This window comes from Amphiprion ocellaris, chromosome 22, assembly GCF_022539595.1.
Source record: "Amphiprion ocellaris isolate individual 3 ecotype Okinawa chromosome 22, ASM2253959v1, whole genome shotgun sequence".
NCBI lineage: Eukaryota > Metazoa > Chordata > Actinopteri > Pomacentridae > Amphiprion > Amphiprion ocellaris.
Genome location: NC_072787.1, coordinates 5,529,718 through 5,590,665, shown reverse-complemented (window position 1 = coordinate 5,590,665; position 60,948 = coordinate 5,529,718). Strand labels below are relative to the sequence as shown.

General features: G+C 39.4%; 2 protein-coding genes across 6 annotated transcripts; one reads left to right on the top strand and one right to left on the bottom strand.

The window, feature by feature from the left end:
• Window positions 1–472: 472 nt before the first annotated feature.
• Window positions 473–38,794, top strand: abca4a (ATP-binding cassette, sub-family A (ABC1), member 4a). 2 transcript variants are annotated; one of them, XM_023279240.3, is made up of 51 exons: window positions 473–899; window positions 1,334–1,445; window positions 2,712–2,805; window positions 2,957–3,098; window positions 3,334–3,473; window positions 5,564–5,691; window positions 6,623–6,820; window positions 9,065–9,154; window positions 10,641–10,875; window positions 11,995–12,134; window positions 15,874–15,990; window positions 16,713–16,910; window positions 19,050–19,255; window positions 19,342–19,518; window positions 19,718–19,940; window positions 21,430–21,651; window positions 21,874–22,078; window positions 22,169–22,246; window positions 22,488–22,685; window positions 23,299–23,476; window positions 23,590–23,721; window positions 23,851–23,990; window positions 24,792–24,929; window positions 26,198–26,376; window positions 27,149–27,251; window positions 27,792–27,997; window positions 28,297–28,351; window positions 28,516–28,596; window positions 29,312–29,469; window positions 29,718–29,842; window positions 29,984–30,082; window positions 30,168–30,357; window positions 30,531–30,625; window positions 30,907–30,939; window positions 31,160–31,265; window positions 31,395–31,469; window positions 31,605–31,774; window positions 31,928–32,105; window positions 32,218–32,333; window positions 34,136–34,283; window positions 34,372–34,495; window positions 34,869–34,998; window positions 35,160–35,280; window positions 35,388–35,450; window positions 35,549–35,655; window positions 35,978–36,119; window positions 36,225–36,359; window positions 36,496–36,599; window positions 36,700–36,792; window positions 36,885–37,134; window positions 37,680–38,794. In XM_023279240.3, exons 2-51 carry the CDS (start codon window positions 1,380–1,382, stop codon window positions 37,797–37,799), a joined length of 6,951 nt encoding a protein of 2,316 aa, XP_023135008.2. In that variant the 5' UTR covers window positions 473–899; window positions 1,334–1,379; the 3' UTR covers window positions 37,800–38,794. The 2 variants fall into 2 exon arrangements, with proteins under 2 accessions (XP_023135008.2, XP_035808253.2); XM_035952360.2 differs by lacking the exon at window positions 28,516–28,596.
• Window positions 38,788–49,298, bottom strand: tecrl2a (trans-2,3-enoyl-CoA reductase-like 2a). Of its 4 annotated transcripts, XM_055007266.1 has the most exons (15): window positions 49,123–49,298; window positions 48,791–48,890; window positions 48,549–48,612; window positions 46,422–46,472; window positions 46,096–46,147; window positions 45,338–45,382; window positions 42,411–42,514; window positions 42,066–42,181; window positions 41,127–41,232; window positions 40,697–40,769; window positions 40,551–40,594; window positions 40,423–40,480; window positions 40,040–40,128; window positions 39,888–39,933; window positions 38,788–39,672 (listed from the first exon to the last, which is right to left on the bottom strand). In XM_055007266.1, the coding sequence occupies exons 2-15, from the start codon at window positions 48,814–48,816 to the stop codon at window positions 39,545–39,547; spliced, it is 1,002 nt and encodes a 333-aa protein (XP_054863241.1). In that variant the 5' UTR covers window positions 48,817–48,890; window positions 49,123–49,298; the 3' UTR covers window positions 38,788–39,544. The 4 variants fall into 4 exon arrangements, with proteins under 4 accessions (XP_054863241.1, XP_054863240.1, XP_054863242.1 ...); XM_055007265.1 differs by having other exon boundaries at window positions 48,791–49,298; XM_055007267.1 differs by lacking the exon at window positions 48,791–48,890.
• Window positions 49,299–60,948: the final 11,650 nt, after the last annotated feature.

Genomic DNA, 60,948 nt, shown 5'->3' with positions numbered 1-60,948 from the left:
GCACAGTGGCGTAGTGGTTAGCACTTTCGCCTTGCAGCGAGAAGATCCCTGGTTCGCGTCCCGGCTTTCCCGGGATCTTTCTGCATGGAGTTTGCATGTTCTCCCTGTGCATGCGTGGGTTTTCTCCGGGTACTCCGGCTTCCTCCCACAGTCCAAAAATATGCTGAGGTTAATTGATTACTCTAAATTGCCCGTAGGTGTGAATGTGAGAGTGATTGTTTGTCTATATATGTAGCCCTGCGACAGACTGGCGACCTGTCCAGGGTGTCCCCTGCCTTCGCCCGAGTCAGCTGGGATAGGCTCCAGCCCCCCCCCGCGACCCTAGTGAGGAATAAGCGGTGTATAGATAATGGATGGATGGATGGAAACACGTATATGTATTTTCATTGATTCAACTGTCAACCACAATTTTATTTGAATTGAAAAACTTCACTTATTGTGTCAAATATTGCTATTTGACAAAACTGCAATTAATTGCAATTACTTACAAAGCCTGTAATTAATTAGATTAATTTTTTCAGTCGCGTCCCACCACTAATTTAAACATAACATTTTAGAAAACCTGTGATCCAAAAAAGTCTTAATGTAAATAAATGAGGATGTCTATGGTGATACTAATTTAAATTTAGCATGCAGAAGTCTATAAACGCAGGTAGGATTATAACAGTGGTAGGATTATACGGTATAATAAAGGCCATGTGGTTGGGTTATGTACGCCTCCACAGACTGAACTGTTCACAGTCTTACAGCACTGTGAAAGGAGATTAAATCAATCTGCTTAACTATTCACAAGGTCTGCAAACAAGCTGTGTTAGCGAGCCCCAGGAACACTTGGTAGAATATGTGCTGCTATGCTTTATTTATTGAGTATCAACCTACAGTGCAAGTGTTCTTCTGAGGTAAGTGATGAGTTATGTTGTACTGTATGATTTGCAGTTTAGGCCTAGTATATCTATTTAGTGAAGGTGTAGCCATAAAATTGCATAACAGTTTTAACAGGCTTAAGTTAAAATGAATGCTGCTCGTGTGTGTCAGGAATCTGCAATATTTCATGTTTTTTCGTTGTTTCTTCAACCATGAATAGTAATATCAGCACATATATAGACTGTGAAAAGGTTACGCTGACCATGTGAAGTTCCCTGATCTCATTAACCTCATAGCAGAACTATCGCTAGCTTTCACATGAGCTCTCTCTAAATGAATGGACGGACACATTTGTAATGAATATAGAAGCCTCATTTAGCCTCCTAAGGTCAAATTATATTTTAAAGTCATGAATATGTTGGTTAAACATGAGGAGGATTTATTTGGCTTGTACGATCATCGTGGGCAGGTTAGTTGTCCGGAGCCAGCCCCTGTGGGGGTCAACAGGAGCAGCCATGGGGGCAGGACGACAGGTCAGGCTCCTGCTGTGGAAGAACTGGACGGTTCGTAGGAGGCAGAGGGTAAAATTCTCTCATCCATTAATTACACTCTACAGCTGTCCCAGTAAATGTTATAGTCAGCTGAAATGTCTCCAGATCTTATTCTTTGTCAGTGAGACCCTTTACTGTACACCAAGGATTATTTGTTCAAAACATACACTGATTTACAGAGAAAATATCTCTATAGAAGTTTTTCTCCTTTTCAGACCCTTTTTGAGTCCATTCACCGTCTCTACAATGTCAGTCTTCAACATATAACCAAACTAAAGAAATAACTTAAAACTTTTAAACCATCTTTATTGATTCCAACTGAAGCTGAGATCAGCAAGTTTGCAAAATTTGCACATTTAATTGAAGTTATATTCCAGAGACTATACCGATCTTATAATCGTGCCTTTGGATACATTTAGCTGAGTAACGTACTTTGTGAATAACTAAATTACTTTTTTTTATATTGAAAGACATACACTACCATTCGAAAGTTTGGGGTCACTTAGAAATGTCATTATTTTTGACAGAAAAGCAGTTTTTTTTTCAATGAAGCTAACATTAAATGAATCAGAAATACAGTCTGAACATTGTTAATGTGGTAAATGACTATTCTAGCTGGAAATGGCTGATTTTTAATGGAATATCTCCATAGAGGTACAGAGGAACATTTCCAGCAACCATCACTCCTGTGTTCTAATGCTACATTGTGTTAGCTAATGGTATTGAAAGGCTAATTGATGATTAGAAAACCCTTGTGCAATTATGCTAGCACATGAATAAAAGTGTGAGTTTTCATGGAAAGCATGGAATTGTCTGGGTGGCCCCAAACTTTTCAATTATTTCATTATTTCATTATTATATGTTTGCATTATAGCTTTATTTATATATTTTCTTGTATCCTCTTGCATTGTTACATAATATCATCCAACTCAGTGTTAACCAACAGCTCGAATAAGACGATCTGTGTTTGCTGAGTGAGAACATACTGTTTACCAGTCACCTAGAGACCCATATAGTGCTTCCATAGAAGGCAGTTCTTTTTAGTTCTCACATCCAAGTCGCTTCCTCACTTATAAGGAATTTATTGAGATGTGAAACATCCCAAGAACCGAAAAGAAGTCCAGTTTCCTTCTATGGAGGCACTTGGGATTACCATGACCTGGATGTCCACTCTGCATCTCTTCAGAAACACTTTGTTTAACATGTGTTGACATTTTAAGTGAATGACTCACTCATTGAAAACAAACTTCCCAATAAAAAGCAGATTGAGAAAGTTTAATTGTGTATTTTAACCAGGTCCGTTTCTTCATGGAGATCATGTGGCCTGTTATTCTGTTCATGGGACTGGTGTGGCTAAGAAGAGTGAACCCGCTCTACCGTCAGCATGAATGTGAGCAAACAACTCTTTAATAGAGAATATCAACAACATTTCAGGCCACACAGGAAGAAAAACAACATCCTCTGTACTCAGCTGTAGTCATAAATGTTTCTAAAATGCTGGTGTAAAGCACAGAAGGGTAAAAGAATCTCTTCTATCTCAGGTCACTTCCCTAACAAGGCCATGCCCTCAGCTGGTGTCCTGCCATGGATCCAGGGAATCTTCTGTAATGCCAACAACCCTTGTTTTCAATACCCCACCCGTGGTGAATCTCCTGGCCTGGTGTCCAACTACAACAACTCCATGTAAGCATCACCCTGAGCCTGCAGACGGTGATCCTTTTAATCCAGTGGAACTGAATTCCTATGAAATATTTGGTCTAAGATGAAGAGGCAGAATTATATAATGGAGTCAAAGAGGATATATTTAGCTTGACTTGTATCAAAGCCTCAACGTGTACATGGACATAAATGTAAAATGGTGTTAAACTGTTGTTAAATAAGACTAAATGTGTTTTCTGTTGTTGATCTTGCTCCTCAGATTGGCTCAGGTCTATTCAGATGCACAGGAGCTTCTTTTAGGTGACCCGGAGTTTCTCCAGCTTGGTCGCCTCTGGAGAGAAGTGACTGCCATGAGTAACTTCATGGACACTCTGCGCAATCATCCTGAACAGGTCTCAGGTCAGTGCCCCAAGCTTTCATCAACATCCTACAAAAACATCAATGCCTAGAGAAGCAAAGCCAAGGTCAGTGAGTTTACTAGCTGGTTCACTGGCACAGATGTTACTGGTGGAATTAAATCTACTTTTTGGATTTCCTTGTTAGACTTGTAGTTGGAAGTTTGCATAAACTATAATATAGACCATGACTGCATATAGCATCACATGCAATTGTTAGTGCTGTGCTCCTGGTAGAACATGGATGTTTTAAAGTAACTAAAAACATTTGAGGTTTTGACATTTATATCATGAGGGATAATAAATGTCAAATCATGTATTGAACCATGAATCCACCATCTGGTTGAAAACTGCATCGCAGTCACGTATTTTCCCATCAGTCTGCCTGTGTTTGTACAGTATAACACGATTATATCACATGGGTTCAAGACAGGCCCGTAATGTAAGCTGCTTATGTTCACCACTAGCTTGCTGTTTATTTGGTGGGAAAGCAGTTCACGTGCTACCCATCTACTCTCCTCTCTCCATTGGCAAGCACAGAAATAATAATCCCATCTCCGGGGACCCCATGTGGACTATTCTTTGTTCATGCATACATGCATGTACACCATGTTTCCCTACTGGCAAAATAAACCTTTATGATGGGAGTGGAATGAGGCTGAGTGCATTCCAGCCTGTGAATGATTATGTCTGGCCGCTCTCTATGCTGCCACTCTCAGGGAGAAATATGTAGATGGACTAACAGAGCTAACAGAGATACAGATCCACATTCCAATCAAGTTCCCATGAGCCCCTGGAAAGAAAACTGAATCATGTTGAGAACCGAGTTACGCAACCAATGAATTTGACTCATGACTGGTCGTAAACGGAAAATTGTTTGAGCTGATGTACACATTCAGTGTGCAGGGCTCTTGACTGTGTGTAAATGTGTGTGTGCAGCTGGCTGTATGTGCTCCATCACAAAAGCCTGCTGGGTGGCAGCGATGCCACCTTGGTTATTATCATTTTGTGAAGTGCCCTTATTTGTTTCTGGCAGAGAGGATGAGAAGACCTCATCAGCTCTCCTAATTGTCTGTCAAACTTGCAGCCCACACCTGCCGGCACCTCTAATGCTCTCTAATTTACACTTCAGTCTCAGTTGTTTAATCATCAAAGACTGAAGTGCCAAAATGAAAGGTGCTGTTTAATGGAGGTTTTATGGTGGATTATTTCTTGGCCTTGAGCAGGTGCTAGAAAGCCAGTGAATACTCAGAGGTAGGTGGCCTGTTTTCATTCTTTATGCCGAGCTGGTGTGGCTGCTGACAGTGATATCATATTTAATGACTTCTGTATTCTTATAAAACAACTACATTACAAGTTTAAATGCCCCTCTTGAACATAAATGCACATATTGGCTTTTGCTGACCAACTGTTTATTCATTTGCTTCATATCTTTACCTCTGTGTGTATAACCTTACCACAAGAACAAGTGAGAACAAAATATTCTTGTTACATGATATACTCAGCTCTAATAATATATAATGTGCCAGTGATCAACTATCTCTGTCTTACCGTACATGATTTTGGAAACATACATGATTCTCCCTCTTGGCAGGAACATGCTTTCAAAAACTTTTCCATTCCAAATCCATTTGTTCCACTCTTACCTTTGGGCTTCTTAAATGAACATTCCCCTCGTTTCCACTTTCTGTCTTGCCCTAACAGTCTATGCTGCTTTCTACAAGTGCATCACTAGGCAAGTTCAGCGAGGGTAGGACCTGGATAGAGGCCAGAACGGCACTTTGTCTAGCAAGTCAGACGTTATTCATGCACAGACAGGCCACTGGAAATAGCGTAATCTTGCAGCGTGGAGAGTCTTCATCCTAACTTTTTAGTGAAGCAGATTTGTTACAACTTGCCCAAAATATGCGTCACTAGGAATCCAGTATTTTCTAACTTATCCAGTTTATCCACTGTCTGGCACAAAAGGAAGTTTGGTAATAACAGTATTTAGATATTTAAACCAACAGCTCATGAAAATACAACTGAGGACAATTAAAGTTAGCATTAAGGTTACTTTTTCTTCAGATGTATTCTCTCTGTCTCTCTCTGCAGGCCGAGGAGTGAAGGTGGAGACAATCTTAAAGGACGATGAAACGCTGACGTCATTCCTGCTGAGAGACATTCCTCTGACAGAGTCTGTGGTGTATCATCTAGTTAATGCCCAAATCAGGCCTGAACAGGTCCTTGGACACTCATAACCACGCATAAACAGACTGCCACACACACACACACACACACACACACACACACACACACACACACACACACATGCATAGTGTAGAGTGCAAAGCGTAGCATTTTAGCGGTAATGAAGCAATATCAAATTAACTCTGAGACAGTAATTCTTGTTCAGCAACCTGTGCGTTAGACCAGTCTGCATGCCAACAAGGTGGATTCTCCTGGAACAGAAGTAAATGAAACTTCAGTTTACGTTCTGACCCGAAACTACTCATCAAGTAATGACTTGTTCTCTCTAGCGCTTCTTGGAACAGCTACTCTATTTTGGCATTTGAGCAGTTGACATGAAGTATCGATGTGAACAGTACAGATGTCAGACCACAAGTGCAAAATATGCAGATGGGTGACAAATTAAAGGAAAAACAACATCACGTGTCTTACCAAGGTGCTGGGCCACGACATGCATGGAACTTGGCTGGAAGGATGGACGCCAATCTTCCAAAAGATGCTTCCTCATTTGGTGTTTTGATAATGGTGGAGCTGAGTGCTGTCCAACACGTCAGTTCAAAATCTCCCAGGTGTTACGCTGGACTGAGATAGTCATCAAACCTTTCCACCAGGATGGAAATATTTCATCATAGAATAAAGGTGATCACCTTTTGTATGGATTTGCAGTGACTCCTCCCACTAAAGGGACAAGTGGACCCAAACAAAACCAGCAAAAGGCCTCCAACAGCATAATAGAGTCACCAGATCTTCTCTGTAGGGGTCTAGCGTTTAGGTTTTTCCTTTAGTTTGTCACTACTTACGTATTATTTAGAAAATGGAAGAAAAGCTACTGATCTATAAGGCTTGATGAAAGATGTCACAGAAAAATCTTTTTGTCTAGCATCCCACCTACTACACATCTCCTGTTCACTTTTTTTCTTCCAGTTTGCTTTTGGGGTCCCAGACTTGCATTTAAAAGACATTGCCTGCAGCCTGAACCTGCTGGAGCGATTCCTCATCTTCCCCAGCCGTCGAGGACTCTACGCTGTTCGCAACGCCATGTGCATCCTCACTCCACAACGGCTGCAGGTCATCGAAGACAAATTCTACGCCAATGTCAACTTTTTCAAACTCTTCCGCCTGGTCAGTGTTGGTTTTATTCTTGGATTTAGAGGGCTGACACTGATAATAGTATAAATATACTGAAATTACCCCTTGTAAGCTGTATATATGTTCTTAGGCTCACCGCTAAAACTGCCTCATCTATTGGCTTTCCACTTTAACCTCTGAAAAATGTCTGCACAATCAAACCTAATCCTGCCATAATTAAACTGGGAGTGCCTTTCCATATTTACACATTGCTTCTACCCTCCCCAGTAAAACTATTATGCAATCCACTCTGGTGACTGTACACAGCTTGAAGAAATATCGTTATAATGAAAGTTGGCAGAGTTACCTAATTAGTTTATGGAAGTAGGAAAGGGCATTATGGAGCTGTATTTGGATACATCCAATTTGGGATCTTTCCATGTTATTTTAACGGTTGAGTTGCAAGAGACTGCTGAGGCCTTGTACTGTCTTGACATTAAGCTGGCAAAGGACAGTATAGGATTTGGCAGGATATGGTATTTGTAAAATAGTTGTCATAAAGTGTTAACTTTTACCCACAGCGTGTCTAATTAATGCACTCATGTAGTTGGCAAAGTGACACCAGATTTTCTTTACATATGTTGTAACCAATATTTAGAGCAATTAAAAATACATATTAGGTATCTGCATTAGGTTCTTTAAAAAGATAATGCTTATAGTGACATTTTAACCGCAATCCAGCAATCGAAAATAACCCACAAATTTCAGATACACCGATGTGCTGATGTCAAAAATGTGCAAAAGTTTTCATGATTCAGGTATTTTTCTCATTGCATCATCTGCTCAGTATGAAGTCATTCTGTACATACTGTGATTAAATTTTTCATTTCCACTCTCGTCAGACTTCCCATGTGCAGTTTGTGCACATATCACAACCAGATAAAAACTTAACAAGCTCACACAAGCCTGTTGTCTGACATACATCACGTTTTAAAGTCAATAGGCGCATTGCATAAACAGATGTTAGTATTTTTATAAGGGCTGTGACTCATAGGGTGGGACAAATATTTCCCAGGGAAAAGCAGGGCAAAGTAAACAGTACATCGTTCTCTAGTCATGTAAAAAAAACAAAAAATAAAACTCAAATTCCAAAACACCCCTTTGTGCATTAGAGACATTGTATTATTTTAGATTTGCTGTAGCTGGAATTAATTGTGTGAATATTATAATCACAAACAAAAACAATAACTTAAAGAAACAAAATTAGGTCCAAAAAGAATGAATTAATTGTCTGTAAAAGATTAAATTCAGTGAGCTGCAGGTCTGTCTACATGCCTCAGGGTTAATGCAAACAACTTGTAAAAACAGTAAGCATTAGCTGAGCAGACTTGGCTTATTTCTGTAATTAGCTTAGTGTAGACGCTGCTCTCTTTAGCAATCAGTGAGAGTAAACATGATCCACAATAAGACAGACGACAACAATGGCTGACACACATGGGACCGAGCCAAGTGTGCTTACTTTTATGTGCCTGTCTGTCTCTGTTTGTGCAGCAGCAACAAAAAAAATGTTGCTTTTTGCCATTATTCCTTGTGGTGTTATTCCCAATTTATCCAGGCTTTACGTCATTGTTTTTTTCATTGTTGGCCACTGCTGACCAGGACTGCTACAAGCTTAAAATATAACTCAATTCAATTCAGTTAAATTCAGTTTTATTTATGTAGAAACAGTTCACAACATATGTAATCTAAAGTCACTTCATATTGTAAAGTGAAGACCTTACAACATTATAGAGAGAGACCCAACAAATCCAAATGCTTCCCTTTACTAGTGGACTTTAGAGATGCATTTGACTCAGATTCCCCACATCCCCCCAATCTCTCACCCACATGTATGGAGAAAGGAAGAAATGACAAAGAGGAAGGATGTTTCCACTGGCAATTCTATGTCTTGGCCTCGTGCTGCTTCCTGAAACCTTTAGCCTATTGTGTTGTGAGCTTTCTGGAAGCTCTCTGAGCAAACCAGCAGATCCTCAATAGACAGCAATGGTCAGGTAAAGATAAGCGAGAGCAAAAACATGCGAATGACGACGGCAGTTTTCCACATATTTTTCCAAACAGTATGTTTGTGTCACTATGGAGTTAATTACTTAATTTCCCCATGTTTTATAAAATATATTAGTAGCAGCCTCTGTGTCAGGGAGAAAATAGGTTAATGGGAAATAGAATAGTGCATGCTGATATTCTCACGAAAATGTGAAGATGGAAAAAAATTGATTCATGGTTTGTGTTTCTCATTAGCTTCCTCTTGTTTTGGACAATCACTCTGAAGGCATTGACATTCACTTCTGGGTACGTGTCGTCTCCGCTGCTTCGGACAAACTCCAAGAGGTAAGGCCAGGCCCGTGCATCCCCAGTAGCTCCATTCAAAAGTTCACTGCTTGTTATTATTAGCTGTCAGGAAGCAGTTGCTTCCCCTTGCCTGAGCTTTTACGCAAACACAGACAGCAGGGGGATATCATTTAGTGCGTATAAGGAAGGCTATATCCAGAACGGGCCCATTTAGCCTCAAAAACAGATACATCATCACTATGGGACCATCCTAATGGAAAGAAAAAATGACTGAGGCTGCAAGAACAGGTGAAGCTTCAGTCATGGAAAAGGTTGAACAACAGTGGTTATTAATTGATCTGTTTGTGTGTGTCTTCCTTGCACTGACTTTAGGTCTGCACTCATTCCTGTGCTTGGATTACCCTCCTCAGTGTATCCATGTTTTGACAAATGAAGAGTCTTGCCCAAGTCAACCGTAGCTTAGTCACTCTGAGATAAGCTGTATTTGGTGGATAAAAATAATTGTCTTTAGCAAGTGTGACTTGAAGTTAGACTTAAATGTAATACTTGGTCTTTGTGCAACTGCCATTTGTGGTCCACCTGTAGTTTAAGCATTCTGTTTACATCTGTGGTGGAGATATTGCTGTGTTTGTTGTGGATGTTTCCATGGGACATTCAAGGTAGCTGACAGTCTGACATCCTGCTGGCGAGACACTTGTCTCTGTCAGGAGATGAGGCATTCCTCGTCTTTGAAATCAGGGAAGGAAGATTCCAAAAAGCAAAGATTTAATTTTTCAGTTCATGTAAAAAAGTGATTTTCACCAAATAGCAGCATAGCTGATAGTTTGTCTCCTGTTAAAATATCCAAACAGACATTAAGGGCATTAGGTATGTGGTGACATCTTAAAAAAGCATCACATCAGGATGAGAACATCTGTCAGGTTTCAGAATTCCTGTGCATAGTGCTCACCAGGCGTCACTCAAACATACAAGTCGCTGCGTGTTGTTTAGTTGTAAACTGACTACAGGATTATCTTACATATATAGGGTCACATTGAGGCCTTTAGCTAGACATAGTTCACTTTCTGAAACATCACAATTTTGCAGGTTTTCATTAGGATGATTAGAAGATTTAGTTGAAAATTTGGATATACATGAAGGGTTTGGAAGCAGAGTGGTCTAACCCACTTTTTTAGTTTTTGAGAAAAATGAGTTCAAAATTTTGTGTTTTCAAGAATGGTCTAACATTCGAAGCGCCACTTTATTGCTATGTTTGGGTGTTGGATTAGACCACTTTCCACTAAAATCTAGACCATAAAATATTACAGAAATAATTTAAAACTCAGTTTGGATTTTTTTTGTTAGATCACTCTGCTTATAAGCCCCTCACATAATGTTGCACTTTTTAAGAACATGTTCAAATCAACTCCATTTTACATTTCCACTGAATATAGTGTTCACATATGAGAAGTGTACCATTAAATCCAAATCCTTGAATCTTCTGTTTTCTTTGTTAATCTCTGTTGTCTTTCTTATCTCTCTGCAGTTTTTCCAGAGGAGAAGCTCCAGGGAGTTGATCCAGGTCATCACTCCTCTCTTCCAGAACAATCTGTCCTTCAGGCAGGTGATGGCTGCTGCCTCCAGCCTGACATGTGGCTACACTGAGGGGGCTTTCTCCAGAGTCACCTCCTTCAACTGGTACGAGGACAATAACTACAAAGCCTTCCTGGGTATCAGCAGTGGCTGGGCACAGAGCCACTACACATATGACAACAGTACCAGTGAGTACACCATATATTACTGTATTCATATGACACTTAATATAACATGACATGAGAGTAGATCATCCAAAGGCCTTCTTCGTAAGACTAGAGCAATGTTTCTGACCTGGTCTGGAGTCACCATCTTTAATTTCTGCAAAAAAAAAAAAAAAGGTAGATCTTCATTTCCTTTGACCAGAGGGTTGTGATTTTGGTAGATTTTCTTTTTCCAATTTGAAAGCAGTCAAAAACCTACATAGGAGTTCATGATAAAATGTGGTGGACAATAATACAGTGGTTTAAACAAACAATAAAAACAATGTTAGTTTTATAGTAAATTGGAATCCAGAAGAGCCACCACATGGGCACCTCCAAGTGATGTTATAGCTATGGCTGTACAAAAGCTATAGGCACCACAAGTAAAATGAAAATGCTTTCAAAAATAATGCAATGAATAGTTTTTATGTAATATTTTGCTTCAGACAAAGTGTATAAACAAACAGACATAAAAGCCTTAATCTAATCAATATCTGGTGTGGACAGGTTTCAAGCATCTAAGAGGACTGATCACAGGCCTTCTTTGGATTTAGTCTGCCTTAGCATCTTCTGTCTGGTCATGTAATCACTGACTGTATGATGCTGAGATCAGAACTCTGTGGGGGGTAAACCATCTATTACAGTCTTCTTGTTAGATAGAGCGTCTTGGCTTTGGCTGTTTGTTTGGGGTTGATGTCAAGCTGCAGAATTCATTTTGGGCCAAACAGATGCCTCCCTGCTTGCATTGCATGATAGATAGGACTCTTAAAAAAATAATTTTAGTTAATTTATATTTAAATAGAAATGTGCCATGTGGGAGAAAGTGATTTTTTTCTTTTTTTTTCTGAATCTAGCATTCATTTAGCAGAACTGATTTTTGTCCTTTTCACTTAAATACTTAATCCAAAATCCATCCAGTGTGGCAAACAGCATATTTAGATGAGCATTAAAACAAATTACCAGTTTGTGCACTGACAAATTTTCCTAACTGGTTTCCAAATTCTTTGTTGCAAGGCCTATTTGACAGTGTACTACAGGTTTCCAAGTGTATTACTTGACTCATATTGCAACAGTGATTATCTAACACATAATCTTTCTCTAAAGCTCCTTTCTGCAACGATCTGATGAAAGAACTGGAGTCCAACCCTGTCACCAGGATTGTCTGGAACTCTGTCAAACCCATGTTAATGGGACGGATTCTCTACGCTCCTGACTCACCAGCTGTCAGGAAGATCATACGAAATGTAAGAAGCATTCACCACATTGTGAAATTTTTTTTGACTCATGGCATGCTACCATGTGTTAGGCAAACTTTATCCTTTTTGTTTATGGACTTTATTATAATTCTGCCACATAAACTACTGTTGAAAAGTTTGGGGTCACCCAGACTATTCCATGTTTTCCATGAAAACTCCCACTTTTATCCATGTGCTAGCATAACTGCACAAGGGTTTTCTAATGATCAATGAGCCTTTCAACACCATTAGCTAACACAATGTAGCATTAGAACACAGGAGTGATGGTTGCTGGAAATGTTCCTCTGTACCTCTATGGAGATATTCCATTAAAAATCAGCTGTTTCCAGCTACAATAGTCATTTACCACATTAATAATGTCTACACTGTATTTCTGATTCATTTAATGTTGTCTTAACTGAAAAAAACTGCTTTTCCTTCAAAAATAAGGACATTTCTAAGTGACTCTAAACCTTTGAATGGCAGTGTATACTTACACAGACACATATTTTATTTCTGATCAATCACTTACAGCTGAACTTAAAATTATTGACTCCTGCTACATCCTTTGAGAAAAGTACTATAACAGACAAGAAATGATGAATTCATACATTTTATGGCTAATTTGAATAATTAGAAGGATAACTGGGTAGTTAATAAGAGTGGTGCTCCCATAAAAACACAAATAGAAAATACTAAAAAATATCCAAAAATAAAATGAATTGAATATGTTATCACAGATTGCTAGTGTTAGATTCTTTTTGTCACTTAGTGACATCCATGTCTTGGTTTTTCTTTGGAGCAGGCAAGTCCAATGCAGTGAACAATGCATTATCCCTCAAAAGGGGATCAGCTTTCCTCATGTCATGTCCAAGCCTTTGTATCTAGATGTAGATACGAGTTGGTCAAAGCCCTTTAGGGGGGCAGCAGTCATGGATGGCTTGGTCGCAATGAAAGAACAGAGGTTGATCGGCTGTGTTGACTGCCACACAGTCAACTGGCGCCGTGGCTTTTTCAGTGTTATGTAAGCACTGAAGTCTTTCCTTAAAGACGTGGGATCACACACACAACATCTTGTTTCGTGTTTCCTCCTCCCCAGCCTTTAATGACCTCTTTGTTTTCCTCTTCCCCCAGATTGGGACCTTAATTGCACCTAGAAAGTACCGACCAAGGGGTTAATCCATTGGTTTACAAGACTGAGACCATAGCCCTGTAAAGTCAAGTCAACCCAGGCCACTGTTATTTATATAGCACATTTAAAACAGCACACGTTGACACAAAGTGCTTTCCAGTGATGAAATACAATTAACTTGACAAATTTACCCGACTAATTTGAAGTTACTCTCTTGACATCAATTTAACCCCTTAAAACTAATCTCCTTGTAAAAATTTACCAATTTGAAGTCTTTTCCTGTGAAAAAGTGGGGCTTATTGCTTTGATGTAACTGTTGCTTCCTTTAAAATGTTTGCATCTATGAAGTCCTTGTAACTCTCAAACACAAACTAAGATCTTTGTTGTCATCATTTCAACTCATGCATCAGTGCATTTCATAAGAAACAGAAAATGAAGAACCATGTATTTAAATTTATGTTGTCATGCTTTATGGGACTGAAACTGCATATTCAGCAGCAAGCTATGTAGCTCTGTATCCTATCATCACCGTACTGTTGCTTTGCTGGTCAGCCCACACTGCAGGGACAGTTCTGTCTCCGAAACATTATGTCCCTATTCAACTAAACTAAACTAACCTATCTTCAGTTATATTTTGAGGGAAGCCTATTTTCTCCTGGATTATAATTGTTTGTAACATAGATGAAAATATGTTTCAGTTCAACATATCTTTACCACTGGATTGCTTTCCAAAGGTCACTACTTTCCAGCCAATCAATCATATATTACATGGGGATGGGACTCATCACCCTGTCAACTCAGAAATGATGGAGAAGCTTCAAACAAGTTATCAAAAGATTGCATTTTAACCCAGGTCAGGATATTTTCTTAAGCCTAACCAAGTTGTTTTGGTACCTTAACTTACTCAAACTTCTAACAGGTAGTTGACATTGTGAAATGCATCAGTTTTACCCAAAACACAATATATTCCTAAATTCAATCAACATGGAAAAAAAAGAATAATGTTCCCACACCACGGTCTCCTGGTTGAAAGTCCTGTTGCTGGGTTTTTCCTCCACTATGCCTTTAGGGCCCTAACATGGACTTCATGGCTCTTCTTAAGGGTTTCCTATATTGTCATAGCGTTACCCTTTGGGGAGAAAACATGATTCTGACAAAAAAAAAAATTAGTAAAGAATTTATCTTAAGGTTTCTTCAAACTTATGTTTGATACATTAAACAGCACTAGAACTTGTGCCAGAATCTGTAACTTGTTTTTACAGCTGAATATTCATGTGTGTTCATTGCTTTGGCATTTTGCATAGAGCACAACATACTGTATACTAAAAAATTATTTAGGCACTGAATCTTGAAATTCTTTTTTACTGTCCCAACACCACTACAACTGTAGCTGTACAAGTGCAAGTGTGCTTACATGAATGACATAATAGAGAGTTTTACCTGGTAAGTTTGCCATGAAACACACCTCCGTTAACTCTAGTGCTCCAATCAGTAACGTCCTTGATCAAGCTACTTGTTGTAGAATAAACACCTTTAACTGAGAGAAGTTGTTTGTCTTCAGTCTCAAAAAACAAACACTCTCGACAGCAGTACAGGCATATTTATTCGGTCATCTCACAATCACTAACCACCCGATATGTTCACCACCGTCTCAGACACAGGATAAGATGCGTCTAGATTATGCACCAGAGCGTCACAAATGTCCATTTAGTTCAGTAGTTATTGCTTCTGGAACACAGTGCTTACTTGTTGCAGTATTACATTATTCCAGTGTTTGTATGCATATGCAAAGTTACGCCCTAAACACACTATAGCTTAGCTAGCTACAACATCCTTCAGTTGCTTCTTTAGATGAAACACCTTAAAGAATTCCCGTCCTCTTTTGGCTGCTGTTTTAAACTGCCTCATGGAATGAGGAAGCGCTCACTTGTGGGAACCTGACTGGGATTCACTGGGCAGCCTGAATGCATTCAGCCAGTTGTCACCAACGGCCTCCATTGTCACCCCAGCTCCATTGTCCCCATTGTCACCCAAAATCAGACACACACAAGAGAAAGGCGTTTAATTGGGTGTACTCTTGAGTGCTTTCATCCCCCACTGCACATGACTGAATGCTGAAGTAGCCAGCCTTGGGTATGTGCCACACAAAGCACTGTACCCACACACATCCAGGGTTTTAACGATAAGCGTGCAGTAAATATTTGACGATTTGGCATTGAGTGCATTTGTTGCACAGTTGTCGGTTATCTGTGCGGGCCTGCGGGAACTCTTTGTGTGAGAATGTGTGTGTTGTCTTTGCAAAGCCTGTTTGCACAGAGAGTTTAATGTGGGAATGGTATGTAGCAGGAGATTAGGAGATCTGTGACACTGTGTGTATTTGAGTGTCTGAATGTTGTGTACACATGTGTGCATTTGGTGTTTTCCCCAACATTGTATACTGTATGTGTGCAAAAGTTTGGATTTGCATGTGTTCCTATATTTTTGATTGTTTTTCACCAAGATGTGGGCATCAGCAGAAATAATAGTGTGTGTGTTTTTGATTATATTTTCCTGTATTTCCAATCTTGAAACACCAGTCACTCACACACATGTCACACATTTCCATCTCTCCTGTAGGCTAACACTACATTTGAGGAACTGGAGAGGCTGAGAGTGATGGGGAAGGCCTGGGAAGAGGTGGCTCCTCAGATCTGGGCTTTTTTCCAAGATGGAGTCCAAGTCAAGATGATCCGGGTAGGACAACAATATAGCGTGACTGACTTAATAAGTTAGACTCTTTTGTAATGAAAACAAATGACTAAAAAGATGAATGAACAAGATACTAGATTCCATACACAATGTCTTTAATATTACCTTACTCAAACTTTATTTCAGCTATGGTTGACAGTAAAACAGACACATTCCAGTCCTACTGTCTGTGAGACATCAGATCCGTATGATAATCATCTACCTTGTTGTTGCCATTCAGCTCACACCCAATGCCCAACAATTGTGCCTTTGAATGAGGTGATTGATGATGTTGTTGTTATTTTATCCTGATCTTTTCCTCGCTAATTTTGCTGAGGTCTCAGGAATTTCCTGTTTGAATATAGAAGCTTATCTTACCAAAATATGCCATCTCGTTCCCTTTTCCATTTATCCCTCTCACTGTCCATCTTTCACACTTACTTTTTTTTTATCTGCCTCAGTGTCACTGTATGGCTTTCTCCTGACGCTTTTCATCATGTTACATTAACCATCTACTTATCTGAAATAACATTGCGAGTGATTTTTGCTGTTGAATTCTCCGTTACTGTACTGTAGTCTTTTTTTTCTTATCTTACTTTCGATGATGACTTCTTAATTGTGCTCCTACCGTTGTCTCAGCAATGTTTTCTTTGAAAAAAGTCTTTTTGCTGTTAATGGAAAAGAACTAGGAAAATGAACGTCATTACCCTTACTTCCTTTTGTTTCAGGACACCATCTGCAATCCATCCGTGCAGGACTTCATTGACAGGAGTCTCGAGAAGGCGCCGTTCTCCTCCAAACACATCCTCAACTTCCTTTACAACGGCCCACCAGAGGATCGTCCAGATGACGTGCCTGACTTCGACTGGCGAGACATCTTCAACCTCACTGACCGGGTCATTCGGATGCTCAACCAATATGGGGATGTGAGTGGCCATTACCAAAGGACTCGTGCCCTTTTGACATTTCCTTCCTCCGACAGTGGGCAAAATTATCTGCTTCTCAAATACCACTGAGCAGATTTTGAGAAATGTATATCAGCGTGTGGAATTATACTGACTAGTCAAAGGGGGGCTCCACATTTCCAGATGAATATAAAGTGTCAGGATCATTTTTCTGAATTCTTTTCTTACCTTTTCTCCCTTCAGAGTTTCACAAAAGAATGTGGACTGTTTTGCCATTTCATTGCACCTGAAATGTCAAGTTCTAGGAAAAGCCTATTCATGAAATAATCCAATTAAGCACAGGTTCTGTCGCTTGTTGATTTCAATACCCTGATTACCTAACCACTATGTGCTCAATACCATTCTTGATGTGAGGTGTGAGCATTTAGATAAACTGTCTTTGGGCTCTGTAATTTGTCCCTCAGTCTAGAGACACGGAAATCCTTCCAGGTGGGCATGAGCCAGGGCAACACACTAGCTGTCGAGCTGCTTTTGTTTACTGCTGATTGAGTGGAGGGTTAAAAGAAAAAACAGAAAAACATCACATACCATCGTTTGTGAGGGCCCTCCGCATTTGAGTGGGTCAATGCATTTGAAACAAAGTTAAAATTGCCCCTTTCCTTGCAGAGGCTAATCGGGATGAGAGGCCTGTTGCACTGGGGGGTGACGTGGGGGATACCTGGGGGCATGGCCGGGGAGATGGCTGGTGCTCTTTGTTTTTGTCCAAGTTGAAGCTTACAGCACTTGAGGGTGACAGGGAGAGTGGGAACGATTGAGGCCGATTAGCTACAGCTGTCACTCCATCCACCATCCTTTATAAGGAGACAACAATGACCGTGGGCTTGAAGGCTGGCTGGCTCACGTTGGTGGCATGCATGCACATCACTCCGCTCAGTGGGGCTGCAGCACTAATAGGTGAACGCTTGAGTAAATAACAGGATGGTCTTTTAGACCTGAATCAACTGTTTGGCATGTTTAGTGTGCATTGTGCCTGTAAATGCATATAGGCTATGCATACATTTTGGATGCAAATCCGTGTTTGCATGGCAAATTGAGTTTATGTGTGTGTTTTGAGTTTGGGAGGGTCTCTGTACACACTCATGGGTAAATAGCTGTTTTGGAGGGATTCCTTTTGGATCAAGGCACTCTCTATTTGCATTAGCTTACAGTGAATGGCTATATCAGACACGCTTTTTAGAGAAGAGACACTTCTGAAATGCCACTGCAAATGCGTGAGGATCACTGTGACTGAGGCCAGCACTAGGACCTCTGGAATTCTCACCTTTTGAGACATGCAAGTGGTGTAACTCAAGGCATGGCAATGTTTTTGCCCAAGCTGAAATATCTCCACAACTATGACACAGTTTTACATCAAATCTTGGTATTCATGGTCCTTAAAAGATGAACCCAGAATGACTTTATTAACTGCATGACCTTTGCTACTGCCATTAAAATCAACATCTGCTGGCTGGCTGGTTAGATGAATGGGCGGATAGAAGATGGATGACTGGCTGGATGGATGGATAGATACAAAATTCTGCACTGACATTGATGTTTTTAGATGTTTTATGCTGTGAATGTTCCATGACTATTTGTCTAGTACCACATTGGATCCGACTTTTGTTGGCTTGTAGTGGAATGTTTTGGTGTGTTCTGTTACCATGAAATTTGGTACAGACATTTAAGTCCACTACAGGATAAATATGGCGTCATCATCGTCAGGTCAAAATTTAGATATATGTAACCTCTAAGTTTGTGAGAAATACATAAAATATAAAAAATGCCTCTTCCAACAGTCTCAGTTCTAAGTTCATTTTAGTTCCACTTAGCAAAAGGTAGCATGATAACATGCTAAACTAAGATAATGAATATTGGAAACATTATACCTCCTTAACATCAGTATGTTACCCAAACAGTTTCATTATGTTAGCAGGCATCCATTGTGTTTACGTTGTGACTGTACGCTGTTAGTCTTGCTTAAAAAATATATACTAAGCATGTTTATAAATTTGGATAGATGGCGTCAAGGTTTGAAGTTTTTGTATTGAAAGGGGTTTTTGATTATTTTCAGTGCACCTGTCCTATTGCATGACCATCTCTCTCTCGTTCATCCTCTTACAGTGTGTGATCTTGGATAAATTTGTGCCTCTGCCTAATGAGGATGCTGTTACTTATCGGGCCTTGGACCTGTTGGAGGACAGCAAGTTCTGGGCAGGCCTCGTCTTTGCGAATATGCACTCGTGGACTACCAATGTCCCGCCTCATGTTCAATTCAAGATCCGCATGGATATTGATGTAGTGGAACGCACCAATAAGGTCAAAGACAGGTTAGAATCAAACTCATGTGGAAATTATGTATAATAGTAGCATAATTATGAACAAAATTGAGGCTAATTATATTTGCATTTCCCAGGTACTGGGACCCAGGCCCCAGAGCTGATCCTATGGAAGACCTCCGCTATGTCTGGGGTGGCTTTGCTTACCTTCAAGATATAATTGAGCATGGAATCATCAAGACTCAGACAGGAAAGGAATGGCCACTGGGTGTTTACCTACAGCAGATTCCCTACCCTTGTTATGTGGACGATCTGTGAGTGGAAACATGATCACATTCAACAACCATGGCAGAATTCATTTTAACTTTCTTTTAGCTATTGATTTTCAAGGCAGAGTCATTCATTAAAATTACTACTTGTTTTGGTAAATTAACTTGAAAACTTGTCAGTATCACACATTTCTGAGTTACTCCTCCTCCATCATCTTATTCCTCCTCTTTCTCCTCATTTCAGGTTCATGCTAACATTAAACCGCTGTTTCCCCATCTTCATGGTCCTGGCCTGGGTCTACTCTGTGTCCATGATAGTAAAGAGTATCGTTCTGGAGAAGGAACTCCGCCTCAAGGAGACTCTAAAGGCCATGGGGGTCACCAACAGTGTCATTTGGTCCACTTGGTTCATTGACAGCTTCATCATGATGGGCACAAGCACAGCTCTCCTCACAACCATCATCATGGTGAGGAAAATAAAAGCAAAATCTTATTATTTGCCTCATCCATTCTCACTATGTGCAGACTGATGATGCAGTGTCTATGTAGTATAACTTTCTTTCATCACATTCCAGCATTTGTCTGATCATCACCATCATTCACTTTGTTGGCATCTAGTTGTCATTTTTACCATTAAATTTTGCACCACAATCCATCTTTTAACAGAGACAGCTAATCTATCTGTGACTGGCTCTTTATGATTGACTTCGTACGTTTCCAGTCGTGTTGCCTGATCTGGATATAAATATCAAGATATCACCTCATATACTGTGAATCATTACACCACCTTTTTCCTTGAAAGAATTCATTGATAATAGTTGCTTACTGAGTACATTCTAACCCTATAAATCATGGATGAAGAACTGTGAATACAATGACATCATGGGAATTATGTCAGCGGCTTGGCTGGAATGGGCAGGTCAATGATTAACAGTTGTACCCAAGTTACAAGTTCTCTCATGTTGCTGAGCCCACACATTATGCTACTGACGGGATATAGTGACATCTAGTGGAAGCTTTGTGTAAAACAAAATGTAACCAAATCATTTGTGAAAATAATTTGTACTTCATGTCACTGAGGTAGTATTTACTGAGCCTTTTTCATTACCTGCAAGGCAGGCTAAGCATACAAACTACATCAAATAATATCAACAACAAAAAATCCACCAGGGCTCAATTATTAAATTCAAATGATAATGCAAATACACAATATATGCTCCTGGTGGTGTCTCCAAAAAAAAAAAAAAAAAAGTGAACATACATAAATACTTACAGGAATAAGCTTGATTTAATTAATTTTAGTTTAACATATAAAATATAACATGTCTTATGCTGTCATACATTGCTAAATCTTTTAAACTACTTGAAGTTCAATCAAATCAATTTAGAGCAAATCTTTGTTTCTTTTACTCGACCTAGGCAAATAATTAGGATATTTACACAACGGGCCAGAAAATTTGGAAGCAGATCATAGTTTCATTGATGTACTTTGCAACAAAATAAACATGATAATTGTATAAAGAGTCACTCATCAGAATTGATTCTTTTTATGTATTTAGCAGGTATTTGTATCTGTACTCTTATTTCTTTACTCAGTTGTTTCTTTCTAGCCATTTATGTGGTTGTTTGTGAAATGAATAATGCAAACTGTGATTTGCATTATTCTAAACTCCAAAACTAAGCCCTTCTTTTCTTTTGTTAACATTTATTCAGCAATTGCCTGGTAACATCAACATCTAGCTAGAGGTAATCAGTGAAAGCAAAGTCTGATCATGCAGTAAATACATCCCAAAATCTATAGAATTCATACTGGTTTTTATAATTTTTAGCGTTTTAAGGAAGACATTGTGAACAGAAGCTTGAAGTTGCTTCCAAACTTTTGGCCTGTAGTGTATATCAGATGAACATTGTATATACAGTAAAACATCCCTCTGTGTGTTTCTTTCCCGTCTCCAGGGAGGGAGGGTATTGAACTACAGCAACCCCATCATCCTCTTCCTCTTTCTGCTCACCTTCACCACGGCTACCATCATGCAATGCTTCCTCCTCAGCGTCTTCTTCAACCAGGCAAACCTGGCAGCAGCCTGCTGTGGTATCATTTACTTCACGCTTTACCTTCCACACATCTTCTGCTTCGCCTGGCAAGACCGCCTCACCAAAGACATGAAGCTCCTAGTGGTGGGTGTCTCCAGCTGAAAGAATGTCAATCTTTAAATACAGGATTTTATTTTTTACAATCATTCATACTTGACTCCTTCTTTGTATGCTATCAGTTAGATATGAAACTGATTGTGAGATTTTACCAGCCACATACATCCCCTTAGTTATAGAACTATTAGACACCTGTATATGTAGCGGAGTAAACTCAGTAATAGTGATGGAAATTGCTTACTCACTCAGAGTCTGCTGTCCCAAGTGGCGTTTGGTTTTGGGACAGAGTACCTGTCACGGTACGAGGAGCAGGGTCTGGGTCTGCAGTGGAACAACATCCAGACCAGCCCTCTGGAGGGGGACGAGTTCTCCTTCCTCACCTCCATCTGCATGATGGGCCTGGACACTGTGCTCTATGGGGTTCTGGCCTGGTACCTGGACAATGTATTCCCTGGTAAGTGTGTTAGAATGAAATAAAGAAGTGTGATTGCAACATAAAATGTGCCCATGCATCAGTAAATGTTATTTCATTTTTTTATTACAGGACAGTATGGAATTGGCCGTCCATTTTACTTCCCCTTCCTGCCGTGCTATTGGCTCAACAGTGTGGCTCCAGTTTCAGGTACACTTATATATTTAAATTTTCTTTATTTGCTTTTTTTGGACGTGGTGGGGAGCATTTTTGCCTTTGTTTGGCAGTAGATGATAGAGGAAAGAGAAGGTAAATGATGTGCAGGTCAGCTACCAGGGCACTCTTCTTGCTGCTCATTAGAAAAGATTTTTGACAAAGCTGTGGATAAAAAACATTTGACTGGACTCTTGTCTTCCAGCATTGTACTAATCAAAGCTCTTTTTTCCCAAAGGCAAAACAGAGTTGGATAGCAAAGCCTTTGATAACCTGGCAAACAAGGAGCAAGGAGAGCAGCAGAAAAAAGAGGAGGAGGACAACAATGATCAGGACAAACCCAAGACTGTGGAGAACAACCCATCATGTGAACACCATGAACAGCGTGAGAGGCTGGGGAAGGAAGATGAAGCTGAGAAGAACCAGGAGAAAGATGGTATAATGGATGCTGAGTGATTTTTGCTGTTTGCAACAAACACTTTCGTCGACATTTCTGTGCGGAGCTGATTGTCTTACAAAGACACACACAGTTTGTTTGTTTGTTTGCCAAAGATGCACTTTAGCATGGTAGCTTCCTGGAATAGCTGTACCACAATGTATAATAACTACTATACAGGTCTACAGTCAACAGTCTGTCAACATCTCTGCAACGTTCTGATACCAAGGAACAAATTACAGCATAGTTTCGTATCCAATTAATATATGTTTTGCTCATTGTCGCTCTCTCCCAGTCAAAGTTTACAGTGTGGGAATTTAATGCCCTTGTGAGTGTTTGCACTTGCTGGCAGATGTGAACACACACTGTCAGTTTCATGCTTAGTTAATAAGTGATAGAAACCTTTCCTCCAAATCGTGCAGCATTCCTTTTGCCGGGTCTCATATATCTATTTTGTCCCTTCATAGACATTAAAGGAAATAAAATAACATTTTGTCAGAGATTAAAGTTTTTGTAATTTGGTTGAACTTTTGAATAATTGTTGAAGAAGCATCATTCACTCATCCTCATTACAAATTGGCAACATAAATGTGTTTGCGTTTGTGGTGTACAGCGCAGCCATTCTTCGAGGCCGAGCCAGCTGATCTGATGAAGGGTGTTTGCATCCAGGACCTGGTCAAAGTCTTCGGCAGCTGTGCCAAACCGGCTGTAGATGGCCTCAGCATTAACTTCTATGAGAGCCAGATTACTGCCTTTCTGGGCCAGAATGGAGCTGGGAAGACCACCACCATGTACGTCACGAAGATGCTGTTCATGCAAGCATACACAGACCTATAGATTAAATGTCTAAAACATCTGTCTTCCTCTCTCTGTCCATCTGTCTTTCTGTCTCTGTGTCTCTCAGGTCTATTTTGACTGGTATGTTCCCTCCCACTTCGGGGACAGCTACCATTTATGGCCAAGACATCCGCACAGACATGGACACCATCCGTCAGTCTCTGGGAATGTGCCCTCAGCACAACATCCTTTTTCAGTAGTATGTAACTCCCCACACATATAATCAAAACATTAAAAAAATGCCCCAAATCATCAAAATGTGATATTAATGATTTTATAGCTATAATTAAACTTGTTATTTCTCCTTCTGTCTCCTGTTTCTTCTCAGTATGACTGTAGCAGAGCATATCCTCTTCTACTCGCTGCTGAAAGGCCGTCCCATTGCAGAGGCTGAGGAGGAGGTGGAGAACATGCTGCAGGACCTGGGTCTTCCTCACAAGAGAGCTGAACTCACCCAGAACCTCTCAGGTCTGTTTGGAAGCAGCTGGACAAATGCAAAAATGTATTTATGCACACTATTATGAAAATTACACTATAAAAACAAGAAAAATTTAAAAATGGCATCAGTCACTTTGTGGCTGGAGAGTCAAAAATACTAAAAAGACTGAAAATAACCATTTTACTCAACTACTATAACTAGAGATACCTAAAATATATTTTCTATCCATAATTTAATAAGAGATTATGTATGATTTTTTTGCTTTTTAATTTTAATCAATTATATTTACATGTGTAACAACAATGAAATTATATTAATTACATAGAATATGATGGATAAAGATAGACCATACAGTGATAAATGATACATATAATGAAGAAAACACATGTAATGCATATAAGTAAAATTGGAAAGCCAGTGCTTCTTTTACTGTTAATTGTCACTGATTGTATTTAATATATTTACAAATACATATACAGTGATACATTTGAAACTAACCATTTCTTCCCCTATTAAATAAAAAGGAAATCTTTATCTTCATTATGGTAAATTTGTGAATGTCTCTTTATGTCAAATAAAGTTTCTTTTTTTACATTTAGAGATTTTAAATATTATTTAATATTAGACATGCAAATTCACTCTGTAATTTTTAGAAATATTTTTGTGTATTTAAAAAAATATAAATGAAAAATTAAAAAGAACAAAATATGTAAAATAAATATTTTTTGTATGCAGTGTAAATGCTAGTAAATGCACATTATTATTATTATTATTATTATTATTATTATTATCAGTGTTGTTGTTGTTGTTACTGTTGTGTTCTAATCCAGGGGGCATGCAGAGGAAGCTGTCTGTCGCTCTGGCTTTTGTTGGTGGAGCCAAAGTGGTGATTCTGGATGAGCCCACGTCAGGAGTGGACCCTTACTCCAGACGCTCTATCTGGGACCTACTGCTCAAATACCGTGCAGGTAACACTAACTCCTACCTTATTTACTCACGTATTTCCTACCGTGGTGGTTATTACAACACTGCTTTAAAGCTAGAACAGGCAGTGTGTTTTGTTTTCTTCTTTTGTCATTATTGGGCAAAAATTTGATACTAACCTTTCAGCATGTTATAATTCAAGTGTTGAGTGGAAACTAGAATTTGCACCTTCCCTCGGCTTTTATTAAATTTAGACTCAATCACAGGGCTTTTCACTCAGATCAAGTGAGAGACTAAAAAGTGCCAAAATGGGATAAACAGAGAAATGTTACTTAGGAGAGAAGGATTCAAATCCTGTGTGAACTCATAAGTTAATAGTAACTTTTTGCCAGACTATTTTTGAACATTTGTGTTTATGCCCATGCTTGTTTGTTGGGAGGAACCTGGGATAAAGAGGATAAATTTTTTTTTCAATTCTGGCATTTTTGATGTATCATTCAATAAAATGCCCTGAGATGACGTGTTGTGATTTAGTGCTATATAAATAGCATAAACTGAATAGAAAAGATTTTTAAATCAATAAACAAATTACAGTTTGATGTAGATCTACTGTTGTCCTACATTATGATTTATTCATCATGCACTTATTTAATTATCATACACTATCAATTATGTCTTTGTGATATCTTGTATTAGTTGTAACCGCCAAATTAAGTGCTCTTTATTTCTTTTTTTCCTATAGTGTATAGGTTTTTATTGTATTTTTGTCACATTAACCAACAATTAGCATGGTGTTGTATGTCTGTAGTTAGCTCAAAAATCTGTCAACAGTTAAACAGTTCATAGACTGTAATTAATTATCCATCAGTGTTCTAAATACTCTAGATGAATGGATGAACAAATCTAACAGGTTTATCTAGTCAGGCCACAAATTCTTCAGCCTAAGTTCTGCACAAATCATTGCATCATGCAATCATGACTGACAGCAAGTGTGACACTTCTTCGAGAAAACCCTACAAACTGCACTATAATGAACAAAAACCTGTGTTTGTATTGCAATTGACAAATGACTCCAGTCTAACTGGAACTACTCTGTCATATATTCTTGGACCAGTACAGAATTTATGACACCTCATGCAGGCCATCTGCACTGAAATCTCTAACAAAAAAGGAAGAGCTACATCCTGCCGTATTCTTTTACAGCACAGTATACTCAGATCTTGATTGAGCTCATAGTCTTAAATCAGAACAATCAATCCATTTGTCGCTGTCTCTTTAACCTGTCATCGTTCCTATCCTTCCTGGTTTGCAGGCCGTACAGTGATCATGTCCACCCACCACATGGACGAGGCCGACCTGCTGAGTGATCGGGTGGCCATCATCTCTCAGGGCCGCCTCTACTGCTGTGGTTCGCCCATCTTCCTCAAGAACTGTTTCGGCGCTGGCTTCTACCTCACCCTCGTACGCCGAATGAAACATGACGCTTTGAAGGTGGGAACTAATGAAGAGTAACACTTGTGCATGTTTCTGTGTGTTAGTGTTTAAAGGGTAGAGAGTAGTGGCACTGAAAGTGATGCGTTTTATTTGAAGGTGGATTTATTTTACTTCACACTTGGTGTCTGGACAGAAAAGTACACTACTGTTCAAATGTTTGGGGTCACCCAGACATTTTCATGTTTTCCATGAAAACTCACATTTTTATTCATGTGTTAACAGAATTGCACAAGGAAAATTAGAACACAGGAGAGATGGTTGCTGGAAGTGTTCCTCTGTACCCCTATGTTCCAATTCATTCCATTAAAAATCAACCGGTTCCAGCTAGAATAGTCATTTACCATATTAACAATACCTAGACGGGATTTCAGAATATATTAATGTTATCTTCATTGAAAAAAACTGCTTTTCTATTGAAAATAAGGACATTTCTAAGTGACCCCAAACTTTTGAACGGTAGTGTATATGAAAGACAATTTAAGCTGGAGTGTGCTTAAATCTGGAATTGAAACCTTGGGTAATATTGGGTAATGTTGATAAGAGTCTCAACCTCAAGTAAATTTTCTTTAAAAATATAGGCACAATGTCTAATTTTTAAAAGACATTTAACATCAAACTTGTACAGGGATTTTACTTTCACCTCTATTATTTGAATGTAAATAAAAAGTGAGATTATGAGAGAGCGAAAACACACAAAGGAGAGAAAAACTACATAACTCTAAGCCATTTTAAGCTAAAACATGGCTTCTCGTATCATTTTTTCCTGCAGACCAGCTGTGACTGTACAGAGGATTGTTCCTGTAAATGCTCAAAGTGTTCAAAGTTTAAAGTGGACCAGGAAGAGAGGCAGGCGCCAGACAGACAGATGGATGGTAAGGTCTCCATTAGTTCATTACTGTATTCAGGTCAGAGAGGTGTGTGATTAGTCACGTTTGTTGTCAATCTCCCTGAACCTGTTTTTCTTCTATTCATCTTTGAAATTATAATTACAAAGGAACATAATCACATTGTCACGTTGATGAAAGCTGCCTTTGCACTATTTATATCACCTACTGTCAACACACCTGGAAACACCCTGTTTTTGCAGTGCTCTACTGTTTTACTATACATTGACCTATTAAAATGGGACATGGAGTTTTGGTAGAATATGTACCACAGTTTAATGTAATATTTTATTATACACTGCCTCTATTCTGCTGTTTGAAGTAAAAATAAGCCACTAGAGTCTATAAAGTAAGATCACATGACAAAAATATTTATTGCAGCGCCAACAGTAATAGTGAGAAAATAATGTGTCAACTGGCTGAACTTTACAGGCTGCATGGAAATGGAGCTAAAACACAATGAAATCTAAGAACGCTTGTGATGAAAGCTGAAGTAAGACAAAATCATCTCCTTCCACTCATCTCCAGGTAACACTGAGCGGATCACAGCCTTGATCCATCACCATGTGCCACAAGCTCGTCTGATCGAGGCCATCGGCCAGGAGCTCACCTATCTGCTGCCCAGTCGTAACTTCCAGCCCCGGGCCTACGCTAGTCTCTTCAGGGAGCTGGAGGAAACCCTCGCGGACATCGGCCTCAGCAGCTTTGGTGTGTCCGACACATCCCTGGAGGAGGTGCGTGGAAACATTAAGAAAATAAATGGTTACAGCCGTATGCAATTATTAGGAAAAATTGAAAAAGTAATATACATTTACAAATTAACATTGCTGTGCCAGAACTTAAAAGAATTAGTCTGCGCTTAACAGCAATTTAATAGCAAGCCCAAAAGAAAATAGGAGTTTTATTGCGGCAATTTGTCACACAGTCACTGACTTACTTTCCCTGTGTCTAGGTTCTGGTTAATGAGGCTTTGTTTGTAAAATGCTTCTGTTAATCTTGGCTGCTGACAATAAACTAATCTGTTTCCTTGTAGATCTTCTTAAAGGTCACTGCAGATGAGAATGCAACCAACAGGAAATGTGCTCAAGGTAAAAATAAGGAAAAACAGCACGTCTTTGTGGAATTTTCTTTTAACTTCCTTTTGATTTATTGTGTGTCTGAATGTGTAGCTGTGCCTCTTGTTGCCTTCTTTTCTCAGTCCACGTCTGATCATGTGTGTCATATCCTTGTATCCATCCTTTGACTCTCTCAGATAAGAAATCATTGCAACAGATCTCTCGAACTAGTATCTGTGGATTCAACAGAGTGGCTGTTGATATGGAACCGGTTAAAGGTGACAGTGGCTTTCAGCTCACAGCTCAGGGCAGCTGCTGCTGTTGTTGTTGTGGGAAAACACATGCCAGTTTCTTGTGAAGGTTTACTGAGAAACTAAAGGAATGATTTTACAGTTTGGGAAATGTGCTAGCATTTTGGATGAGAGAAGATAAATGCACAAAGGTAGTAAAACCAGACTGTCAACAATTTTAAAGCTTGCTGCAGTTTTAACAAAATGAGCAGCTTTCAATGGACTGCCAGGTGGATTTTTTAATCTGTCTACAGAACCATACGGGCTGTTGGACCCTGCTTCAGTCATTGTGTTACACTAACCAGCAGCTGACTGACCTCACGCTGTACTGTACAGAGCAGAAAATGCAGTCAATCTTCTTATCTAACTCTTGGCAAGAATTTCCCAAGATTTAACACTATTCTTTAAAACATTTCTTATCTATATCTGAAAATCTTTTGGCAGAAATGTTTTTCCCGACAACACTGTAATGCAGTGCAAAGCTTCAGCATCCCAACTAGTGACATGTTACCAACTGATATGCAGAGCTTTCTCTGGTACACCAAGCTCTACACATGTAGAACTCTGCTGGCCAATGCTTTTTGATCTCTGCACACAGATGACTAAACATGCTTGTGTAGCTGGCGGGCTTCTCTAATTCAGCTGTTTGAACACCACCAGTGCAGGTGAGGCTTTGCCAACTTGACCTGAGCTTTTGTTCCAGAGTCCAACGGCCAGAGTCCATGTGATGAGTCAGATGGCAACGCAGGAAGAGGGTCCTACCAGGTCAAAGGCGTCTGTCTGGTCATCAAACAGTTCTTTGCTCTGCTGATCAAGAGGCTACATCACGCCACACGCTCCTACAAAGACTTCATTGCCCAGGTAACCTTTGTGTCCTTATAATCCTAATACACTGCAGCAACATCAGTAATCTTTATCACATGTTTTGCATTACCTATATTGGTAAAACCAGTATTTTGGCAGTCTAACTTAATTTTAGATGTCATTGCCTTGATCTTTGCAAATGAAAGAGCAAACACCTGCTCTATTTTGTCCCTAATAGGCCTCCATATGAGTGGTGAAGTTTCTGTCTGGGTTTTAAATCCCAGTTATCTCTCTGTCTCTTGTAGATTGTGCTGCCTGCCAGTTTTGTTTTCCTCGCTCTGACATTCACTCTCATCGTTCCACCTTTTGGAGAGTATCCTAGTCTGACCCTCTCTCCCTGGATGTATGGCAGACAATACACCTTCTTCAGGTGAGGATTAGGTCATCTCGTACCATTTAGTGGGGCTCAAATTAATTAGAATAATAAAAATGTCTCTGAATTAAATATACGTAATTTGACAGAATCTTCAGATTTTTGTGATTCAGTATTTTATTCATCTATCCATTGCAGTAATGAACGTCCTATGGATGCTGAGCTGAGATACTTTGCTGAAGTTTTGCTGGACAAGCCTGGCTTTGGGACTCGCTGCATGGCAGATGAACCACTGGAGTAAGTAATCCTCACAAATCAGTTTGTTTCCCAGACTTTCCACTGCGCTTCTTTGACGACATGGAGCAATTTCTATCACTTGTAGAGATTTCCCATGTAACAACATCACCACAGAGTGGGAGATGCCCTTGGTTAACCCTGCCCTGATAGACATGCTGGATGATCCAGAGTGGAATTCGCTTCGACCGTCTCCAGAATGTCAGTGCAGCACACCCAAGAAACTCACCATGCTGCCTGCGTGTCCTGCAGGAGCTGGAGGCCTGCCACCTCCACAGGTAGGTTGGACGACATGAAAATGACCACAGTACGTACACAAACTCAAAATCTTCCTGCTCGAGCACACTGCTTACATTGTGGAATCACAGCTACTTCTTCATCTGCATTTGGTCAACCAGTGCTGATGTGTGTCTAATATTCAACGTACACTGCGTGTTGTTTTGTTCATCAGAGGATCCAATCAACAGGAGATGTTCTTATGGACCTAACAGGCAGAAACATCTCTGACTACCTGGTGAAGACCTACCCCAGCCTCATCAGAACCAGGTGTGGAATTGTTTCACCCCTTCAAAAAGAACCTGTGTAAAAACCGTATACAAACTTAAATAAAATGACCCTATATTATCATATGATATTATAACAGGCTTCATTAACATCGATTCTTTTTTCTGTATTGATCTAAACATAAGCTCAGATATTTTTACAAGGCATTTCATAATGAAAAGGAACAGTACTGTACATTTAAATACAAATCTACGAATTTTAGTCATCAAAAAGATCTCGGCATAGAAAAAAATTGATAATCTCTGTGTATGTTTTCTTTCCAGCTTGAAAAGCAAGTACTGGGTGAATGAACAAAGGTAATTTCAAATTTCCATCCATCTGATTTATTGAAAAAACACACTTATGTCCAAATCTTGCATGCATTTGAAGTATGTTTAGTGGAAGAAAGTATTATGTGTAGTGGTGCAGTTCTCCCTCTAGTGGTTGTATTAGTGTAGTACGGTTTTGGTGTGCAGCAGGTGGAGTGACAGGAAGGGTTTTTATAGAGGTGAAAATGATTTTCTCTGTGGTGTGCAGGTATGGAGGCATATCAGTGGGAGGACAGCTGCCTGTTTTAGATCTGGAGCCAAAGACCGTCCAGGATGTTGCAGCTCAGCTGGGACGAATGTTCAACGTTACTGGGGTAGAGACTTTGAAACCAAACATTATGTGTTTTTCTACTGTGTGCACAGTTACCTCTGTCTCTGCATGTTCCTCACCTTGCTTGTTTGTGATATATTCTGTAATGTGCCCTCTTATTTTTGTTTTGAAGGGCAAATACTCCAAACAAGCACTGAAGGACGTAGGGATGTTCCTCAGGTACATGGAGACTCAAAACAATGTCAAGGTCAGTTAAAGAAAGCTCTTCATGTGTCCTTGTGTTGTATTACAATGTAATAGAGCATGCTGAATTTTGCCATAGACCCAGTAAATACTACAGTTTGTAGATGATATCTCAACCCAAACATCACTGTGTTCCTAGGTGTGGTATAACAATAAGGGCTGGCATGCCATGGTATCTTTTATGAATGTGGCCAACAACGCCATCCTCCGTGCAAACCTGCCCAGAGGAGCAAACCTGGACGAATATGGAATCACTGCCATCAACCATCCTCTGAACCTCACCAAAGAACAGCTCTCTGAGATCAGTGTGTGAGTGATAAATACTTACTATCCCACTGTTTTTCACAAGTTCAGAATCTTTTCCTGGTAAGAACAATGTTTAACAGTGTTTTAAAAGCGGCCAAATGAGACATTTGTCAATAAACTCATGGAAAATCACCCATCTCTCTGTCTTTTCCCCAGTCTGACCACATCAGTGGATGCAGTGGTGGCCATCTGTGTCATCTTTGCCATGTCCTTCGTCCCAGCCAGCTTTGTCCTCTATCTCATCCAGGAGAGGGTCACTCAGGCCAAACACCTGCAGTTTGTCAGTGGGGTCAGTCCTCTGGTGTACTGGATGGCCAACTTTCTGTGGGACATGGTACAGTAGTCCTGTTACTTTCTGACAGCGTGCCAAGGCCTGGCACGACAATTCAATCAAGGGGATGTGATAATAGCTTGTATAAACTTGTTTTCCCTGTGACTTTCCCTAGGTTAATTACTCCATCAGTGCAGTGATGGTGGTGGAAATTTTCATCTTTTTTGATAAGAAGTGCTACACCTCCCCAACCAACCTCCAACCACTTATTGCCCTTCTTATGCTTTATGGGTGAGATTTAATGTTTTTAGTCTTGAGATTTTAACTGTATTTGCATATTATTTACGTGTTCATAACAAACAGGAAATGAACATAGCACTGTCACAGCTGCACTGGTTGGTGATTATAATAACAGTAACTTCTAAGCCGACAGTGGCAATAGCTGACGTTTAGTCCAGTTTTTTGCAGAAATTGGTGCCCTGCAGGAAGTAAACATAATTAAATGTCACGCTATAAGCTCTAGCATTTTCCTCTGATAGTTGTATTGGGTTGGCATTTTTGTGAAATATCGGCAAAGCTAAGAACAAAGTACAACTACATCAAAAGGAAATGTAAAGCCTAATACTTGAATTGTTTACACAGTCGACTGATTTTCCTCAAAGAAAACAGAGTAATATCGAATATATTAGTCTTTTTTCTCACTTTTCCCACAATGTTCACTTGAGTGACTGTACTGATGAGTTTTGACTTTCATCTAACATAGAAACATTGGTAGATGTTTAGGTGCCTCCCTCGGCTGATATGTTTCATCATCCAGCCTATATGTGAGCTACTGTCACCACCAGATTGTTCTTACACTCATCTGGGTTAAATTAACTGCACAGCTCAGCTAGCTAATGACCAACCCAGTCAGCTGTCTGTGAAAGTCAGAGTACAGCTCAATAATATATGTTACATATAAATACAGAATTTAACAGTACATATGCAAAGCCATAGATACAGTATATGGCAACATACTGTGATGTTATGCACTTTCCATATCATAATTTGGACTGTCACTGTATCATGTTTTCAAAAAACAAATATCGGGGCCAAAATAATTTCTGATGACGATGCTGTTATGGTATCTTCATTTTATTTATTGGGTGCTTTGTCTCTTTTCTGGAAAAAGAATTACACTCAAAATATAAATGTAGGGAGGTAGATAGAGAGTCTGTAACCATAACTGTGTTGTATGCTGTTCTATGTTGGGAAGGATTACCAGATAGCAACTGGTATTGGATGATTTGTAATATCATGTCTGTATTGGTAAATGACATCAATATTTAATTTTTTTCAAACATCACTTCATTGGCTTTTCTAGCCTTGTGATCGATACATTTAGATTTCACATTTTGTACTGTAAATAGTTTAATACAAATTGTTAGAATCAGTGTAGACATGAGGCCATCAGTCTCATATTTTATATATATATATATATATATATATATATATATATATATATATATATATATATATATATATATTGCTAACTGTACTGTCTCCAAACTAAGGTAAGTATGAGTTATTGGTGTTATATTTAGGACTTTTGAAGCAATAAAATAATATTGTACAAACTACCACATATGACACCTCTTTCAATGCTATGCCATTTTCCAACATCTCCTTATCATTACTGTGCTGGAATTAAAAAGTTAACAGGCAGAGTCCATCCAATCTGCAAAAAAAAACTAATAAAAAAAAGCAAAAAATGTTTGCCAAAGGATGTTGTTGGTCCAAAGCATTACAAGCCAGCGTCTACTGTGTTTAATTAAGGCACTGAGGCTTTTAAGCAAATACCCATCCATCCATCCATCCATCCATCCATCCATCCATCCATCCATCCATCCATCCATCCATCCATCCATCCATCCATCCATCCATCCATCCATCCATCCATCCATTATCTATACACCACTTAATCCTCATTAGGGTGATGGGGGGGCTGGAGTCTATCCCAGCTGACTTGGGGTGAAGGCAGGGGACACCTGGACAGGTCACCAGTCTGTGGCAGGGCTGCTAAACAAATATATGTTTCTCTATTTATATTTTAGGTGGTCCATGACCCCCATGATGTACCCCATGTCCTACATATTCAGCGTTCCCAGCACCGCCTATGTCTCTCTGTCTTGTATCAATCTCTTCATTGGCATCAACAGCAGCGCCATCACCTTCATCCTGGACCTTTTTGAGGGCACCACAGTAAGCCCAAGGAGCTTGATAATATAAATTCTGTCTTCCATCCATCTTCCAGCTTTCACCCATTTTTTTGTGTTGGATTTCTGTCCAGGCTCTGTACAAGTTCAACCAAGTGTTAAAGACAATGCTGCTCATCTTCCCCCATTACTGCCTGGGTCGAGGTCTCATAGACATGGCCATGAACCAGGCTATGACTGATATTTATGCTCGCTTTGGTAATTACAAAACACACACGACTCATATTTCTCACAGTCCAGCAAGCAAATACGTGTCAGCCATCATCTTAACACTGTAAATGAATGCAGAGTCACTGCCTGCATCAGAAATCTAATGCGACACACTTGTCATCAAGGCCTGAGCCAACTGCAGAGCTGTAATACACTCTACAAACCACTTGGGCACCAAATTCAATCTGTTGAAAGGGTAAAATATGAAACATTATTAAAGTGTATCTGAATTTTTATGTACTTCTCTGTCTTCCACATTAAATAGATTGTAGGAATTCATGGCAGTATATTGATGAAAAACAGCCAGCACCAAATATGAAAGCAGGATTTACAGATTTGTCATGTTTGTATATTTCCTCAGGTGAGGATTACAGTCCAGACCCCTTTAACTGGGACTTTATTGGGAAGTACCTGCTCTCCATGGCTGTGGAGGGATTTGCCTATTCCATCCTTAACATTCTCTTCCAGTATCGCTTCTTCCTGAATAACTGGCAAGTGCACTAGAGCTTGAATCAAATGCAAAATTGTATTAGTATTCGTTTGCACATGCAATAAATAACATTTTTTCTGCATAATACAGCCTGAAATGTAATGTGATTGACATATGTAGAGTGGATGTTCATTTTGTTACTATTTATTTTCCCGCTGGCAGGATACCAGATTGCCCAAAGCCTCATATTGTGGATGAAGATTTAGATGTGACCGATGAAAGAGAGCGAATTTACAAGAGTGAAAAAACAAACGACATCTTACGCATTAGAGACCTGTCCAAGGTCAGACACTCTTCTGTATTATGACCAATTCTGGACTTTGTGCAAAATAATACCATGAATGTTTCAAGCCAACTATTTCAGCTTTCTTTCTCATCTTACCTTGATAGACATACACAGGAACAATCATCCCTGCAGTAGACCGAATCTGTGTCGGAGTATCACCTGGAGAGGTCTGTACAGGCCTGGTTGGACTGATTTAATCTGGAGAGGAAACAGTCTGTTAACTTTATTGTTTGTGTGTCTTTTTGTTACTCGTCATCATCTGCAGTGCTTTGGTCTCCTCGGGGTAAACGGAGCAGGGAAGACCACAACGTTTAAGATGTTGACAGGAGACATAGATGTCACTTCAGGACAGGCCTCAGTCGCTGGTCACAGGTTCATAATATTAAATTAATTCATATGGAATCTCAAGGCTGATATCAGTATTGAATGAGACAATATTTGTTGTTGATAATCAGTCTCTCAATATTTGAAAGCTTTTTATTCCTAAATCTTGTTCTAGATAAAGAAGAATGCTGGATACACATTACATGTCTGTAATTTACTAAAGACTCACTAAAGCATAGAAACTGCTCATTAGATTGATGTCATTAGTTTCCTATTACAGCCTACAATAGCTGACACATAAAAATCAACTGTTCCAAGTGTGTCAGACTCTTCATCGTCTTTTACTGTTTCCATTGTGTTGTCCTAACAGCATTTTGACAGATATCCTGGATGTCCACCAGAACATGGGTTACTGCCCACAGTTCGATGCCATAGATGAGCTGCTGACAGGCAGAGAACATCTGCATCTCTACGCCCGCCTCCGAGGAGTCCCAGAGTGTGAGATCAGCAGGGTGAGATGCAGCTTTAGTCATGGCAAGAAATAAAAACTTGAAAAATGCTCTTGCTTAAATTTCATTGCATTGCAACACAAGGCCCTTCATCCTCCTCAAACTTAGGTTGCAGAGTGGGCCATCCAGAAGCTGGGGCTTTCAGAGTATGCAGGTCGGAGTGCTGGGACCTACAGTGGAGGCAACAGGAGGAAACTCTCCACGGCCATCGCCATGATAGGCTGTCCTGCCCTGGTGCTGCTGGTGAGGCCAACACTGATGACTGTGACAGGTTGCATTTAAGGCTTTTGGTTGGAGATTGCAGTTTTGAGAATGGTGAGGTCAGGACACACATTTTTGTTGTGAATATGTTCATATAGTTGTGGTTTTGTACTTGTAGGATGAGCCCACCACTGGTATGGATCCTCTGTCCAGACGCTTTCTGTGGAACTCCATCATGAGCGTTATTCAGGACAAACGAGCTGTGGTCCTCACCTCACACAGGTAATTTATGTACACCAGTGTATTGGTGTATAGGTTTGTGTGCTCTTACTGGGCATGAATGTGAACATAGAATTTAATTTTCACTGTTTCATGTTCACAGTATGGAGGAATGTGAGGCGCTGTGTACCCGCTTAGCCATCATGGTCAATGGATCTTTCAAGTGTCTGGGAACCATTCAGCATCTTAAATATAAGTTGGTCACATTACTTGATTTCACATCACAAAAAGCACCAAATCTACTTACAAGCATGAGCTCATAATCCCATTTTCCAAATTGCTACCTAGATTTGGTGATGGCTATGTGGTGACCATGAAGATCAGGGCAGCTAAGCCTGGCTGTGCCCCAGACCTGAACCCTGCTGAAGCATTCATGGAGAGCACGTTCCCTGGCTGCATCCAAAGAGAGAAACACCACAACACTCTGCAGTACAAGATCTCCTCTTCCTCCCTGGCTAGGATCTTTCAAATGGTCCTGGCGAACAAAGACAAACTCAACATCGAGGACTACTCAGTGTCACAGACTACTCTAGACCAGGTAAATGAACATAGAAGAAACAGGCTAATGAACTGTGAAATTGGTTATCTCTTCTTTCAGATTTTAACTTTAAGTATTTGTACATTACTTGACCCTGCTTTTTTATTTACTTTTGAAACGACTTAATTATTAGACATATTTATAAACTTAATTATATGCTCTATGCCAACCTGCTGGTTTAAATCAGTGGTTTCCAATGTAATAATGATGTTAAAGACTTCCCACTAATGCCTCAGGTGGAGGAAGCATATGAATGTTGTCAAAAGAACACAACAACCTAACAACTATATAAATATTTTAGAATGATTTAATATAGCAAAATTCATCAATGAACAAACAGTATTTAGCTGCAGGAGACTCTCAGTTTTTTCTGTTACAATTATGGTTAAAATATACTTTTTCCAATGATTTTAAAATCTATTTTGACTTCTGGAAATCATCTCACAAAGTCCCCTCAGTGTCTCATGACGCCTCCTACTTTGGGAACCACTGCTTTAAATAAACCTCGCTAATTTGTTCATTTGGATGTTTCTATCTCCCTGCAGGTGTTTGTGAATTTTGCCAAGCAGCAGTCAAGAGAGGACGACGCTATTGTGTTGCATCCCAAAGCCGCTGGGGCACAGCGTTATATCGACACCACACCCGTCAAGCCTTTGGGGAAGTGAACTTTACCTCGATGAGACCAACTGGAAGAGAGCGATGGGATTTCATTTCAGTGGCCGCCGTGTTCGATGGCCTATGGATGTGTTTGCTCTTTGGAGGACTGAAAGCTAATAGGCAGAAACAAAGCCTTCGTTTTAGCCGACACAATCTACAGAAAAATCACTACAGTGACAACGTTTCACAACTAGTGACAGGTGCATGAGTTTTGGGATGCTAAAAGTCAGAGAGAATGAAGTGGTTATCCAACTCTGGAAAAAGAAGTCTGCATTTTTAATCTATATTTGAAGGAGCCTTTAGAACGGGACAGTTGACCTGCTGTCTGTGTTACAGTGCAGTCTGTGAAGGAGGCAGCACCTTAAACTGATCTGACATGTGTCATTACTGCACATGCTCTATGCTGCTTCTCCAGTAAATCAGGGTTAGTGGGCTTTGAATTTGAAATGTGTGGAGCATTTGTGTGCCTGCTGTATGTCCCACATTCTGCTCACCTTTAGGCCTTGCAAACTAAATGAAACAGAGATTTATCATTTTGTCAAGGACCGATGATTGATGGAATGTGAAAAACATTCACATTGTAAAAGAAAACGGAGGTCCTTCTGCATTTTTTTGCTTCAGATGCCAAGTGAGATGATCTTTTATTGCCTTCTTTAGATAGTTGAAGTGAGCACTCAGAGGCATAGTTTTAGCACTTTACTGACGCAGTATTAATTAACGCATTGCAATTTTTACTGAGTTACTTAGCAATATGCTAATGCATTACAGCTGCTTAAATGTACAAAATCCTTCTGCTGCTATTAAATTCATTTGTATACATGTCATATTTTTATGCCATATATATTTTCTTCAATCTTTGCGCTTTATCGTATATATATGTACGACTTTGGAAATTTGTCTGCATTCCACAAGCACCTGGTGTCTATAGAGGAAGACGACACAATGTCATGAAAGTAATGTTTCTATATAAGATCATGTCAAATAAAGTTAAATTTTTCTTTAAGATGTGGATTTTTATTTAGACATACATTCATTTTTATAAAAACATTTTCTAACAGTTCAATAAAACCTGAGATTGACAGTATGGGCTAGAAAACCACAGCAGTTATCACTGACTACCTGATAAGGCCTCTGCACATTAATGTCATTAGATACCTTTCAAACTGGACAGTTTCCATTTCTATGAAAAAAGAAAACACTCTGAGATATACATCGGAACAGCGTAACTGTGGTATGATTCAATGTCAGCTTTATCGGCATTCCTCCTGAGAGCTTAAAAGTGAAGTTGCACTCCTAAATGGACGCCATGGCATTTTAAATGTGTTAGTTTCTAGCTTCTACAGGCACTTTATCGTGAGGAAGAGTATGTTGTAATTCTTTCACATAACCTGAAAACTTTGCTCATGGAGAAACATATCTAATGTTCCAGCTTGCAGTGAGCACTATAAAATCCAACACTGTGACAAATGTGAACAATGTAGAGACCATGACAGCAGTGAATGTGTGTCTAATCAAACTTCCAGCTCATATCACAATGCCAAATCAATTTTGAGTCACTGCTGAAATTGAACAGACAATTATATTCACAGGATTTTTAAACAACTCAAGTGTATTGCTACATTATTGCTCCTATGTCTACTTGTTTCAGCTCATTCATAGGTTAAAAAAAAATTGCATAGTGCTGGATTCAGCAGTGGCAAACTTCTTTGTTTACTCCCCTTACATGCTGCAAAAGTTCATGCTTCAACCACAGTCAGAGAATCAGGGGGATAATGGCCACTCGGAGGCTAGGATAGTCCTTGAACTCCCTGGTGTAGGCTCTGTGCTTCCCTTTGGCCCAGATGGTCATCTGAATGAACCCCAGAAATGTGTAAAACGCCACTGAAGGACAAACACACAATGACAGGGGACAGGAGAGCATTTATGTTAAACTGCTGAACAGTGAACGCTCATAAAGCCAGAGGACTCTTGGCCTATAAAGTCTGTCTCATTACCAGCACCGTCCTAGAGTCCACCATCTTTATGTACATGCTGGTTTGGTAAGTGGTGTCATTATGGATTCATGTCAGCCAGGCTAAATAATAAACGGGACATACCTGGCAGACACTGGGTCATGATGGAAAAGCTCACCCAAGCTCCAACCTTTAGTACGTGTCCAATGTGCAGGTAGACAAGGAGGCAAAAACACAAGCATTTGTGATATTTATCACTGTTAATAAAATGCTACAGTCATTTTGTATTACTGTACCTCATATGTGTAATTTGGACAGGATACAAAGAAAAACAACCATGTGAAGGGGTTCTTAGTTGGCACAGGAAACCTTCTGCCCTTTGATCCTGGAAAAAGGTTGAGTTCATATAACATTTACATTTTATTTATGTAACTTTTCTCTCAATCATGAACATATATTGTAGAAAATCACATTATTGTGTTTCTGTGGTGTACCAGTGAACCAAAATAGCACTGATTATCAAGCTATTGATCATCTGCATGCAAATGAATAGTATTAGTGTGTGCAGTACAATCACAGAGAACTGAAGTTGAAAGATTTGTCGATGTGTTCAAAAAAACTTGCTTTATTCCTTCTGCTGCAATGATGGAAGCAAACGGAGTGAAGCTCAGCAACTCACCATCTCCTCTGAGATTATTCAGAGTCAAGTGAATGGAGAAGTTGCCCAGTTCACACATCTAGAGCAGAAATAAACAAATCAGGAACACTGAGTTTATGCTGGGCCGGTGTGAACATCTGTATACGTACCACAAATATAACTAGTGCATAGTTGACTTGAAGTTCTCCGTATGCTGTGAAGAAAGACAGTCTGGCATTGATATGCTGCAGAAAGCACAGAAAAACAACATTGTGTGTGTGTGTGTGTGTGTGTGTGTGTGTGTGGGCTGCCTAACATGGAGGAGTATAAAGAGGGTGGTTGATATAATAGGCCAGCCAGGCTGAGAAACCCCAGTAATAGGCACAATTCTGAAAGTGAGAAGAAACAAACACAGAAATACAAAGATGTGGAAAATGTTCATCAAGTTACTTTAAATATACACTTACTGCCACTGTACTGTGCAAAGCATGCAACAACACTCTGTATTAAATGCAAGTTCCCAGTCTTTACACTACACTTAGTACCAAGTCTACTTTCTCTCATCACTGTTGGTCTTATGTGCATTAAAGGCCCATGCAGGTATAGTCACTGTAAATTAGCAGTGACAGTGTGACTATGGTACGTGTCCCTAAAAATAGTCATTAAAAACAGCTGGCATTGGACAAGGAAAAAGAGGCCACACACTGAGAAAGAGGTGGGCTTATTATCAGAAGCTACGTCCTCACCTTGACTATGGTCCTGAGAGGCATGGTCCCATGGGAGAAACGGTGCACGAAAATAGTCTCTATTAGCCTCTTCATATAGTGGAAGGTATGACAGACACAGGCCAATCTGAGAGACAGAGATGAGGGATAAGGTCAGAGCACATACCTGTTGTTGTAAGAGTGCAGCTTCTCTCTATTTCTGTTGCAAATTTTAAAGCTGAGATGAAGAAAGATTCAATTTATACAAACCAATAACACTATGCTCAGAGTGGCAAACTGGGTCGCTGCAGGAGCACAACTTTCATTTAACAAAGAAAGTGTAACATATAGTAAATAGGAAAATCTGTAAATACAAAAACATGGAACTAGATGCAACCCTTGAATATCAAGAGGATAAGTAAATGTATTAGGGATATGGCAGGCTATATAAAGTAATGATGGTATGCAAATTAAAGATGAAAAAGGTTAATAAATTATAGATGACATTTGTTACAAGCCCTACTGTGAGGAACTGAGAATGTCTTTCTGGTTGCATCAGTAAATTGACGACATAGCAGTCATTACTGAGCAGCATCATAGCCGCAGAATACAAATGATACAGCCAAATAAATGAATGAATAAAAGAGGTAGCAGCCCAGGAAGTAAATTTTCCTAACAACAACAATCTTGGTAGATGCACTGACATGAAATAATGCAGTTACTTATCCTGATTCAATTTTACTGAGACTGACTTCTCAATAAATATTTGTAATCCCATATGTAGAGAGGCAGTACAGCAAAAAAAAAAAAGAAAAAAAGGCGATTTATATTGAACAATAAATCAATCTCATGCTCAGTAAGCCTACTCGGCATGAGATGCTTTCTAGCTCTTTAACTAATTCAAAGCCTGTCATAGGCTCGTGCATGCTGTGCAGTCTATCATTACTTGTGTTGTAGTTGATGTTTTCTTTTTCTGCTTACGTGACAACAGGATATGGACTGGAGGTAAAGGCATGTCTGTGTGAGTAAATGTACGGGACTCGAAAATAGAAGAGGAGATAGGTGAGGAGAGGCCCGATATATTCTGCAAGAAACACCTGAGAACAGAAGAGCAGAAAAAAATAACACTTTGCACCGTTTCTCTGCTTTTTTGTTTATAGATTGTCATGTAAAAAGCTTATGTACCGCTTTAATAGCAAAATTATGTGGCATGGTTACAAGTAAAAATCAGCTGACTGTGAGATACTGACTCGTTTTTCACCTTTCTTGAATATAATACAGTATTCTGCCATTTATAATCTTTTTGTGTGTGGTCTTTTTTTTTACCATAGTCCAACTTAACTGTGGACCAAGATCTTTGAAATACATGGTGGCAGTGGTCCCAACAGGCAGATTCTGTAGGATTTCATCATCTCTGAGTGATTTTCCCTCTGAAAAGAAGAAAAGATTGTCTTTTATTCCCATAAATTCAGTGTCATCTAAAACTACACAGCAAAACATTTTTTATTTTACTGTTCAGTGGAGACTGCTGCCTCTAGAATACAGAGTTAAAAAATAGTCATACTAGCAAAAAAAAATATATTCATAGTGTTGTGTCTTAGGTGAATATAAACTTCACAGGCACAGAGTTCCATGGTTTAAACTGATGCTTCAGGTTTTCAGTTCACGTTCTCTCTACCTGGAAGCTCAGAGGAGCGCAGCCACAGATAATACGCTGCACTAATTGGATGACATTTTTAGAATATCCTCAGGGGGAGATGACCCAAATAGCTGTTAACCAAATTTTTTCTGTGCAATTTTAGCAGCAAGATAGATCTCACAGCTCATTCAAAACTAAAGCTCTACAACATCCTAAATCATGGCAAGCTGTATTTGCCTTTACTGTTTTAATTTTTAGGATAAAATTCATTTAATTTTCTGCCTTTTATTGTGAAAAAAATATGGTTTCCACGATGATGGTGGCTTTGTAAAAATGAGGACTAGGTTTTATGACGTTCATTCACCTTTAAAGTCACTGCTAATATTATTGAATATTCGGATTTCATAATACATCATCAATATTAGACCATAAGATCACACAGTCCACACTGCAAGTGCACTCTTTTTTTTGTTCTTTGGGCTCTTTGCTTCAGCACATTCAATTTGAAATAAAACAGTGGATGCTATATTACCATTCCAGGTCTCTGCTTTAATTGTACATTGTAAAAGAAAGCGGTGTGTGGGGGCTTTAACTCATTAAACACATAGGGCCTAAGGTTTGATTTTATTGATACATACAAAGTCGAACCAAACCGTCATATTTAACATTTTGTACAAAATCTTTTGCAGTCAGTGGCTGTCTGAAGTCTTTGGCCCAGAGGCATCAGCGGGTGCTTTGAATGACTGGTGCCTCTACACCAGTCTCATTCAGCTATTACTGCATGTTGTGTGGTCTTTGCAGCTTTAGTCTCAGCTGACTGACTCGTCCAGTGTCAGTGTGGTTGCTTGAACCGTAACGGTTTGTCGTCCTGTTTAATGCTGAAATGTTGTCCAAAGGGTTTTGATGCACCAGCTGAATCCGAGCACACAGAACGCTCCTCTGAGTCATGCTGTCGCTTTCACCAGCAGCGGTAAAACCATCGACAAATGTCAGTGTGTCACTTCTACTGGTAGCTTCAGCAATGACAGAGATACCTCCATGGGACTTGTGATCCCTAGTCTACCAGGTCATTTTCAGTTTTATAGTAGTTCTGTGCTTGTCTGCATTTTTAGAATGAACCCAACCGCTGATTTTTGACGAATCCGTGTAATAGATTTTTGCTTTGTTGAGTCTCACTGTTATCTTTTTCAGTTGCCCAGTGACTCACTGCTTTTCCATTTCACAGAAAACTCCACCCAGATCTAAACAACAACTCAACTTCTGTGCATGCAGCAATGTTAAAACATTACATAACCCAAGAAAGATCTAGAAGCCAAGTGTCCAAATACTTCTGAACCCCTAAAAGTGCCATATCACCCATATTGTACTTTCAGCATTGATTTTAACACACTCACTCAAATGTTAAAGCTGAGCTTTCAATGCAGTATTCATTACTTTATGTCAGAGTGAATGCACGGAACAGAAGAACTAATATGTGTGAATGTCCTAATGCTAATACGGCCTTGAATGTACAGATGGGTGACAAAATAAAAGGAAAAACCTGAAGCCTTGAGGGCTTCTGGTAGCTCTCTTAAACTGTTTGGGGCATTTTGCTGCTGTGGATTAGGTCCACTTGTCCGTTTAGAGAAAGGTTCAAATCAATACAAAGTTCTTCTAAGTGGTCACCTTTATCCTATGATGAAACATTTCTATTCTGATTCAAGTGGTTCAGGATGGCAGTGTCCCCATCCATAGAGCATGAAGGGTCACTGAATGGTTAGATAGGAATAAAAATGGTATGAATCATGCTATGGTCTTTACAGTCACGACAACTGAACCTAGTTTAAGCATCAATGCTAGATTCTTACCAGATGTGTTAGACAGCATTCTCCACCACCATCATTAAGACACCAAATGAGGGAAAACCTACTTAAAAATGTGCTCCATTCCTCCAGTAGAGTTCCAGAGATTTGGATTATCAAAACTAAAAAGCACTGAAGCTGTACAACAACAACGTTACTCCTAAAACATTACTCAGACACTTCATGTTGTTTTTTCCTTCCATTTGTCACCTGTCTGTATATTTAAGGCTACATGTTTCCACAGGGCTAATGGTGATGATGTAATGGAAAACCTGCACTGATGTACAAAGCTGGACATGTCTAAGTTGCACCCAAATTGTGTAAATGTCAGATAACAAAAAAGCAGTACCTAGACTGCAACTTATCCATCTCTAAAAAACTAAAACTTTAAACAACCTCATGCCTTTGTGCATTTCTTGTAATATTTCCATCTAATCTTGATTACAAGGTTAAATATGCTTAACCACATAGCCAAATTGCCAATGTAGGCTGACAACATATCCAGGATATATGATGTTCTATTTCACTCAATGATCTTTCTTCAGTTGAAGGCCTCTCTTTTTCTTTTTGTACAAAGTGGCAGGGATTGGATGAGTTGGTAGCTAATGCTCTAAAGGAAATCTGTCTGCACTTTACTGACTTTATTTGTGAGTAATGAAGTCAAAATATTTCAGATAGCATCAAACAGTGAACAGCTGCCACCCATAGCTTTAATGTTGTTTATGAATTACACAAACATAAAGCAAAGACTTTAATTAAAACATGGTACTTACTGGGATCAAGCTTCAGGGCCTGTCTTGCTGGATACCAGTGAGGATCTGAGCCGATCAAGCACACACACACACACACACACACACACACACACACACACACACACACACACACACACACACACACACACACACACACACACACACACACACACACACACACACACACACACAGTCACAGACGCACACACACACACACACACACACACACACACACACACAGTCACAGACGCACACACACACACACATACACAAGGTTGGACAGAGTTGGCATTGCACACTCAGTGTTTGGCCTTAGGCCCAGTAATAATTGATCACAATGGAATAATGTTGAGCTCTACTGCTCTGATGGATGCTGACGGCCTCAGGCTTGGCAAACATTTGGTAACATTTCTGACCAGACACACGCTGATGACAGAACCACTGCAGGCTTCAGAGGAATAAATAAGAAATAGTTTTAACAGGACATCTCTCTGGGGAAGAGATGTGATGTTGCACTCAATAGCATAGCAAGCGTATTAATCACTAGGTTTTCATCTAAGAGCCACATAAGTTCAAGTTGTAGCGGACAGCAAATGTGCAATGGAAGGTATGAAAAATAGCAGAACAGTATAGTATCTTTTCAAAAAGATAGCTGAATAATGAGCTGTGTTGACTTATCCTGCTGTTTTACATAAGACTTTTTCAATTTATTGTCCATAATCAGGATAACGCATAAAGACCAGCACAAAACTCCAACACAATTTATTGGAAACACTCACATGATTTGTGAAAAAGGCTCTTTATGTCTCCTATTGTTGAGTTGGGCTCCACCTGAATGGATTACAAATGTAAAGTAGGTAACCTCAATGTAAAAATGTTAAAATTTAGTCAGTATAAACTCATATCGTGCAGCCAAACATGGTCAAAACCCATAGAGCTTTATGTCACATTGTAATTAGAATCGCAAAGACTCCAACAATACCATAAAGGGAAATAAAAAGCTGAAACTGCATTTTAATCAGTATGAAATAGTCATATACAGGTCTATTTCAGAGATATTTCATTTAAACCTCAGCATTAGATCCCCCAAATCATGCCAGCATACCTTATCTAAAAAACAAAGCTGATCCTTTGTTTTGGCATCGAGAACCTCCACCTAAAGACAAAATAGGATGAACCACATTTATGAACACAAAACCATTTGACACATACATATTCAAGGTTTCTTTGCTGACTCATGTAATGATGGTGTCTAAATAGCCAAGGAGCCCTCATCCTCCTGTCAATAATATTGATATGATATGAATATATATTAACTCAGGTTGCTAAACAGATCAGAACTGTTATTCTATTTGCCTGCACAGACTGAACTACATGTTATCTAGTCTACATATATCTGCATACTGGCTGCCATATTCAGACCAATTCTGCTTCTTAACCATATTGCAAATGTGAGATAGACATGGTGTAAAATTTTTGTAAAAACACAAAATTAAACTACAGCCCCTTTGAATGAAACTGAAGCACCTTTTTTCAGAAAATATGAATCTGCATAAAACACTTCTACTGCCAAGAGTGCTGAATTTTCCTCATAAAGTACACTAATCTCAGCCTCAGAGTCATGTTTGTTAGAAAAAAAGGAATTGTGTTGCTCTCTCGTGCACATTTTTTCATCTTAATTAGACCTTGTCAGTGGTGATGTACAGCATATGCAAGGAGGGTGGTGGGTAGGCCCACAATTTGCCCTGAAAGCACTCCATACTGTGCTGCTCAGCAGAGCTGTCCTGGCTAAATTGGTTCCTTTACTGGACAGTGTAATAACCCACTAATGGATACCTAAAGATCTGCTGAGTACACAGAGGAGAAAGAGAGAATGGGAATGAGGAAGAGCTTCACATACATATATCTATATACATATATACCATCTGGTGTTTGCATCATGAACACATAAGTTTTAAAAGTCTTATAATTTGAACAGACCAACACAGTCTGCCAGAGCAGCAATGTTTCAGCAACACACTCTCTGTTCTCCATATCAAAGTGGAATATTTCATCTTGTGTGTGTTCTGAGCACAGAGCATGCTGACTTCTCAGATAAGGCCATCCTGGGAGACAGATTTGTTTTGCCTTCCATCTGCCAACCTTCCCAACTACGTTCCAGTGGCACATGTTGATGTATCTGCATGTTAGCGAAGAGCATCAAGGGTGTCATTAGAGCTGTGCATTGTAAACCAGCGTGCACTCAGATGTGCTGTGCCCTTGTAAATCCTCTCGTGGGGATACAGGGCCCTGCTGACAGCACAGGTCACACAGAACATGTACGTGCTTGTGAGGGCTTTCAAGTGAACTTGCACTTGTTCTTTGAATGCAGGGCATATTTTCAGAAACTCTGAAATACGTTTTGTTCCTTTTAACGCATCTTGCTTCAGTAAAGTAATTGATACCAACTGGAGTAGTCTCTTGATGGTAGCTCCTTTTAATGTGAAAGCTGATGAATGTAATGGCTGATCCTGAACCACAGGATCAGCACTTAAGACACTGAGCATGGCACTACTAAGGGTTATTAGCTGTTAGTGGCTGCTCAGCGTATATTGTTGCCCTTTTTTTTACTTTCACAGCAACTCAAAGTGGACAGAATTTCTTTTTTAATCAAAAAGAGTCATCAACACAGCACTCAGCTGGCTCATTTCATTCTGCTAGTTATCTACACCTTGATTCTGCTCACACATCTGACCTGGTTCACGTTTAGAAAAAAGAAAACTGCCTTCCACAACGTTAGAATACTGAAACCTGAATGTCAGCAAAGAGGAGGTGGCTGGTGCTAAAAAGCTAAACTCAATTTCCCGGTGTTTCGTTAAACACTATAAGGTAATACAGACAGCACTTTGAACTGCACAGAGAGAATTTAATGGTTAACATTTGTCAAATTAACGAGTTTCCTAGACCTTAAGGTGTAGACATCTAAAAATTATCTGGCTTGTTAAAATCTGATGTCAAGTACAAAGTCTTCATAATTCTTCATATTAGTCTTGGGAAAGGTATCGCTAAGCTTGAGGCAAGTCAAAAGTTGAAGGAAAGTTCAACAATTCGGAAAAAATGCTGATATCCTTTTTTTTTTTTTTTTTTACAGAAAGTTGGATGAGAGGATCAATAACACTTTATACAATGTGGCAGCTGGTTAGCTTAGCTTAGCATAAAGACTGGAAACAAATGTAATGAAGACAAACCCTACCTGCAGTTTTCTTTTAATACTTTTACTACAGGCCAGGATTTTGAACATGCATCCACTGTCTTCACTGTAAGAATGATAATAAAGAGTAATGTGCAAATTTCTCACAAGATCACGCTTGACAAATGTTTCTCATGAACCATTTTAATATTTGCTAATTTGGCTCACAGCATTTGCCACTGAGAGCATGGCACACATCCCAGAGCATGTTGTAATTACTGAGTTCAGAGGCCTGCTGCACTTACAGCAAATTACTTGTCTTCTTCTTCATTATTGCTCATCAGGCCCAGTGAGACATGACTGAAGGCAGGAGCAGAATCAGGAAAAAGGGCCCCAGTTTTCACCCTATCTGGCACAGAAAACTTTAGAAACTTTTCTGACACTTTAAAACAATGAGGAGAAATGATTAATTCAGTGAATATTATGAAGGATTTGCCAAGTTCTGCCTGACCTCAGATTACTCAAAAGAGCCTCTTGCTCAGGAGAGGCCTTGTGTTCTCTAAAATGGTACATTCTCTATTAGGAAGTGGCAATTGAAAGTTTCCCTCCAAGTGCATAATAGTATATTTCAACTTACCTCGAAGAAGGTGGTCCGACTCATGGTGGTGGTTTTTTGCTATTATGTCCTCTGTGTACCAGAAAATCAAATTAACCATCAGTATAACTAAACACAACACATACACTCATTCCTCCCGCACAAGCAGACACAGCTTCTCTCCATTCGAGGACAATCTCTGGACTGACCCCTTATTCTTCCCAGTCTTCTTCTCTCTCTCACTCACTATCTCTCTATCTCCCTCTCACACATATACTCTCTCTCTCTCTCTCTCTCTCTCTCTCTCTCTCTCTCTCTCTCTCTCTCTCTCTCTCTCTCTTCATCTGGGATAGTGCTGGGACACACAATCACTAGCGGCACTCGACCCCACACACAGTCTCACCCTTGCTTTATTCTTTTCTGCTGCTTCCTGCTGTTTTTACCTCGATCTCTTTTCTACGGCCTGTGAAATATATCTTTGGAGAACGCTTTTGGCAGAGTCCAACTTGGCTCAAGTAAGCAGATATCTGCTGCAGACCGAGGCAGCTGAAGAACAGATGAATGTGCAACAATACCAAAGATAATAAAATACACAAGATGACACAGAACTTCTCCTGTGGATAAAGTGGAGCTCTGCAGGAGCTAACAACACAGAGACAGCAGCAAACTAAAGAACACACAACCGAATAAAAATACACACACAACTAATGCATTCCATACATCCTAAAAATCCTCATACATATGAAGCATATAACAAATTACCGTTCTATTAATGTAATCCACCAAATGCCAGTAAGAGAGTTATGAGTTGAACCCATTGGTCTTAAGCTGCTGTGCTCCGTTGGGTCAGCAGAAAATGAACCCACCCAGGGCGGACTGAGCACCAAAATATCCCACACATGTAGAGAACTATGAGGTCAAACTTTGCGCCATATATGAAAGTCAAAGATAATGTACCATATATATGAGTGTGGTTGGCATTTCTGTTGCAGTATGCAATTTATGAAAAATGGTTTTAAAAATGAAAACTGTAAAGTTGCCATCATAGTTTCACAATGCTGTCAGAGTGGAACCCATGAACCTAACAGTAGTGTTTGCTTCATTGTCACTGAATGTATTTTTCAGGAACCAGAGGAATGTGCTGTGGGGATCAGAGAAGAACTTCAGGTATAATCCTTGGTTTTTAGGCCTGTAAATGGTAGTTCACTTCTTATATCGCCATGGTAACCCCATGCTGTACACCTAACCTGCTGCGGAGGAGATTGTTTTTGCTATAAAATCCCAACATATAATAAAGAACCACCTACTGATGAATCAGTTCTCTCCCTATGGATCCTTGGAGCTCGAATAGTGGAGGTTCTCTTAGCAGGACAAAGGTTTTTGTCATCTAAAACCTTTTCTTCCCCTGATGAGCATAGATATGATTTCATTTTTCTATAAACCTTTGTAAAGTGATCTAACTGTAAAACCGAGACCAATTAAAGCATTCAGGCTTCGTCCTTGTTGACCTTATAAGTCTTGCAGCCTGCTTAGTGGTTGGAATGATGATGAATATTTGTTCTGTACTTGCTCCCAAGACCATTTAACACCACCAGGGTAGCAGCTGAAATAATTAGGCTAAAATTATCTGTCTCCTGCAAGAGTAGGTTGCATTTGAGCAACAATTTTAATGGAATACATAACTGTGATTACAGTTAGATCTATTTGTTGTAAAGCTGATAAGCCCATTAACTTACACATTCCCACAGTTCAGGTTTTTTATGAAAGCTTTCCTTCCTGGCTTTGGTGCAGCAACTTATTATGTTGACTGTTTGGCACACTATTTACACCTACTTCAGTATTTTACTTGTGCCGAAAGAAAAAGTGACAACTGCAGCCTAGTTGCACTTCAGATGGTTCCATAATTGCTTAATAGGTATTCAGTACAACAAAACACAGGTCTTAAGTCACCTCTGTCTGCATTTTGGTGTGTTTAAGAGAGGGACTAAAAGGCTACTGAAATCTGTAATTTAGCAGATAACAAAGTGTTTTTTTGATTTATATAAAGACGGTTGTGACAGCAAACCCTTTTAGTGACTGCTCTGAATATAAAAAGTCCCTGAATCTGTTTTGATAGAATATTCAAAAGGCTTTTGCATTTACAGATAAGATATGAGCAAACACAAATATGAGGCTGAATTATGATTGATTGAAGCTGTTTGGTTGAGCTTCTCTGCCATCCACAGCATTGGTGAAAAATGTCTCCAGTTTATGTTTGCTTTGCCTGCTTAATGAAGTTTTTCTTTTAACCTGTGCTACCCTGTGGTTTTTCACACATGCTTGCTCAGCTGTGTTTTCTCCACTTGTCCCCTTCAAAAGTGGATTCAGACACTGAATATCAAGTTGAGCATATATTCACACTGTTGTCGTGTTGCCTGAGGGGATTCAATTTGTGGAGAGAGGAGACTCTTGGAAACAAAGCCAGACCAGACCTTACAGACCTCGAGCAAATGTAAACCAGGAAGAATGCAGCAAAGGATGAGACAGCAAAAGACTTGCTGTCTGTCACGTGTTGCTAAATGTAAACACAACCATGATTTTGTACAGTGGGTTACCCTCTAAGCTGGGATGTAGACATGAATAATGCATTGTATTCTTTGGAAAGGACAGTGTGACATTTTTATATGAGAAGATGTAGAAAAATATACCTGATTTAAAGGTTTTTTTCTGTTAAAAAGGATGTACATTGTAATTGTGGATATTTCTTAGAGACTTTCTTTTTTGACAAAAGATCAGTAATACTATGCCTAAATCATATACATATAAATGAAGAAAAGCCAATGATATTTCAAAGCTACAGTATGTACCTGTATTTTAAAGTAACCCAGTACTATTCATATACACAACACTGTCTTAATCTTGATGTTGCACTTCGCTAAAAATTTTGAATATTGATCATTAAAACCTGTAATATTCAATGTAAGGGATTACCCACTGGGGTCATTGCTAAAAACAAACCAATATATTACACATTACTTCTGAAAAAAGCGATGCGTTACTTTAGTTATTTATTCCCTGCAGATAACAATCTGCTCATTACATTATTTTTCTGCTACCCCACAATACCACCTGTAACACATTGTCACATAACTGCAACAATATAATGCTATAGACCTTATATATATATATATATATATATATATATATATATATATATATATACATATACCAACTAAACAGCACAAATCCCTATCAGCAAAGCTTTTCTTTTATGCTCTTTAATAAGGCTTTACTAGAAAGCTGACAGCAAAATTGTTGAAAATCAGCACAAAAAGCACTTAGCAGGAAAATGTTGTGGCCAGAACAAGGCTCATTTGTATGTCTAAGAGAATCAAGGTCGCACTGACAGTAAAGTATAGTGTCTCAAAATAAAAGTAGTGGCATTAAATTTGACTTGTTAGCAGCTGTAGAGTGATTATTGACTGCATTACAGACAGACATAATGTGATCACAGTAACGTGTTACTTTGTGATGCATTAACTCCAGTTCACTTATTTGAAAGAGACTGTAATATTGATTGATCTCAAATCAGCTACTATATGTTGACTTTTTCAGGACATTCACACCTAAACACCTTCCAAACATGCAACTGATTTTTCGTAATAAATCTATACAACTATCTGCAACTTTTGTTGTTTAAAGGGGATACAGAATGAAAGTGACAAATCGGAGGAAAACAAACAGAAAGCATCTTAGTGCTGGGCAAAGTGTGCCACTAAAACAGCTTTAGTGTGACTTGGCATTGATTCTGAAAGCCTCTAGATCTCTGCTGAAGGGACGATCTTCCAAAAGACATTCAGTATTTTAATGATCGCGGTGGAGAATGCTGTTTACTGAATCTCCCATAGACATTCAACCCTGTAGAGGTCTAATGACTGTGAAGGTCACAGCATATCATTCCCTGTTGGGGGACAAGCAGACCTCCAACATGCCAGCAAAATGACTCCCAAAGCATAACAAAGCCACCAGATTCCCTCACTGCAGGATCAGAGGGTTCATGTTTTTCCTTTAATTTGTCGCCCGTCTGTTGCAGGTACTTCTTGTACTTACAAGCAAACTTATCGGGAAAAAATAAGTCAGAACACGTGGAGCCATACAGTGAATGTTCAGGGGCTTTACAGCACTATGTGTGCTATTCATGAATCCCACTCCCATCTTCATATGTTCCTTGCTCCATATGGGATGAGACTGTCCTCTACTGGTCAGTGTGGTCAGTATTTCAATGTGACACTCAGGCTGAAAATGATCGATCTATAGATGACTGTCAGTCACAGCTGTATTTAGCTGCATGTTAAGCTACAGCAGTTGAACTGACTGCCAAGTAATAGATCCTTAAGTTACTTTCAAGACAAATGCATAATTTATTTTTGTAAGAAGGTACCTAGGATCTTTTCTTTGCCTTTTATAATTCACAAAAGAAATATTCAACATTTTTGCAGCCTTTATTACATTTTTAATCATTTCCCTTTTTATAGTTTGGCAAAAGGAAAAACTTTTCTTACATGTTGAAAATGAGGAGAACATCTTAGTGGAAAGTCTGTGAAACCCAGCGGTTCCTTAGCAGTTTAAAGCTTAGCCATGGCAGTTGCCTCCTATGATCAAAAGTTTGAGCCTATATCACAGCCAGGGCCTGTCCCCTGCTGGTCCCAAGGGTCATTAATGACTTTTCCATCAGGCCACATCACCCTGTAACCTCTGAGGATGCCAGCTCATTGTCGTCGGGGGATTTTTTTTTCCTTGTCGTGATGTGGAGTTTAGATGGAAAGTGGCTAGAGGCTGTAGCGAAATGTAATCGGCTCACTGCAGGGTGAGGGGGTGTGATGGTGGCTGGCAGGATGTCTTCTTCCACTTTCCCTACAGAGATCTGAGGCTGTGGCCCTGTGTAGGAAGACTCTGTGTCCATGCTGTACATGTATACCTCTGAGCCCCTGCAGTTTGGTATTAAAGTGGTGTAAGCACTGCTGGAGGAAAAAAATGATCTGTGTATGAGACATGTGCAGTGATGTTTACACGCATACATATGGGACAGCTATGCCCACCCCAGGGTTATTGATGCTTGTTTCCTTTGAATAATCTTTCTCTTTCTATAAATACAGCAACTTACCCCCACAACTAGTAAACATAATATTATAGTATTCATACGGTCCATCACATTTAATTGTGTCCCTTAACTTCAACCTAAAAGTGTAACGTCATGAACCACGGTACAAAATGGAAATGTATTTTTTTAAAGTGTGTAACCATCTGAGGTGCAAGTAAGCTGTGGAAGATCACTTAAAAAAATCAACTGAATGACAATGTTATGTTTGGTTACAAACTCAGTCTTTAGCATGGAGGATGCTAATGTTGCACACATTTCTGGAGAGATGTTCAGACTTTTTTTTGGCTACTGCTGTTTGTTGGAGGAGTTTTTTTTAAGGTGTTATTTTTTGGGCATTTTTTCCTTTATTAGAACAGTGAAAGAGATAGAGAGACAGACAAGAAACATAGGTAGAAGAGTGGGGGAATGACATGCAGTAAATTGCCATTAGCTGGATTCGAGCCCATGACTGCTGCTTCAGGGAATATAGCCCATGTTTATGGATCGTCCACCCAGTCAGCTGAGCTATCCGGGCACCCTTTGTTGGAGGAGTTGTGTTGCTCTACATTTCTCTTAAAATATCACAGAAGTGCTCTAATGGTTTCAAGTCAGGCCATATTTTTCACTTTTTTCCATATTACAAACTCTTAGCTGATTTTGGCAGTGCACTTTGGATGGTTGTCATACTGTAATATTCTTGTTCTGTCAAGCTTCTGCAGGCTTAGGGTCATTTTGTCAGCCAGTGTTTTGGGATATCATGATGCCATCTATAAATATTTCCAAAACACCTTTTGTAGGCCCATATCATCACACTCACACTTCCGTGCTTCACTGTCAGGAATATGCATTCACTATGGCAGTCTTAACCACATTTATGCTTACATGCTGGACTCCATCAGAGCCAGGCACATTTCACTTGGTCTCATCTCACTAAAGAATACATTCCAATAATAATCAGGCTTGTTTCATATTCTTTAGGACAGTTAGACCTTGCAGTTTTCTGCTAAAAACTAAGCAAGGATTTTTAAATTGGACACCATTCATAGAGATTCATAGAGATGCCAACATACTGTCTGTTTCAGAATCCCTGACTTCCAGTGATAACCACGGTGCCAAGTCCCAAGCACCCGTCCATCTGCTTTTCAAACTGTCTGTGACGTCATTTCCGGTGGAATCCACTGCAACTCTGGTGAGTGGCGCTATGGTTCGTTTTATTCCTCCTAATTACTACTGCAGCTGTGTTTTGACAGGTTTTTATTTGGTCATATATCGTCCTGTGTCCTTTTCCATCTCTGCGAAGCCTCAAAATTGTGATTTTGTAGTTTTCCTGGGAATTCTTTTCCACGTGGAGCCATGATACAGACATGCTGGTTGATCCACAACTGAGAAGTCCTGGAGTTCACAAGTCATTTTTAAACCCATCCATCCATCCATCATCTATACACCGCTTAATCCTCACTAGGGTCATGGGGGGGGGGGGGCTGGAGTCTATCCCAGCTGACTCAGGTGAAGGCAGGGGACACCCTAGACAGGTCACCAGTCTGTCACAGGGCTACATACAGAGACAAACAATCACTCTCACATTCACACCTACGGGCAATTTAGAATGATCAATTAACCTCAGCATATTTTTGGACTGTGGGAGGAAGCCGGAGTACCCGGAGAAAACCCACGCATGCACAGGGAGAACATGCAAACTCCATGCAGAAAGATCCCGGGAAAGCCGGGACGCGAACCAGGGATCTTCTAGCTGCAAGGCGAAAGTGCTAACCACTACACCACTGTGCAGCCCTCTTTTTAAAATCATGCTCATGCAATTAGTCTTATTGAAAATCACATCTGTAGTCAGTTTTGTTTTAGTGATTACAAGTTTTCTAACTTGTGTGTCAGTAATCGCAGGTTTGTTCGCTTTTGTTGTACTTTTGGGGCATCTATTTTCAATATAGTTTTTCTAAAGAAATCATTTTTAATTTGTTCACAAGACGTAACACTCTACTGCTTGTCCTTGTTCATGTACATGTTCTATCTAAAAATAATGCTATAACTGAGGGGTAGTGCAATTTTAAATCATTTGACATTGTAGTGATATTTCACATGGGTGCAGTCACTTCTGTTGCACACAGTCGCTGTTTATGTAACTATTAACTACATTTCAAAGGAAGGCTGAAATAAAATAATCCAGGATATGGCAAACACACAAAACTCCAGACTTTATTCTGATTTTATACTCCCAGGAAAATATGAATCATTCTAAATAGTCAATTCTTAAGCTGATTTGCAGTCCACCAGTTTGTGACATAGGGCCCTGCAGCAGTTCCCCCACCTGATCCCGATGAGAGCCTCTTATGCCAGTGCTTGAAGAGTAACAGAAGCATGAACTGGAATTCAAATAATTCCAGCTATTGGCAAACCCTGATACATAACAGTTTGCTTTGTATTAAAACTAGTGCATGCTTAAAGTCATTAATGAATTAGTTTTAAAGCCCAACAATTACACCTCCTTAACAACCCTTTCAAACTTCAGTGTGACTGCTGCTGTAAATTGCAATCTATAAACTAATCTACAGCAGAGAGACTCTATATTAGTTTATGATGATCTATTGCACATTCCTTTATCATGAGCTCTAGTACAAATGGTGCTTCTCCAGTAGGGGGAGATGGTGACCTGGTACTGTATGGTACAGGTATCCTGCAGTCATTGGACAGACCTGGAACCTCTTAAATTCTTAAATCGCTGTCTTTCATGTATCTGGTTTTCACATCTTTCACAGATTCTGGTGTGTATTGAGGTGTCTAGTTCATGAGGGAGACTATTCAGCCAAACTATTGTTTTTTCTCATGTGTAGATACAAGATAAAGTGAACTGAAGCTGAACTGTACAGGTCTGAATTTCTGCTGCAGGTGACAGCAAACCAGTAGAGAATAACACACACAAGTCAAAAAATTGTTTACCATATATTTTTCCAGTCCATAGTACTAATGCTCTTGGTAAGAGGAATGTGATGTGACCATTTGGGTCCATGCATAACAATTAAATATAAACTATAAACATTGTGGACTTGTCTCCAAGTTGTAAAAATGTAGTAATACTGATGTAAATGAAAAGAGGTCAGCCAAATTATTGGGTTATTTTTTGCTGTTTTAGTTCATTCAAAATAATTAAATTAATAAAATAAAATGAAAATATGGCTTTAGATATAAATAAATGCATATAATTAAATACATTTAAAGGCTATATAAATATATATATATATATATATATATATATATATATATATATATATATATATATATATATATATATATATATATACATATATATATATATATATATATATATATATATATATATATATATATATATATATATATATATATATATATATATATATATATTAATTGGTAGGTTTTGGTACATTTTAGCCTTTATTCACATCACAGTGACATAACTTTGTTTAGAATTTTTCTCTCACACTTCATCAGCAAAGACTCAAATGAATTCAGTCAGTACAAGGAGTGGGTGTACTAATGTACCTTCCAAGCACAAAAAATAAAAATAATAATAATTAAAAAAAACACAGCCTATTCATTTTCATTTTGAGAAACTAATGGGTTGCCAAAAAAGAAATAATGAGAATTCTGTGAAATGACCTTAATCAAAATTCATTTACATGGAAAATGGCAGTCTAGCCTACCAGGTAAGTCATTCACCACAACACAAAGTCAGACTGATTGATGTTTGCTCAGTCTGCAAAGCGTATTGCTGATGAATATAACTGAAGTACCCAAATCCGACCCCATTCAGTTTGGGCCAAATAAATTTCATATTATCCCGAACAGAGACAAAAGTATAATTACTGCATCTTCTACAATACTAACATGTATAATCTGAGCTAATCTGACTTGATTTAATAACACAATGAGATGTTGCACAGAAAAGTTCAGCTTTTTAACAGCAACTGTTAATACTAATATTACTTGTCCTGATGGTAATTATCAAATTTTTAATGGTTTAACATTTTTCAAAAATCTAGTTATTGTGTTTTTCTCATTCCAGTCACCTATACCTATACCTCTCCTAATAGGCAGAGATCCAGAAAGAAGAAGTGTAGAACAGGTGGGGGAGTGGCCTGTTAGAGTCTCTCTGGTACCATGGCCATCTCAGGTAAGTTTGTGTTGTAAGGTAGTGGCTGTCTTTGCTTTTTTTTCTTTTTTTTTTTTTTTAGATAGCATTATCAATTAGCAGGTAGCAATTAGTACGTGCATCTTAGATGAAGTCTGCTTGTATAGTCTCTGTCTGAAGTAGTGAAGTATTTTAGCAATTAGCCGTTAGCATTATCATGTAGCACTAGCAAGTTTGGTGAGCTGCCTTATATAGTTTCTTTGTCAGTGGTAAGTTTGCTTTGGACAATGTAGTAGTCTTGCAGCTAGCATTTAGAGCTAGCACTAGCAAGTTTGGAGAGTCTTATGTATACAGTGGGTGCGGAAAGTATTCAGACCCCTTTAAATTTTTCACTCTTTGTTTCATTGCAGCCATTTGCTAAAATCAAAAAAGTTCATTTTTTTTCTCATTATAGTACACTCAGCACCATATCTTGACAGAAAAAAACAGAAATGTAGAAATTTTTGCAAATTTATTAAAAAAGAAAAACTGAAATATCACACGGTCATAAGTATTCAGACCCTTTACTGTGACACTCATATTTAACTCACCTGCGGTCCATTTCTTCTGATCCTCCTTGAGATGGTTCTACTTCTTCATTGGAGTCCAGCTGTGTTTAATTAAACTGATTGGACTTGATTAGGAAAGGCACACACCTGTCTATATAAGACCTTACAGCTCACAGTGCATGTCAGAGCAAATGAGAATCATGAGGTTGAAGGAACTGCCCAAGGAGTTCAGAGACAGAATTGTGGCAAGGCACAGATCTGGCCAAGGTTACAAAAGAATTTCTGCAGCACTCAAGGTTCCTAAGAGCACAGTGGCCTCCATAATCCTTAAATGGAAGAAGTTTGGGACGACCAGAACTCTTCCTAGACCTGGCCGTCCAGCCAAACTGAGCAATCGTGGGAGAAGAGCCTTGGTGAGAGAGGTAAAGAAGAACCCAAAGATCACCGTGGATGAGCTCCAGAGATGCAGCAGGGAGATGGGAGAAAGTTCCACAAAGTCAACTATCACTGCAGCCCTCCACCAGTCGGGCCTTTATGGCAGAGTGGCCCGACGGAAGCCTCTCCTCAGTGCAAGACATATGAAAGCCTGCATAGAGTTTGCCAAAAAACACATGAAGGACTCCCAGACTATGAGAAATAAGATTCTCTGATCTGATGAGACCAAGATTGAACTTTTTGGTGTTAATTCTAAGCGGTATGTGTGGAGAAAACCAGGCACTGCTCATCACCTGCCCAATACCATCCCAACAGTGAAACATGGTGGTGGCAGCATCATGCTATGGGGCTGTTTTTCAGCTGCAGGACGACTGGTTGCAATTGAAGGAAAGATGAATGCGGTCAAGTACAGAGATATCCTGGAAGAAAACCTCTTCCAGAGTGCTCTGGACCTCAGACTGGGCCGAAGGTTTACCTTCCAACAAGACAATGACCCTAAGCACACAGCTAAAATAACAAAGGAGTGGCTTCGGAACAACTCTGTGACCATTCTTGACTGGCCCAGCCAGAGCCCTGACCTAAACCCAATTGAGCATCTCTGGAGAGATCTGAAAATGGCTGTCCACCAACGTTCACCATCCAACCTGACAGAACTGGAGAGGATCTGCAAGGAAGAATGGCAGAGGATCCCCAAATCCAGGTGTGAAAAACTTGTTGCATCATTCCCAAGAAGACTCATGGCTGTACTAGCTCAAAAGGGTGCTTCTACTCAATACTGAGCAAAGGGTCTGAATACTTATGACCGTATGATATTTCAGTTTTTCTTTTTTAATAAATTTGCAAAAATTTCTACATTTCTGTTTTTTTTTAAGTCAAGATAGGGTGCTGAGTGTACATTAATGAGAAATAAAATGAACTTTTTTGATTTTAGCAAATGGCTGCAATGAAACAAAGAGTGAAAAATTTAAAGGGATCTGAATACTTTCCGTACCCACTGTAGTTTCTTTGTCACTTTTTAGCAGTTGGCACTAGGTAGTCAGTATCTTGCACTAGCTAACTGTTAGCGTCAGTACTAGTCACTACTTGGAGCATCTCCTATACAGGCCTGGGTCAGTTGAACATAGCAGTGCTGTTTGGATTGTGTAGGAGCAGTGTGAACTGGCACTGGGGGGGTGAATCTGGGATGCCTGAGTTCACCGCCTTGTCTCTTGGAGGTGTTGTGGGACTAAATAGGCGAAACACCGTTGAAGGGAGGTTTCCACCTGATGAGCCCCAGAGATGTGTTAGGAATCACTGCTCACTGGTGTGTATAGTGATGGGTCAGGAATCCTAGGTCCTTCATTGAGTGCACATCTTTCTTGTTTGGAGCACACATGTCTCAAGTTTAAATTATCCTACAAAGTAAAAAATTTCAATAGGATATGCACATAATCTTCAGCTGGCCTCATCTATAAATTTGTCATGTGCAGATAATTGAGGCTACAACAATAATGTATGTTGTTAACAACACTGAAGTCTGCATCACAACAAAGATGAAGTAAACGTTTCGCCACATTAACTGCAGATACGAGGCTCTCATAAGGAGGGATGTCATTGCTGCTTTTTGTTGCCTTGTCAGTGCTACAGGGAAAAGATATTACCAT

Bases quoted from the DNA above. Each gene is read 5' to 3' on its own strand.
- abca4a (XM_023279240.3), top strand. From the start codon at position 1,380: ATGGGGGCAGGACGACAGGTCAGGCTCCTGCTGTGGAAGAACTGGACG. The intron at 19,519-19,717 runs GTGAGTGGAAAC...TCCTCATTTCAG, and splicing joins CCTTGTTATGTGGACGATCT to GTTCATGCTAACATTAAACC. The intron at 27,252-27,791 runs GTAAGGTCTCCA...ACTCATCTCCAG, and splicing joins GCCAGACAGACAGATGGATG to GTAACACTGAGCGGATCACA.
- tecrl2a (XM_055007265.1), bottom strand. From the start codon at position 48,816: ATGAAGAAGAAGACAAGTAATTTGCT. The intron at 48,613-48,790 runs GTAAGTGCAGCA...TCATTCTTACAG, and splicing joins AAGAAGACAAGTAATTTGCT to TGAAGACAGTGGATGCATGT. The intron at 45,383-46,095 runs GTGAGTGTTTCC...TGATCGGCTCAG, and splicing joins GAGCCTTTTTCACAAATCAT to ATCCTCACTGGTATCCAGCA.